The following is a 72,089-nucleotide window of genomic DNA, read 5'->3' as shown; positions in this document are numbered from 1 at the left end:
ATTCCCTCAACTCTTACACCTCTCTCTAGAGCTTGGATCGCATTATTTTTCCATAGAAATGAAGAATCTGAGACCAAACATCTAGAGGATAGAGGTGAACTCTGGTAAACCTGAGTTGGGTAGTATTTACTGTGGTAAACTTTCCCTGATGCTAAATCCAGAGTTCCATTCTTTTCGGTATGGTTGGTGCCATCAGTGCCCATTTGTCACCATAGGGTAGCACAGAGACTTCCTCCATTTTCCTGAATCACATCAAGAAACACTTAACCCAGGAAAATCCTTTACAAAGTATAATGGATTTTGGTTCTAAATGTCTTCTCAAGAGGAGCCATTGCTAATGACCCACATATGCCCTTTCTAGTGCATGAACTCTTCACATTGTATTTTATATTATTTTCCCTAATGACCACCGTGTCTGTTATCTCTTCACATAAGTATGTAATCCACAAGCAGTTGCTCCCAGGTATACTCTCCCCGTATTACAAGTTCTCCTTTCACTTGTTAATTTTATGTATTTCCTCCATTTGTGTATTCTCCCCTGAGTCTAGACACAGGGTTAGGAAGACTCATGACTGCCCTATAATCTTGAAACCCAAAACTTCCCTCTAACAAAGACAAACTGAAATGCTAGCTGCTCATTTCTTCACTTGGGAAAAATAAGCCATTTTTTCCTAAGAGAAATAATTGAGTTTTTGTTTTTATTTTCTAATTCTAACATCTATCTGTCTGTCTATCTATCATCTATCTATCCTATCTATCTCAAAGCTATAATGTTCTAATATAAATCTGAGTAATGTATACAGTGCCTGTGACTTGGCCATAAATGGAATCCCACATGCCAGGGTCTGGCTGTGGCTCCAGGGAAAAGTACCAGCATAAATCAACAAGCCATAGCATCGATCTGTATTCCTGATGGGACAGACTTGGAGAAGTGGCAGCTTCTCATGATCTTGGAAGTGCTTATTTCCCCTTATAAGTCAGTATTCCTATAAATATGTCCAACTTGTTAATGGGAGGCTCCCACTTTACTTGTCCTGGAGAAAAATGAAAGGCTCTGTAGTCTTGGACTTTTCCTAAGTGGATGGACAAACACAGAAAAGAAAACTTCTCTGTTAAAATTCATGCACATCTTCTTTTCTATCCTTTTCAGCTGCTTCACATTTTTTTACAGCTCCCTACAGAAAGGCAGACAAAGCTTTGTGGGCATCAAAGGACAGTAATTCTGCATGTCACATGGATCACCCAGAGAGAAAAATCCCATATCACTCATCACCATCATCTTTTCCTATCCTATCACCAGAAGTACTGCCAGATCACATGAGCTCTGAATCTGAAGTGACCTAAAAATTGTCTAACTTAAAGAAAACCTACTATTTTGTTTCAAAATGGAAATAAATGGACTCTTTCCTGATTACTGAAGTAAGATATACCATTTCTAAAAATGTATACAATACTAAAAGTTTAAAGAAGAAAGTTAGGGCTTCCCTGGTGGCGCAGTGGTTGAGAATCCGCCTGTGGATGCAGGGGACACGGGCTCATGCGCCGGTCCGGGAAGATCCCACATGCCACAGAGCGGCTGGGCCCGTGAGCCATGGCTGCTGGGCCTGTGCTCCGCAACGGGAGAGGTCACAGCAGTGAGAGGCCCGCGTATGACCAAAAAAAAGAAGAAAGTTAAAAGTCACCCATTTATCTGGAGATAAGTACTATTAATCTTTTATAGTACATCTTTCCAAGTTTTTATTCATATATATGTACATGATTTTTCTTTATGTTATATGTATACATTTGTTTGCCTTATATATAGCATGCATAGTCTTTTGCATTTTTCACACAGTAATATACTGTGAATATTTCTCCATATCAATAAATATCAAATTGCATCTCTATTTTTAGTAAATTGTTGTATAGAATTCATTGTATGGATGTAACACACTTTATTTAACCATTCCCTTGCTGATGAAGATTTGGTTGGGCTAACTTACATCTTACTGCATAAACATAAGTGAGCAAACACAGCCAGTCCAAGTTATCTTCCATGTGATTGGACATGGAGATGGTCTCTTTTACTTTAGGGTTGATTTTACTAGAGGAAAAGACACCAGAGTAAGGGACACATACACAACAGTAGCACAGGTCTGGTTTTTCATATGTCTCCTCGGGGCTTTAGAACATAGGTATTGCAAGCAGAGCTTATGTCTATATAACTTTGAACCTTAACAGTCACTCCTACTGTTTCCATTTCTCATGGACAGTGTTCGTGTGGGGCAGCTCTGTAAGAAAGCTGAGTGTCAACTCACTCACTCCCCCGACTCTTTCCCTTTTGTTTTCTATAATGCACCAAACATCACTTTAACTACCCCATGAGATCTTGCCAGCCTTGTGATTTATAGAAACTGAACTCATGTCACAAAAGGGCCTGGAGGTGGCACCTGCTCCCTATTGCTTTCTCATCAACAATTTTTAAGAAGGTTTTTAACTCTTTTCCTATTCTATTTTTTTTTTAATGTCGACCTTCTGCTTTTTACCTTTATACAGGTGTACATTTTATTTATTTATTTATTTTTTTGCGGTACGCGGGCCTCTCACTGTTGTGGCCTCTCCCGTTGCGGAGCACAGGATCCGGACGCGCAGGCTCAGCAGCCATGGCTCACGGGCCCAGCCGCTCCGCGGCACGTGGGATCTTCCCAGACCGGGGCACGAACCCACGTCCCCTGCATCAGCAGGCGGACTCTCAACCACTGCACCGCCAGGGAAGCCCTACATTTTATTTTTAAATAAACTTTTTTTTGGAAAAATTTAGATTTACAGAAAATTTGCAAAGATAGTACAAAGAATCCCTATATACCTTTAATACAGTTGCATGTTTTCCTCTAACATTATCACTTTATATTACTAAAGTACAGTTGTCAAAGTTAAGAATCTAACAATGGTACATTACAAAGTAAACTCTATACTATTTGGATTTCAGCAGTTTTCCGTTAATGTCCTTTTCCTGTTCTAATTTCTTCAAACATGTTTTCCAGTATTTTATTCAGATGTTCTTATTGTTCCTGGTGAAGATACTTATGTGCCCAATCTACTCCAGCGGGCACACATACACGTGTGCGTGCACGTGTGTGAGGACACGCACACGCACAGAGTTTTGACTCAGTGGGTCCATATAGCTATCTTTGACCAACTTCACATATCAGTGCTCTTCATGCAAGTGTTTTGAAACTCTATTCCTATCTTGTCATAGCTCAGTTTTCTCAGCTCCATTAAGCTGCAAAAAATGGGGATACCAAAAAAATGGGGATACCTTTTTGAATACCTATTATATTTCAAAATGTATTCTAGTTTCTCTTCTTGATCCTTGATGAAATTCTGTATATGCACACCATATCTGCCCTTTCCAACATGTCTAAATTCTTTCTATTGATTAGTGCTTTCTGTCTTCAAACAAAAAGGTTTTCTCAGAGTTGCTTCAATGAGTCTCTGTTGGATGCCAGAGGGATAACAGATATGACTCAGTGAGGCTGAGGGATGTGAAGGAGTAAACAATACTCCTAAATTTTGCTCTACTATAATTTAAATTTTAATAGTGGTTAAATTGTAATTCATAATCAAGTTAACATAATAGATTACAGTTAAATATCATTACTATATTAGAACAAATTTTAGTCTTAAAGATTAGCATACCAACATGTTAAGAATTGAGTTATGCTAATGTTTAGTCAAGAACCAGGTCAGAATATGGATTGGCAAAGAGTAGGTATGTTTGTAAGTAAGTTTATGAAATTGTGTGAACATATAAAACAAAGATGATTTCAAACATCTAAAAAATGCGAACATGGCTAAGAGAGAAACATAACAATTTGCAAGTTAATGGAGGCTTCCCCTCCAAAAATAGTGTGAAAGGTATGAAAGTTTTCCATGAACTTCAGCAAGAATGCCATGTTTTCCTAAATTAAATAAATTCAACCCTAAATTTAGTAATTGTCAGGGAGAGTAGCAGATAATCCAATTGTAGACATTTGGAAAACAGATGGGGTACTAGTGACAATTTTTCTTTTACTGGGATTATACCAGTTCCAGAAAGACTAAGCAGTCTCTAACATTTGGGAAGAACTCTCCAGTTTCAATTTATAACAGTCATTATTTAGATATTTAAAGGTGATTTGAAGGAAATGGACCATTTACCTCCTGCCAAGCTAGGGTACACGGAAATTTATTCAAGGCTTCTAGTTATGTTATCTAGGGTTTTATTTTACTTCAGAATATCAGGTAGGAATCACACCTCCCCCGAGATTCCTCCCTTCACACACAAACAAGAGTAGCAGAGCTATTTGCAAATAGACTTGACATCTCCATCACTCTTGCAAAGACTGTACTCTGCAAGCCAGCATTATGTTCTAATCTCAGAGAAGCTCACTTTTTCCTGAAGTGTTTGTTCATTTGCACCTTCTTTGGATACCTGTCACTTGGATGAGCTACCCTTTCCCACCAAAACCAGAGGAAGATCAGAGGTTGTCTGGTTGGCATGGGACAATGTTTGTTTCCAGTGTTGCAAAACAAAAGCTGCTAATACCATCCTAAGGCAAGAGGACTCATTTTTAGGATCCAAAATGATACATTTTATTTTTGGAGAGAAAGACAGGAAAAATACTGCTGCCTTGAAGGAGATTATCCAACCCTGGGAGAAAAACCAAACCAAACCAAATGCCAATTAACCACTGAGTCAATTGTCCTGACAAATAAAGCCAAGAGAGAGAAGCATTTGCAGATGGACGTGTTGAGAGCACTCTGCTAAGATACAAAAGAGTTTTCTGAAGAGGCGGGAGATTATGCTAAGAAAAAGTAAAATTGTGACCCAGTTCGGTAGCAAAAACCCAGCAAGCCAGGGATTCACAGTTCTTAACTCTTCTATAGCAGCCACAACATGTGGAAATGAATTTTGACAGTAAGTCAGAGGAAAACACTCTATAAAAAGACATTTGAGGAGTAGGGGCAGATCTTTAAATTGAGAAGAATGGGTGTTAGTTTGAGTTTACCAGACAGAATAGTATAGAAGATGTGAGACCTTTGGTAAGTGATATTGATTTGTGTATATTGAAGAATCCTTGCATCCCTGGGATAAATCCCACTTGATCATGGTGTACGATCCTTTTAATGTGTTGTTGGATTCTGTTTGCTAGTAATTAGTTTAGGATTTTTGCATCTATATTCATCAGTGATATTGGTCTGTAATTTTCTTTTTTTGTAATATCTTTGTCTGGTTTTGGTATCAGGGTGATGGTGGCCTCATAGAATGAGTTTGGGAGTGTTCCTTCCTCTGCAATTTTTTGGAAGAGCTTGAGAAGAATGGGTGTTAGCTCTTCTCCAAATGTTTGACAGAATTCACCTGTGAGGCAATCTGGTCCTGGACTTTTGTTTGTTGGAAGATTTTTAATCACAGTTTTAATTTCATTACTTGTGATTTGCCTGTTCATATATTCTATTTCTTCTTCGTTCAGTGTTGGAAGATTATACCTTTCTAAGAATTTGTCTATTTCTTCTAGGTTGTCAATTTTATTGACATAGAGTTTGCTTGTAGTAGGCTCTTAGGATGCTTTGTATTTCTGCAGTATCTGTTGTAACTTCTCCTTTTTCATTTCTAATTTTATTGAGTCCTCTCTCTGTTTTTCCTGATGAGTCTGGCTAATGGTTTATCAATTTTGTTTATCTTCTCAAAGAACCAGCTTTTAGTTTTATTGATATTTGCTATTGTTTTCTTTGTTTCTATTTCATTTATTTCTGCTCTGATCTTTATGATTTCTTTCTTTCTACTAAATTTGGGTTTTGCTTGTTCTTTTTCTCTAATTCTTTTAGGTGTAAGGTTAGATTGTTTATTTGGGATTTTTCTTGTTTCTTGAAGTAGGCTTGTATTGTTATAAACTTCCCTCATAGAACTGCTTTGTTGCATCCCACAGGTTTTGGATCATCGCGTTTTCATTGTCATTTGCCTCTAGGTATTTTTTTATTTCCTCTTTGATTTCTTCAGTGATCTCTTGGTTATTTAGTAACATATTGTTTAACCTCTGTGTGTTTGTGATTTTTACATTTTTTTCCCTGTAACTGATTTCTAATTTCGTAGTGTTGTGGTAAGAAAAGATGCTTGATATGGTTTCAATTTTCTTAAATTTACTGAGGCTTGATTTGTGACTCAAGATGTGATCTATCCTGGGGAATGTTCCATGCACACTTGAGAAGAAAGTGTAATCTTCTGTTTCTGGATGAAATGTCCTATAAATATAATAAATGTCCTATAAATCTATCTGGTCTATTGTGTCTTTTAAAGCTAGTGTTTCCTTATTAATATTCTGTTTGGATGATCTGTCCGTTGGTGTAAGTTAGACGTTAACATCGCCCACTATTATTGTGTTACTGTCAATTTCCTCTTTTATAGCTGTTAGCAGTTGCCTTATGTATTGAGGTGCTCCTATGTTGGGTACATATATATTTATAATTGTTATATCTTCTTCTTGGATTGATCCCTTGATCATTATGTAGTGTCCTTCCTTGTCTCTTGTAACATTCTGTATTTTAAAGTCTATTTTATCTCGTATGAGTACTGCTACTCCAGCTTTCTTTTGATTTCCATTTACATTGAATATCTTTTTTCATCCCCTCCTTTCAGTCTGTATGTGTCCCTAGGTCTGAAGTGGGTCTCTGTAGACAGCATATATATACCTCTTGTTTTTGTATCCATTCAGCAAGCCTGTGTCTTTTGCTTGGAACATTTAATCCATTCACGTTTAAGGTAATTATCAATATGTATGTTCCTAGTACAATTTTCTTAATTGTTATGGGTTTGTTTTTGTAGGTCCTTTTCTTCTCTTGTGTTTCCCACTTAGAGAAGTTCCTTTAGCATTTGTTTTAGAGCTGATTTGGTGGTGCTGAATTCTCTTAACTTTTGCTTGTCTGTAAAGCTATTGATTTCTATATTGAATCAGAATGAGATCCTTGCCGGGTAGAATAATCTTGGTTGTAGGTTCTTCCCTTTCATCACTTTAAATATATCATACCACTCCTTTCTGGCTTGTAGAGTTTCTGATGAGAAATCAGCTGTTAACCTTATGGGAGTTCCCTTGTATGTCCTTCATCATTTTTCCCTTGTTGCTTTCAATAGTTATTCTTTGTCTTTAATTTTTGTCAATTTGATTACTATGTGTCTTGGCGTGTTTCTCTTTGGGTTTATCCAGCCTAGGGCTCTCTGTGCTTCCTGGACTTGCATGGCTATTTCCTTTCCCATGTTAGGGAAATTTTCAACTATAATCTCTTCAAATATATTCTCAGCTCCTTTCTCTCTTCTCTTTCTGGGACCCCTATAATGAGAATATTGTTGTGTTTAATGTTGTCCCAGAGATCTCTTAGGCTGTCTTCATTTCTTTTCATTCTTTTTTTCTTTATTCTGTTCTATGACAGTGAATTCCATCATTCTTTCTTCCAGGTCACTTATCCGTTCTTCTGCTTCAGTTTTTCTGCCATTGATTCCTTCTAGTGTATTTTTCATTTCAGTTATTGTATTGTTCATCTCTGTTTTTTCTTTTCTTCTAGGTGTTTGTTCTTTAATTCTTCTAGGTCTTTGTTAAACATTTCTTGCATCTTCTCAATCTTTGTCTCCATTCTTTTTCTGAGGTCCTGGATCATCTTTACTATCAGTATTCTGAATTCTTTTTCTGGAAGGTTGCATATCTCCACTTCATTTAATTGTTTTTCTGGCATTTTATCTTGTTCCTTCCTCTGGTAACTAGTCCTCTGCCTTTTCATCCTATCTATCTTTCTGTGAATGTGGTTTTTGTTCCATAGGCTGCATGATTTTAGTTCTTCTTTTTTCTGCTCTCTGCCCTCTGGTGGATCACACAATTAACTTTTGTTTAGTTGAAGGCAAGTAACCAATCCTAAACACAAGTGACAGGACATTTCTAGGGACTGAGTGATTTGTAATGGAACCTGATGCATAGTTGGTATTCAACAAATATTGAATTCAATTAAGAAACTTTTTCTTGATACCATCAGTCATCTTTTGTTAATTTGTCATTGACTGATCATTTTTTTCCCCACTGGTAATTTCCTTCCCTACCTTATTTCAATGACCTAGTGCTTTCTTTCCTCCTTTCTATAGCAGGTTAAATAAGTTATTTTGTTAATATTTAATAAAAGTTTCTTGACAGTATATAAAACTTCGTGTGTGTGTGTGTGTATGTGTGTGTGTGTGTGTGAGCTTGTAGGTTTATGTGTGAGAGATTTATTTTTCTGTATTGGGCTCACTTGGGAGCAGAGAAATCTGCTCAGTTGTCAGAGGTATCTTTCAAACACAGCCCTGGAAGAGGATTTGGCCTGCTCAAGCAAATTGTTCTTTTTTTTTTCATCTTGGGGTTCACAAACTTCTACTCAGGCATTCTCCTTCTATCTCCTCCCTCATTCTTATTCTTTCCTTGCTTCAGCATAAATGATTTTCTCTCCTGCCTTGATTTTTTTACTCCATGTGTATCAAAAATCTCAAGGTCAAACTATGTCCAACACATTGCAACTGCCTTGGACCAGTCCTTTGTTTTATAAAGGATATGATTATTCATGAATGCTCATAAATACTTGTGTTGATAAGAAGTAAAAATGAAATAATACAAGGTCTTATGAATACTGTGAAAATCCACATTATTTTCAGAAACAGAATGAAGGAAAAATTGAGAGGTGACATTTGTGACCAAGAAAAATTATTTTAATTTTATTACAATTTTAAACCCATTTCAGAGTTTTCAGTTTAGGACTTTACTAATCTCAATGATTTGCACTTGCAGAACAATTGTAATGGTAAGAAGGGAGATGAGTGAGAAGTAGATTGGGAGTGGGGACAAAATCCAAAGGTTTCCATAATCACTATGAGATTTCTAATGATTAATTTAAAAATTAATGTGTACTTTACTTTGAACTCTATTCTTTGCATAATGATGTTTGTTATGATGATATTGCCTTAAAATTGCTCATCATTTAGTAAAATTGCCATTCCAGGAAGATTCTGTGAAATTATTCTTCTATAGTGATGTACTCACCAATTTACTCCTCCCATCCTAGGGAAGATTGATGTCACTGTTTGAGAAATATGCCCGTATTCCTAATAAGACTTCAAGCCATGTGCCTAAAGAAGGTAATTTATGTTTTAAACTAAATATATGAACACTGAAGGAGTGAAATGACAGACATCTTGGCTGGAAGAGCCTACCAATACACCCATTTATAAAGAAAGTCCTAATTAATTTATTCACTTTTTTTCTAAATAACTGAATGCCTTGAATCCATCATTAGGTAGCCAAATAGTGCTAAATACTCAACTATGCATAGTTCTCCAAGGGTGTTTAAAAACCACATTATCAGAAAAAATATGTAAGTAATAAGACATTTCAGAAAGCAGTTCTGAGACCAGAAAGAAGTAAACAAATTATTCAGTAATAATGTTCTAATTTTCTGTATGAAAATATGAATCCATCAAAGAAAATCAGAGTTAAGTTCTAATATACAGTCTTAAATGAATGGTATAACAAATTTTTTAAAGCCTGAATTAAAAATATATACCTTTATTTCTTTTAGGTAAGTAATTTAAATAGAAATAGTATTACAAAACAAACACAGTTTTAGTGATAGGCCGATGTTTGAAGAAGAGTCCTTTAAAATGCAAACCAGCAGGGAATATGAGCGTGTTTTTAGTTGATGGGCATAAAGTTTAAATGAAACATAGATTCTATTGAAAATGCAAATCTGAAGCCCTGTTGTTTGACATTTTAAAGATGCATAATCTAACCAGACAGGAGTAAAAGAAATGGAAAAACTGAGCTTATTACCCTTACCATTCATCCTACCTGTGTATAGAAATTCATGTTACATTGTGTCCATTAAATGTATGCCTCTCAAGTACACTCTTTGAAGCTAAGGATACATAACATTACATTTAATATTAATAGAAGAAAAATTGTTTTTCCCAAACTCATTATATACAATGGAAAATCAATCCCAAAATAAAATGTACTTTGCAGTTGAGCTTGCTGTGATAGTTACAGCATTGCAATGGATGTACAAACACACTGATTATACCTGGTCATCATCTCTATCTATGCTACCTGCTCTACCCACCTTTTTTGTCACCTGCAAATGTCCTAATGATTTATATAAGGCTAAGGAATTAATTTGCAACTATATTTTCTCCCTTGAGTTATGGAATTAGTTATGAGAACATTCACGTAACCAGGAGAGGAAAGAAACTCACTGAGCTAGATCTGCAAGCTTAATAATCCGGTTATTTAGTGGAGGAGTCAAATCAGAAGGAAGAATTCAAGAGTTTCCCATGCCACCTCTAGGATATGGAAAGACCTGTTAGCAATATCTGGAAAGTTTTGCATGTGGATTTTTCTTGGCTTATGCTCCAGTCTCAGTTCAGCTTATTAATATGCAATTGAGGTTACTCTGGGTTAAGTTCCCAGGTTTCATACCCAAGTAAAAATAAAACATAGCATGCTTCTTTGATTCACAGGAGAAACAAAGGACCAGGTGTTTGTCCATTTGCCTTATGAAATTTGAGGTGCCTGCCTGGGAATCAAAATAGACTGGTCTAGTTCTGGTGGAAATACTTTAAAAATATTTACAGACAAACTAATAGTTTGTTACAGTTTTGCATCCATAGGTTACTAGTGGTGATGAGGAAAGGAAAAACAATAAATTTGAAGTATATACATATTTTTAAAGGCAATGAAACATTATTTTACTGGCTTTCCCTTCTTAAAATACTTTAAGAATATAACTTTAAAACTACCCAAGGAATTCACACCCAATAACCATTGAGATAAGATCTATTTGTTACATCTTTACTTTTTAAATTAATAAATATAAAACTGAGTCCTTAGTGTTTCTCTAATTATCAAGTTTTATATTGCCAAATCTTACCCACTCCTCCATATTTTGTCAAAAATGTGTGCCAATTGGCATGGAGACGCAACTTTGCTGCATGGCAGTTTGGCCAGAGGAACATATCTCACCATCTTTGCAAATCATAGGTTAGGGACTTCTAGTTTTGATGCACGAAAGTAAGAATAATTGTAAAATATATTATATTTCATCAAGAATAAGTAGTTATTATTTAAGTAATAATAATTTTTCAAAGGGGAATAATCACTTTAAGAAATACAGAATTGGATTTTCCTAGGAAGGAAATGTTTTCTCCCAATGGATCCTGATGGTGAGATTACATGCTAACTGCAATATATATATATTTTTTATACTTGCTAATATGGGCAGTGAAAATCAGATCCCTTGAGTATCCTAAGGATAAGAACTCAAAGCGCATTTGGCAATTACTTGTTGCTGGGTAATTGTACCATTGCACAGTAACTATATTCTTCAAATATCCTTGGTATTCCTAATTGATTTCACTTAAATCTTTGTGCTTTTCAATAAAAGGAAGAACAAACAATTCTGTATAAGCTTTAAAAAAACCCTACAAATCAGTTAAAAGATTATTTGCCAGATTACATGTCAAAAATTGTAGTAGAGAAATTCTGTATCTAGAGTACATATATTTGATAAAATTTATGGATCCTGGAGGTGTCTTACAAAAAGTCAGAGGCCGCCTGGAAGCATTGCCCTCACATCTGTTTGGAATTCATCTCAATCCTTTTTGTAAGAAATTAAAAGTGTCATTGAAGTGGATTCTGCCTTGAAGATATCAAGCTAATTTTCCAATATCCCTCTAAAACTTATATTCTTACTACAAACAGTTTAATATTTGATAATCACACAACTGTTTACTTTCCCAAAACTTTACATGCAAAAAGAATACAAAAAAAAAGAATACAAGATAGACATTTTATTGAATGTGTAATATATCAAAACAGAATATAATTAGATATGTTATTAGTTCTGATTAACATTTTTGAAGTGTCTGACATTCACAATGAACAGTGTCAAGTGCTAGGGCTACAAACGAAATACACATTCCTATATTTAAAAGACATAATTTACTTGGAATAGATTTATAAACATAATTTCAGTAGAATATGTAGGAAGTGATATAGGGGGCCCTAAACAGTGTAGATCCAAATATTCTGATAAATTACTTTACATACACATCCCCACTCATGCATTCATTCAGTCAATAATACAGTAATATTGTACACTAATGAAAGGTTTGAGCAATATTTTGTATTTTCAGGTTAACCTTATAAATAACATTATAATTTCTATGTCTTAAGTTGCAGTGAAAGAATAAACAAGTCTTTGTGAAGATTTCAATTTCAGATTTAAAGGCAGGAAATAAAACTGCAGTGCCTTACCTGAGAGTAAGTTATTTTTTCTAGGAATTCTTCCTTCACTGTTTTCAGATAGATGTTGGCATAAACTTCTGTTAGACATCTGTGACAATTTCTCCTTCTTCTTGGGTAGGTTGCAGATGTCTTTTAAAACACTAATGGTAAAAAGGGGGTACATTTTACATGTGACTGCATATGCCTTTGAATCCCCAGAAGTGACTATTCATGCTTTCTTATAGTCAATTGGGCCTTAGTCAATGACTGTAGCTGTCAGGGTCCTCCTGACCCAATAATTTCTTACATATTGCTATTGTAATTGAAAATCCAGATTCATAAGACCATAGAAAAAAAATAGGTGATCTCTTCAGAACAGTAATGTTGAAAGTATCTGCAGGAGTTGAGTTGAGGTCATTTTCCTGGGCTCACTGGTCCATTTGAGTCACAGCTAGCCTCAAGTGTAGATTTAGTTCATGGCAAGCTTTACTTGATAGGGATTGCTATAACTTGTATCCTTTACAATCTATTTAACTGTTACATAACCTAAATATGAGGATGGTAGAAAACAGTTTAAAGCATTTTCCCTCTAACAAAACCACAGAGGACAAAGAACTTCCTTTAGTCACTTTGACTTTATTAAGAAATCTCCAAGTGTGCTTGTAATGGTAGAAACAGCACTTACCTTGCCATTTATTTTATTGAAATATATGAGATGAATATAAATTTTATAAATTGGAACGAAATCTCTCAAAAGCACACTTTCTTTGTAAGTATGCATTGCGATTTTTTTCACTTATGCTGAGCATGTACAGTTGTCAACCTAAAAAGAACAATGTAGAAGATTGCAATGGACTAGAAGAGATTTATAGGATGAGCTCACTTTAAAAGGAGTCAAATTTATGAGTTTTCTTGAGAGATGGAGTGCTTCCCTTATTTACTCAGAGGGGCAAAAACAATCAAATGCTCCATAATACCAGACCAAGATCACCAATGGGAAAACAGTAGCTGTAATAAATATGCACTTTCCTGCATCAAATAAAATATCCATATATGATGAAAAAATTATGTCTCAGGAAATGAAATTAGAAGCCTTAAGGGACTCAGAAATAAATACATTAGAAACTGAATATCACATTACATACACCTTTAATTAGCCTTTGTTCATAGAAAGGCATCTTGCAATAAGTTTCATTAAAACATATTAAAATAAAATTATGTTCTAAACATGAAGTAGAATAATAAATGCTATATGTAAATATATATCAACATGACACAGCCTACTGACCAAGGACTAATTTATGACCTTTTTTACTCTTATAGAAAATTAAATATATGCATTCCTGAGTAGCATAAAATAGTGACCCACATAAGTAAAGTTATCCTTTCATATATGTTTCAGAGCCTTATGGAAGTTGATTCTGGCCTGAAGGGAAGGTATGTAGTGTTATTATTACTGTATATGTGAGTTCGTGGAAAAAATATAGTGGTTTTTAAAACTGAATTCTATTTCTAGGATCTATCACTCACTGACTGTCTGAGGCCATTGCTTATTGATTTAGCCTCTAGGGGAATGATTTTCCTTATCCATTAAAAAGTAGCCTAGTAACAACTGCCTTACCTGAAAATATATTGTTGTGAGTTCCTGAAAAATCAAAAATTCCGTAAAAATTCAGCTGCTACCTATGTTGATCAGAAGTGTTTTATATTTGTTTATATACATTTAAAATTAAAATTTGGTTTAACTATTTTCTTCCATAATCTTTCCACAACACAATGACACAATATAATTACATTTATTGCTGTAAATTTATTTTATAAAGTAAATTGAAAACACACCAACATGTGCTATAGACACAGAAAATGAAGTACAGATTAATGACAATCATCCAGCTGATTCATATTAGAAAAAAAAAAAAATCTTGAATTCCTTAAAGAACTATGAAATAAATGGATTTTTTACTGGGAATTATCTATTCATCACCTTCTGTTGCCTGAATCTGTTTTTACATATTAATATAGATGAAAAAAATTACAGATATATAATTATGGCTTTTAAAAGTTACAATGTGAGACTTATTTTCATCTTGTGTAAACAATCTGCCACCATTTTCTTCCAATATTGTAAATTTCTGTGGATTCTAGTACCTGACATACTGCCTTCCCCAAAGTTGCTGCAGGTTTCTGATATCTGGCCTGAAGTTCTCTCACTTGAACTGCTGCAACAAATTTCTAACTTGACTTCCCATCTCTGGCCTGGCTCACCTCTTATTCACCCTCAGAGTCTGGTTAAACATGAACAATTTAAAAAGTGTTCTTCTCCCACACACAAAAAGCAGATGTACCTTAAATTTCACTAGGTGACTTCAAAAAAATTCCAAAGTGGATATTTACCTAAGCAAGACCAGTACTTACACATTTCTGTCCTCCACAAACTCACCAATATTAGGTATTGTGGACTGTCTAATATTTGGCAATTTGGTGAATGTAAAATGATGTCTTTTTATGATTTTAACATCAGGTGCCTGGCAACTAGAAGTAAAAAATAATTTCCAGTTTAGATACAAAATAAATAAATTTTAAACATGTAATTTATCCAAAAAAATGCCTGTTTAACAAAAAATTTCAGTAGGGGCATGGAGGAAAATGTATAATGGTCCTAATTCAGGTCCTTTAAAAATGTGAGTACTTTTCCAGCCTCATGTACAAAATCCTTGATTTGTATCCTGTGTGCCAGTTTCATGAATTGTTCCTTCAACACACATGCTTGCCTTTATTCCTATTCTTTAAGGGAATGACTTTTCCATTTCCCTACCTAGTGAAAATCAACTCATTATTCAAGACCAACTTCATTGCAACATTCCACTCTGAGTTCTCACTAACAGTCTTCTCCTCCAGAGGCAAATTTTACAGTTCTGTATCTGATATTGAATAGCACCTTATTCACAACAGGTTGGAATATCATTCAATCATGCTGAAATATGAGAGATGTACATCATTTCTATTTTCAGTTTGTGAGCTTTATTAAAATCAGGTACTATATGTTATATATTCATCTGCATATTCTTAACAGGGTTTAAAGATGTGTTGATGATGAAAGAGCTTCTGTTATCCTGGGTCTCCCAAATATTTTATTGAGTGCAACCCATTTCCTGTCTCTGACACCAATTGTTGGACTTTATAAACTTAAGCCTCTGAGATTTTGGAGTTTAGCTTTTATAGCAGCCAGCTTTGAGTTAACTGTCCATGCTGTGTAGTTTAATAAGTTAAAACAAATTCTATTTAGAACAATTATTTTGCCGGTACAGTTTACTGGGAACGTTTTTGGTTTTCTGTTTAAATACATATTTTGGTAAATTCGTTTGGCACTAAGCTCAAGTCGGTGAGAGGTATACTTTCACTTTTATTTACTGTTGTATGACTTTGGGATTATTTCTTAAAGTGGGAGTGAATAAGTTGTAGAGTATATATCAAAAATTTGTTTATTCTCATATCACTAATTGTAACAGAACTTCATTTTACAAAAAGGAAATTTCAAAAATGTTCAAGGCAGGGGAGAAATGTAGTAGTGAGGTTTAAAGGGACCACACAGTGTCAAATACTTTGTGTTTGACTTGCCAAAAACATGCTCTTTCATCTTACAAATTGTACTCCTAATCCCAGTGGTCCTCCTCTTTATAAAGAGCCTCTTCCAGTTCTAAAGTTCTATGATACCTCAAATAATCTTTATTAACAAAAATCAGTGAATAAATCTATAAAAAAAAATATTGGTCTTCTACAGTTAGCTTTCAGCTCTTTCTCTCTTTAAACTTTCCCAAGGGTTGTAATGTGAAGAATATTTTTAAATTAATATTGCAAAGATGATAGTATATACAATGAAGCTGAAATTTTAAGGAATTATTTTAAAGGAAACCAGATGCCAGGCTTTTAAAGACAAGCACATACAAATTTTGAAACTGCAAGTAACATTGTGTGTGACTATGCATAAAATCTGAGCATTATTTTAGGACATATTTTGTGCTAAAAGACTTCAATGCACAATGACAGCCCTTGGTAATAAATTCTGGGATAAATATAATTCTGGATACTTATATTTTAAAATCTTACCTATAGCAAGGTATTTTCTAATTGTTTTCCAAAAATCCCATATTAAAAAAAAAGAACAACAACAACACTGTCAGGGGAGTGTTAAAATAAAAAGGCTTTTCAAAATTTAAAATATAAAAATACACCTAAATCAAGAAAAAAAATGATAAACACAGCTATTCTTACCTATTCTCAGTCTAAACCTATTTCTAATCCAAATGATTTTGCTTATTTTTTCAAGGTGAGCATAAATATGCATGAAAAATGCAAAAGACCTTGATATTTCACAAATTTTGACCTTTTTGAGTATGCCTCATGAATTTATTCTCATATTTTGCCATTTGAGTTCACTTCCTCATATCTTGAGTCCACATATTTATTGATTATTTAAATTAGTTAGCAACACCTCTCTATAAGAGGGTATTTCTGTCTTTGCCTTTGTCTATAACTGACACTGTAATTTTTTTTACTCTAGAATAAATTATTAGCACTTCTCTGAGCATGCTTTACTCTATGGATCATATTGAGTACAAGTTACTAAGGCTTATGTGTCCTAGAGTGTAGAGCAGCCTTTCATATCCCTCCAATGTTACCTAGTTTTGGGGTCTTTTTGCTTTGTTTTATTTTGTTTTGGCTTTTTGTTTGTTGATTTGTTTTACCAAGCACTTTAATATCAGAAAAAATTGCTTAATTTTGGCCCTGTAATTTAACATTGCATGAAATCAGGGAGTTATAGGATTTGAGAATTTTACAAAAGCTTTCCTTATATGTCAGCATAGCAGCAAATGAAATAAAGACAGTAGGTAAGTTATAGTCGAATTCTACTACAAAATATAACTATTATGATTATTAATATTCACATTACTATCCAACAATGTTCTCATTAGAATTCTTCAGTTAATGAACAAGTTGTATCATTAGGATCTACAGCAACAAGAATATAGTAACATTGTAGTTTTAGGATGGACTTAGAGCAGAAAACTGTAAAATACACATTGAGCATCCATGACCCCAAGCAAGGGAGACTACTAGAAACAACTGGGAGGAGTTGAGAAAGATGGCGGAAGAGTAAGACACGGAGATCACCTTCCTCCCCACAGATACATCAGAAATACATCTACATGTGGAACAATCCCTACAGAACATCTACTGAATGCTGGCAGAAGACCTCAGACCTCCCAAAAGGCAAGAAATTCCCCATGTACCTGGGTAGGGCAAAAGAAAAAAAGAAAAAAATAGACAAAATAGGGATGGAACTTGCACCGGAGGGAAGGAGCTATGAAGGAGGAAAGGTTTCCACACACTAGGAAGCCCCTTTGTGAGTGGAGACTGCGGGTGGCAAAAGGGGGAAGCTTTGGAGCCACGGAGGAGAGCACAACCATAGGGGTGCGGAGGCCAAAGCAGAGAGATTCCTGCACAGAGGATTGGTGTGAACCAGCACTCAACAGCCTGAGAGGCTTGTCTGCTCACCCACCAGGAAGGGCAGGGGCTGGGAGCTGAGGCTGGGGCTTCAGTCGGATTGCAGGCAGAGGACTGGGGTTGGTGGCGTGAACACAGCCTGAAGGGGTTAATGCACCACGGCTAGCCGGGAGAGAGTCTGGGAAAAAGTCTGGACCTGCTGAAGAGGCAAGACTTTTTCTTCCCTCTTCGTTTCCTGGTGCGCGAGGAGAGGGGATTAAGAGCGCTACTTAAAGGAGCTCCAGAGAGGGGCGCGAGCCACGGCTAACAGCATGGAGCCCAGAGACGGGCATGAGACGCTAAGGTTGCTGCTGCTGCCACCAAGAAGCCTGTGTGCAAGCACAGGTCAGTCTCCACACCTCCCCTCCCAGGAGCCTGTGCAGCCTGCCACTGCTGGGGTCCCGGGATCCAGGGACAACTTCCCCGGGAGAACACACGGCGCACCTCAGGCTGGTGCAGCGTTATGCCGGCCTCTGCTGCCGCAGGCTCGCCCTGCATCCACAACCATCCCTCCCCCCGGGCTGAGTGAGCCAGAGCCCCCGAACAATCTGCTCCTTTAACCCCGTCCAGTCTGAGCAAAGAACAGAAGCCCTCAGACGACCCACGTGCAGAGGCGGGGCAAATTAAAAGCTGCACCCAGGGAGCTGTGTGAACAAAGAAGAGAAAGGGAAATGTCTCCCAGCAGGTTCGGGAGCAGTGGATTAAATCTCCACAATCAACTTCATGTACCTTGCATCAGTGGAATACCTGAATAGACAACAAATCATCCCAAATTGAGGAGGTGGACATTGAGAGCAACATATATTATTTTTTCCCCTTTTCCTCTTTCTGTGAGTGTGTATGTGTATGTTTCTGTGTGAGATTTTGTCTGTAAAACTTTGCTTTCATGATTTGTCCTAAGGTTCTGTCCATCCTTTTTCTGTTTGTTTTGTTTTGTTATTTTTAAAAAAATTTTTTTCTTAATAATAAATTTATTTCATTTTATCTTACTTTTTAATTTTATCTTCTTTCTTTCTTTCTTTCTTTCTTTCTTTCTTTCTTTCTTTCTTTCTTTCTTTCTTTCTTTCTTTCTTTCTTTCTTTCTTTCTTTCTTTCTTTCTTTCTTTCTTTCTTTCTTTCTTTCTTTCTTCTTTTTCTCCCTTTTATTCTGAGCTGTGTGGATGAAAGGCTCTTGGTGCTCCAGCCAGAGTCAGTGCTGTGCCTCTGAGGTGGGAGAGCCAATTTCAGGACACTGCTCCACAAGAGATTTCCCAGCTCCACATAATATCAAATGGCAAAAATCTCCCAGAGATCTCCATTTCAATGCCAAGGCCCAGCTTCACTCAAGGACCAGCAAGCTCCAGTGTTGGACACCCTATGCCAAACAACTAGCACGACAGGAACACAACCCCACCCATTAGTAGAGAGGCTGCCTAAAATCATAATAAGGCCACAGACAACCCAAAGCACACCACCAGATGTGGACCTACCCACCAGAAAGAAAAGATCGAGCCTCATCCACCAGAACACAGGCACTAGTCCCCTCCACCAGGAAGCCAACAAAACCTACTGAACCAACTTTAGCCACTGGGGACAGACACCAAAACCAACAGGAACTACAAACTTGCAGCCTGCAAAAAGGAGACCACAAACATAGTAAGATAAGCAAAATGAGAAGACAGAAAAACACACAGCAGATGAAGGAGCCAGGTAAAAACACACCAGACCTAACAAATGAAGAAGAAATAGGCAGTCTACCTGAAAAAGAATTCAGAATAATGATAATAAAGATGATCCAAAATCTTGGAAATAGAATAGGGAAAATGCAAGAAACATTTAACAAGGACCTAGAAGAACTAAAGAGGAAACAAGCAACAATGAACAACACAAGAAATGAAATTTAAAATACTCTACAAGGGATCAATAGCAGAATAACTGAGGCAGAAGAACGGATAAGTTACCTGGAAGATAAAATACTGGAAATAAGTACTGCAGAGCAGAAAAAAAGAAGAAAGAATGAAAAGAACTGAGGACAGTCTCAGACACCTCTGGGACAACATTAAACACACCAACATTTGAGTTATAGGGTTCCCAGAAGAAGAAGAAAAGAAGGGGACTGAGAAAATATTTGAAGAAATTATAGTTGAAAAATTCCCTAATATGGGAAAAGAAATAGTTGATCAAGTCCAGGAAACACAAAGAGTCCCATACAGGATAAATTCAAGGAGAAACACACCATGACACATATTAATCAAACTATCAAAAATTAAATACAAAGAAAACATATTAAAAGCAGCAAGGGAAAAACATCAAATAACACACAAGGAAATCCCCATAAGGTTAACAGCTGATCTTTCAGCAGAAAATCTGCAAGCCAGAAGGGAGTGGCAGGACATATTTAAAGTGAAGAAGGAGAAAAACCTCCAACCAAGATTACTCTACCCAGCAAGGATCTCATTCAGATTTGATGGAGAAATTAAAACCTTTACAGACAAGCAAAAGCCGAGAGAGTTCAGCACCACCAAACCTGGTTTACAACAAATGCTAAAGGAACTTCTCTAGGCAAGAAACACAAGAAAAGGAAAAGACCTACAATAACAAACCCAAAACAATTCAGAAAATGGGAATAGGAACATACATATTGATAATTACCTTAAAGGTAAATGGATTAAATGCTCCCACCAAAAGACACAGACTGGCTGAATGGATACAAAAATAAGACCCATATATATGTTGTCTACAAGAGACCAAGTTCAGACCTAGGGATACATACAGACTGAAAGTGAGGGGATGGAAAAAGATAATCCATGCAAATGGAAATCAAATGAAAGCTGGAGTAACAATTCTCATTTCAGAAAAAATAGACTTTAAAATAAAGACTATTACAAGAGCCAAAGAAGGATAATACATAATGATCAAGGGATCGATCCAAGAAGAAGATATAACAATTGTAAATATTTATGCACCCAACATTGGAGCACCTCAATACAAAAGGCAAATACTAACAGCCGTAAAAGGGGAAATCATCCGTAACGCAATCATAGTAGGGGACTTTAGCACCTCTACTTTTACCAGGGGACATATCATCCAAAATGAAAATAAATAAGGAAACACAAGCTTTAAATGATACATTAAACAAGATGGACTTAATTGATATTTATAGGACATTCCATCCACAAACAACAGAAAACAGATATTTCTCAAGTGCTCATCGAACATTCTCCAGGATAGATCATATCTTGGGTCACAAATCAAGCCATGGCAAATTTAAGAAAATTGAAATCATATCAAGTATTTTTTCCAACCACAACGCTAGGAGACTAGATATCAATTACAGGAAAAAATATGTAAAAATACAAACACATGGAGACTAAACAATACACTACTTAATAACGAAGTGATCACTGAAGAAATCAAAGAGGAAATTAATGAATACCTAGAAACAAATGACAATGGAGACATGACGACCCCAAAACCTAGGGGATGCAGCAAAAGCAGTTCTAAGAGGGAATTTTATAGCTATACAAACCTACTTCACAAAACAAGAAAAATCTCAAAAAAAACCAATCTAACGTTTCACCTAAAGGATAGTTCTTTGAGAAGAGAAACAAAGTTGATAAAACATTAGCCTGACTAATGAAGAAAAAAAGGCAGAAGACTCAACTCAATAGAACTAGAAATGAAAAAGGAGAAGTAACAACTGTCATTGCAGAAATACAAAGGATCATGAGAGATTACTACAAGCAACTCTATGCCAATAAAATGGACAACCTGGAAGAAATGGACAAATTCTTAAAAATGCACAACATGCTGAGACTGAACCAGGAAGAAATAGTAAATATGAACAGACCAATCACAAGCACTGAAATTGAAACTGTGATTAAATATCTTCCATGAAACAAAAGCTCAGGACCAGATGGCTTCACAGGCAAATTCTATCAAACATTTAGAGAAGAGCTAACACCTATCCTTCTCAAACTCTTCCAAAATATAGCAGAGGGAGGAACACTCCCAAACTCATTCTACGAGGCTACCATCACCCTGATACCAATACCAAACAAAGATGTCACAAAGAAAGAAAACTACAGGCCAATATCACTGATGAACATAGATGAAAAAATCCTCAACAAAATACTAGCAAGTAGAATCCAACAGTGCATTAAAAGGATCATACACCATGATAAAGTGGGGTTTATTCCAGGAATGTAAGGATTCTTCAATATATGCAAATCAATCAACATGATACACCATATTAACAAACTGAAGGAGAAAAACCATATGATCATCTCAATAGATGCAGAGAATGTTTTTGACAAAATTCAACACCCGTTCATGATAAAAAAAACCCTTTAGAAACTAGGTATAGAGGGAACTTTCCTCAAAATAATAAAGGCCATATATATCACAAACCCACAGACAACATCATCCTCAATGGTGAAAAACTGAAAGTATTTCCACTAAGATCAAGAACAATACAAGTTTGCCCACTCTCACCACTCTTTTTCAACACAGTTTTGGAAGTTTTAGCCACAGCAATCAGAGAAAAAAAAGAAATAAAAGGAATCCAAATTGGAAAAGAAGAAGTAATGCTGTCACTGTCTGCAGATGACATGATACTATACGTAGAGAATCCTAAAGATGCTACCAGAAAACTACTAGATCTAATCAATGAATTTGGTAAAGTAGCAGGATACAAAATTAATGCACAGAAATCTCTGGCATTCTTATAGACTAATGAAAAATCTGAAAGTGAAATTAAGAAAACACTCCCATTTACTATTGCAACAAAAAGAATAAAATATCTAGGAATAAACCTACCTAAGGAGACAAAAGACCTGTATGCAGAAAATTATAAGACATTGATGAAAGAAATTAAAGATGATACAAAAAAATGGAGAGATATACCAAGTTCTTGGATTGGAGGATTCAACATTTTGAAAATGACTCTACTACCCAAAGCAATCTACAGATTCAGTGCAATCGCTATCAAACTACCAGTGCCATTTTTCACAGAACTAGAACAAAAATTTTCACAATTTGTATGGAAAAACAAAAGACCACGAATAGCCAAAGCAATCTTGAGAATGAAAAATGGAGCTGGCGGAATCAGGCACCTGGCTTCAGACTATACTACAAAGCTACAGTAATCTATACAGTGGAGAAAAGACAGCCTCTTCAGTAAGTGGTGCTGGGAAAACTGGACAGGTACAAGTGAAAGTATGAAATTGGACACTCCCTAACACCATACACAAATATAAACTCAAAATGGATTAACTACCTAAATGTAAGGTCAGACACTATCAAACTCTTAGAGGAAAACATAGGCAGAACACTGTATGACATAAATCACAGCAAGATCCTTTTTGACCCACCTCCTAGAGGAATGGAAATAAAAACAAAAATAAACAAATGGGATCTAATGAAACTTAAAAGCTTTTGCACAGCAAAGGAAACCATAAACAAGACCTAAAGATAGGACTTCCCTGGTGGTGCAGTGGTTAAGAATCCACCTGCTGATGCAGGGGATACGGGTTCAAGCCCTGGTCCGGGAAGATCCCACATGCCGCAGAGCAACTAAGCCCATGTGCCACAACTACTGAGCCTTCTCTCTAGAGTCTGAGAGCCACAACTACTGAGTCCACATGCCACAACTACTGGAGTCTGCGTGCCACAACTACAGAAGCCTGCATGCCTAGAGCCTGTGCTCCGCAGCAAGAGAAGCCACCACAATGAGATCCCGAGCACTGCAACGAAGAGTTGCCCCCGCTCACCGTGACTGGAGAAAGCCTGCCTGCAGCAACGAAGACACATCACAGCCAAAAGTAAATAAATAAATTGTAAAAATGATTGCCATCTCTCAAACCACTAAAAAAAAAAAAAAAAAAAAAACCTAAAGACAATGCTCAGAATGGGAGAAAATATTTGCAAATGAAGCAACTGACAAAGGATTAATTTCCAAAATTTACAAGCAGCTCATGCAGCTCAATAACAATAAAACAAACAACCCAATCCAAAAATGGGCCAAAGGCTTAAACAGACATTTCTCCAAAGAAGATATACAGATTGCCAACAAACACATGAAAGGATGCTCAACATCATTAATCATCAGAGAAATGCAAATGAAAACGACAATGAGATATCATCTCACACTGGTCACAATGGCCATCATGAAAAAATCTATAAACAATAAATGCTGGAGAGGGTGTAGAGAAAAGGGAACACTCTTGCACTGCTGGTGAGAATGTAAATTGATACAGCCACTGTGGAGAACAGTATGGAGGTTTCTTAAGAAACTACAAAGAGAATTACCATACGACCCAGCAATCCCACTACTGGGCATATACCCTGAGAAAACCATAATTCAAAAAGAGTCATGTACGAAAATGTTCATTGCAGTTCTATTTACAATAGACAGGACATGGAAACAACCTATGTGTCCATCAACAGATGAATGGATAAAGATGTGGCACATATATACAATGGAATATTACCCAGCCATAAAAAGAAATGAAACTGTGTTATTTACAGTGAGGTGGATGGACCTAGAGTCTGTCATACAGAGTGAAGTAAGTCAGAAATAGAAAAACAAATACCATATGCTAACACATATATATGGAATCTAAGAAAAAAAAAAAAAAAAAAGGTCATGAAGTACCTAGGGGTAAGATGGGAATAAAGACACAGACCTACTAGAGCATGGACTTGAGGATATGGGGAGGGGGAAGGGTAAACTGTGACAAAGTGTGAGAGTGGCGTGGACATATATACACTACCAAACATAAAATAGATAGCTAGTAGGAAGCAGACACATAGCACAGCGAGATCAGCTCAGTGTTTTGTGACCACCTAGAGGGGTGGGATAGGGAGTGTTGGATGGAGAGAGATGCAAGAAGGAAGAGATATGGAAACATATGTATATGTATAACTGATTCACTTTGTTATAAAGCATAAACTAACACACTATTTTAAAGCAATTGTACTCCAATAAAGATGTTTAAAAAAGAAATAAAACATAACTGGGGACTCTAAAGTGAAATTTCCATAATCCCACAGAATTAATATAAATGTGATTTTATTGTTTTGGACACTGGCTGGTAAAACTGAGTGTAGTGTTTATGTGATAATACTATTAATTTCATCCATTTCCAAATAATATTTGCTGCCATCCTTAAAATTGGACAAGGTGAACACCAATTTTAAGATACATCTTTACTAAAGCAGCAAAAAGATAACTTTCTTATTAAGAAGAAGTAAATATAATTTTGTTATTCAAAGGAAGAAAGTACAGAAAGAAAAAGAGAGGAAGGGAAATTAACATGTAGAAATACTTCATCTGTTCTGCTAGGCACTTTCACTTATATTCCATCATCCTCTCAGCAATCCTATTCCCCATGGGAATATTAGGGAATTATTGACTTCACAATAAAGCTGCAAAGCTTCATAATAACATTCCAGATAGTGAAATCACAAGGGTGTGTTGTCTCATAAAGCTGGTTTTGAATGAGCCAAGTTCCTCTAAGCCACCTGCTGTTTCCCCCACACCATGTTGATAAGGGTGACTTGCCCCATCAGTCTTGTCTATTTCTGGAAATGTCTGTAAAAAAATAATTAACAGAAACCTCAATTAAACAAACCCAATTAATTTGGGAGACCAGAAGGCAACATTCTCACTCCTTCTGAGGAGAGCAGAGTCCAACAGGAAGAAGAACAACTTCCTATTTTTTTCCTGGCGAAAGCTCAGCCAATGAGAAACTGTCATAGCTCAGCCAATGGACTCTTTGTTTAGTATAGCCCTCCCAACTTCCTTTTTCCCTCTATAAAATAATTCTCTCCATTTTAGCTGGGAATTTGCATGTGGCTCGCAATGGTTGCAGACACCAAATTTCAATTCTTTGCTGATCCAAAATAAACCCATTTTTGCTGGAGAAATATCTGACAATCTTTTTGTTTTAGGCCAACATGTCTAAGATAAATGTCAGTTATTGTAAGAAGTAATTATTTCAATAAAGATAATATGGTTAAAATTATCTTCATAATGTAATTATTCCTGTGTTGACAGTATTTCTTCCCAAGTTATGGTATATAACTATAAAAAATTATAAATTCAGTAAATATTTTTTAAAACTTATGGCAGACCAAAATATATGATTTGAAAAATTATAATAAAGCTTTTCACTGATGTTTTAAGATTACTTCATGTGCATACTATAATTTAGAAGTTATTTAATTAATAGACTTTCTTGAAATGACCTAGGACTTTTCGGTGGTATGTGAGAAGGAACACCAGACAAAGATGGTAAAAATTACACTAATATTTTGGCCTTATATTACTCTTTTTCCAGTATTTAAAAATCCTAGAAAATATAAATTATTCATAATCTATCTTTCCCCCCTTATTTTAAAATATCACAGAAATTGTTTTTCTTCAGTAGAGAATTAAATGAGATAGCTCTTGCTTTATTCTAACACTTTTTCTTTCAAATTTCATATTAATCATCAATAATATATTTCTGCATGCTATTTTTCTGTTTTCTCAGGTACAGTATCCTTCTACTCATCAATAATTAAGTATGTTATTAAAGAAAAAAAGCGTATGTGTGTGTGTTTGAGTCTCTGTGTGTACATCAAAGAATACACATACATATGTTATGATCAGATTGATAATTCAGGAGATAATAATATATTGATACTGAATTACTTGATTCATACAACAGATTTTTAATTTAGTGATAAATATATGTCAGTTACTAGATCTGTTGCAGAGGTTATAGCAGTGAATGAGAGAGTCAGAGTCCCTGCTACTGGAAGATTAAAATCTAGCCTGGGAGGTGGTGGTGAAAGGAAAATTGTACCAATACAAATAAAATTGCAAATTTTGATACACAGTAGGTACTATGAAGAAAAAGTACCAACCAGTTTGATCAAAATAGATCTGGTTTATTCCTCTTGTGCTGATATGTATATATACATATATATATATTTCTCCTTATTCCATATTTTGTATATTTGTAATTTATCTTTTTCTTAATTAGGTTAGCTAATGATTTTCATAGATACAGTAGGTTTTTTATTATTCCTGAGGGATTTGTTTTCTACTCATAAAATAGAGATTTTATATTTATGTACCATGATATGACATATATGATATATCATATATAATATTAATATATATATTTTTCTGAGCAGTGCTTTTGCTTTTAAATATGTAAAAATTGTAAAAATTCAAAGATGTCATAAGGCAAGTCATTGACTTCCTCTCCACAAAGCAGCAACTGCTTACTTCTCTCTTTTCCAGGTGACATTAGGAACGTAACAAGACTTCACTTTGATAAATTTAGGTACCAAGAAAATCCATAATGTAATTCAGCAGCAGTGTTCAATATATAGGAAACAGTATTTCCAAACAAGACACTAGAAGTAAAACTTTCTTTGGAAAATTTAAGTCCAAAAATATCAGCTAAAATAATGTACACTATATCATGATGTCCTATTTTAATTTTAGTTATGTTTATTCTTCCACAACCTTTCATAATCTATGGAATTAACAAGGACAATAATATAAAAGTCAATTGTGATGATTCATTCTTCTTAGTCACCCATGTTTATTCTATTATTACAAACTTCCATTTCTATCTTCTCATTAAATTTAGAGTAAATACACATAACGTTGCCTCCAATGTTCTCATCCTAATGTAACTCACCATCATTTCTGGCCTGGGTAGTAGCAATTGGTCCTTAGCTTGTAACCTTAAATTCACATTTGTACTTCTCAAAACATTCTTGCATAGTAGCCTGTATGATCATTTAAACATAAATTGATAATGTTACTCCAAATTAAAACATCTCTATGGTAAAATTCCTAGAAGATAACATAGGAGAAAACTTAGATGAACTTGGGTATGACCATGACTTTTTAGATACAATACAAAAGGCATGATCCATGAAAGACATAACTGATATAGCTGCACTTTATTAAAATTAAAACCTTCTGCTCTGCAAGAAACAATGTCAAGAGGATGAGAAGAAAAGACACAGACTGGGAAAATATTTGCAAAAGATGTATTGATAAAGAACTGTTATACAAAATATACAAAGAACTCTGAAAATTCCACAGTAAGAAAACAGCCAAATTAAAAAATGGACCTTCATAGACACCTCACCAAAGAAGATATACAGATGGCAGATAAGCAAATGAAAATATCCATGTCATATGTCATCATGGAAATGCAAATTAAAACAAAATACCACTACACACCTATTAGAATGGCAAAAATTTGGAAAACTGACAAAACCAAATTCTTGTGAGGATGTGGAGCAACAAAAACTCTCATTTGTTGCTAGTGGGAATTCAAATGGGTCAGCCATTTTAGAAGATCATTTGAAATTTTCTTATAAAACTAAACATACTCTTACCATATGATTTAGTAATCATGCTCCTTGATAATTACCCAAAGGAGTTGAAACTTATATCCACATAAAAACTTGCACACAGATGTTAGTAGCAGCTTTATTCATGATTGCCAAAACTTGGAAGCAAACAAGATGTCTTTCAGTTAGTGAATGGATAAGTAAACTGTGGTACATCTAGGCAATGGAATATTACCAGTACTAAAAAGTAGTGAGCTACCAAGCCATGAAAATACATGGAACAAACTCAAATGCATGTTAATAACTGAAAGAAGCCAATCTAAAAATGCTACATATAGTATGATTCTAACTATATGACATGCTGGAAAAGGCAAAATTATGGAGACAGCAAAAAGATCAGTGGTTGGTAGGTTTTGAGGGTGTGGCAAGCTGAAAAGGCAGAGAAAGGAGGATTTTAAGGCAGTGAAAATACTCTGTATGAATCTATAATGATAGATACATATTATTATAAATTTGTCCAAATCTTAGAAGGTACAACACCAAGAATGAACAGTGATGTAAACTGTAGCTCTGGGAGACTATGACATGTCAATGTAGGTTCATCAAGGCACAACTCTGGTGGGGAATGTTGATAATGTGTGAGGCTATGCATGTGTTGGGGAGGGTGTCTATTGGAAATCTCTGTACCTTCCTTTCATTCTTGTTATGAATCTAAAGGGGCTCTTAAAAAATAAAGTCAACTGCAAACAACCTCAATGACTTTACATTCTCTTAAAGGCAAATTTGAAATCAGTAATATGAACTGTGAGACCTTATGATGACTAGAATTCCACCTTTGTATCTAGTTTCATCTTATTTCCCCTTTTGCCTCTCTTAATTTGGTCATCTTTGTGTCATTTTTCTCAGAGAGGCATATTGTAACCATCAATCTGTAGCACCTTCTTTTTCTTTCATATGATTTATCACCAGTTGTACTTACATATTTAGTGATATATGTAGGTCTCCATCACTATACTATTAATCCTAGTTGGCAAGAACTGAGTCTGTTTGTCCACCAATGTATATCCAGCATAGCCTAGCATAATGGCTACCCCATAGACCTCAAAAATGTTGCTCTTGACTGACTGATTGAATATTACTTTATGATAATGAATTTCTTTTACATTACCTTATCTTGTCCTTATAGCCATCCTGGCTAGCAGGTTAGCATTATGTAGATGTTGCAGGTAAAAAAGTTAAGTATTAAAGAGCATTCTAAATCCCAATGTAATGTAAATTCAGAAGGTAAAACATTTAAATTTCCATTTCCCATTAACTTCATTGGTATTTGTTCATTTGTATTCTTGGGGAGAGCTATTAAACTGGACAAATCAAGAAATCTATGGCATGCAATGGTTAAGCTGTCCATAAAAATTCTTATATTTTAAAAATAACCAGTCATAATGTTTATTATGAGTAGCATAAAGACTAACTTTTGAAAACTCTTCACATTTTTAATTGCTATTATTAACTATAATGATATTTATTTCATCATTTCTTGATATACATTTTTGAAAGTATACAAAAGCTTTAAGTGTGTATGGTGTGCAAAAAAATAAGAATTTGGAAAATAGGATAACAAAAGAATATTTATGGGATAAATACCAAGTTAATATACAAAATGCATACTAGAAGTGACCTGAGGGTTAAATAGGAATTCAGAAAAAAGCCGGCACTGGACTATGAGAAATATTGCTCTGGTGGGTCACCACAGAGAGGACACTCTTAACTGCCAATTAATGACTGACACCCTCGGGATTTCCCTGGTGGTCCAGTGGTTAAGAATCTGTGCTTCCACTACAGAGGGCATGGGTTCAATCCCTGGTCAGGGAAGTTCCGCATGCCGTGAGGTTCAGCCAAAAAAAAGAAATGTTAAAAAAAAAAAATTACTGACACTCTCAATGACAGTTCTACAGTCAATACAATAAGGAATTTCATGAGGATGTGTATTCAGTATCCCTCAATATATAGGCTGATAGAATGAAAGCAAAAATTAGTTTTATGTGGAACTAAAATGATGTAGCCCAATAATCTCAGATACAGAGCCACCACTGGGGTTTTAGTTAAATTGTCGAATTTGAACAAATGTACGATGACAAATTAAATACAAACTTACAGTGATCTTTCCAACTATATCATCCCAAGCAACAGGTCACTTCTTAGAGGAAGTCTGAAGTATCAAATTAAGTAGTTATTTCTGCTTTCAATTTAGTGTTTTTTATTTCCTGCTTATAGTACAGTGAGTGACAAGAACAGCTAGCAATTAAGACCAGAATTACTCTTAGGATGTTCCTAGAGCAAATAGAAGATTATCTCCGTACCAATCATACCCTAGCTCTGACTTCAGTTTTAAGATGTTGAAAAGATTCCTTCATTGGTCGTTTTCACCCTTAGATATAGCCTACTATGGTTAACTTATTTCTGATGAACTATAATTCTAAAAGCCCATTACAAACACTAGTACTTTCATTTAATGTTAACCTTGCCTTGAGATGACCATTTGGCTTTCAGGTAAGAAAGTTTTATTTTGCAAGAAAAGAACTGTGATATCTAACCTGAAGCAATGCAGTCTCATTTTTTTTCCCTGAATTCACAAATTTTTTAAAAAGAGCCCAACAATATATAATAATGGCTATATTCACAGGCTCAATTTCAAGTCAGATACAGCATATTAAATGACTAACTAGAGAAACCCTGATTACAGTAGTGAATTGAATAGATAAGATTAGATGATAGCATGCATTATCTGAAAAAGCTATAAATTAAATGATTCAGCAGCTTCATTAGTCTCTGTATCAAGGGCTCAGAGGCTAATGATCTCACTCGTATCTAGAAGGAGACAGGAAGAGAAAGGAAGAACAGTTCTTTACAATGCTGTCACCCTGAAGCAATGCATGTTAGCATTAAATCGTTATTTATTGATGATAAATGTTAAAAACTCTAGTCTAATTTATGTATACACTCCTGAAGTCAGATTGATAAAGACTTGACTCTAGTTTTATGTATTACCTCCTTAAGTCAGATTGCTGAAACCTGAGATATTTTGGTTTGCATTATATCAAAACATCCTGCAACTATTATAATACAGAATGAAAGCTGTTTCGGATAAAAGGTAAGCTATATGTTTTGGAACATTTGGCTAGAACCTGTCACAGTGGATTGAATGTGGTTTACATTGAATGTTATACAAGCCTTTAATAAAGATGTGAATGAAAATCATTTGGGAACAAGAAAACTAAGCTTAAGTTAATTATAGCTTCCCTCCATCATTTTAAATTATTGTTTCCTAGAATGAGAGCTATCAAACTAGTAAGGCTTTTCTGATGTCTTGTGCAAGTGACAAATAGCAGTGTTTCCAAATGTGTTTGCAAACAATGACAAACCATAAAGACCACTTCTGCAATCCTAAAGCCAACAAATAAGGCATGTTTCAGTGGCATATGGTAGAAATAGAATTTTTCTGTTGCAGAGGAAAAAATAAATGATTGGCAATAGACTCAATTTATGAACATATGTATGGAAAATGTGTGATAACTCAGTAATTAAAATGTGGCCAATAGCACATTCCCAATTGTTAAGGTGGCATATAATGTTATCAACAGCTTGGTGAAATCATCCAGCTTGACACATCATCCAGAATATGATAAAATAGGTAAGGCAAATTAATTTTTTCAAACTGCAAAAATGGAGGATAAAGAGCAAAATAAGAGAATTGCATTATTCAATAATTATGAATATCTTTTATTTTTAATTAAAGAATTTAGTTAACTTATTCTTCTTCTAAGAATAATAAATAAATGAAGGACACAATATCAAAATAATAGGTTTTCTGGTTATCTATATCAGCAGAATGCTTCCATGGCTGGAAAATTAATTTGTTTAATTAGCCAAGATTACACAAAGGAAGCTTCCCAGTGGAGCTAAGCTGGCTTTGAGTATTGATTCTACCATTTGTTATCAGAGAAAAATAAAATCAAGTTACTTAAATCTCTCTGAATTTCATCTATATTTTTCTCATCTCAGTATGGAGATAGCATCAAAAAGACATAGGGTTATTGTGAGGACTTTAATTTCACATATATAACCTTTGTTGTATACTAGTTGCTCATTAATTGTTAAATCCATCTCCTTCCATTTCTACATACATAAATAATCCAATGAAAAAATTATGCAATAAGATTTTTTTAAAAAAATAAGACTCATTGGTTTAGTCTATTCACTCCAAGCTAGTTTCTGTGTATAATTACATTAGTAGGTCTCTGATAAAATCAAATAAAGTAAAAGATACAAACAAACCAAAACCTAAATTAGAGGTATTCATATTGGGACGTCATTCATACAAGTGTTATCTGAAGCCTGGAAGATCCAACCAGATATAGTTCTCCTCATTCTTTTTTTTTTTCTATCAGAGTGGTAATTTTTGGTCCTTTGTAGCCATTCTAGTTGAATTTTTTCTTAATGGGCATCTTTAACTTTGAATCTTGGAAAATGTAGAATTAGTTCATAAAAATGTGGACCATGATGAATGGGTGACTTATATGCAGAGTTATCAGCTCATTTGGAAACACAAATTTATTTTATTTATACTAAAAACACCCCACTATTAACACCATCATCACTGTCTTACAACAGCCTCCCAACTGCATCTTTGCTACCCCCTGGAGACTTCTATCCTCTGCCTTCTACACAATGGCCCCAGTGATCTTTCGAAAATGTAACTCACATTATGTCACTTTTCTGTTTAAAATACTTCAATGGCTTCTCATTTTTTTCTGAATAAAATTCAAATTCTTTACCAGTTGCTGAAGTGAATGGTTCCAACTTTTATTAATTTATATATTTATTTTTAATTTTTTGGTTGTGTTGGGTCTTCATGTGGGCTTTCTCCAGTTGTGGCGAGTGGGGGCTACTCTTTGCTGTGGTATAAGGGGGATTTCTCATTATGGTGGCTCCCCTTGTTGCAGAGCACAGGCTCTAGGTGCACAGGCTTCAGCAGTTGGCAGCACGCAGGCTTAGCAGTTGTGGCTCGCAGGCTCTAGAGCACAGGCTCAGTAGCTGTGGTGCAGGGGCTCAGTTGCTCTGTGGCATGTGGGATCCTCCTGGACCAGGGATTGAACCCATGTCCCCTGCATTGGCAGGCAGATTCTTAACCACTGTGCCACCAGGCAAGTCCCAGCTCCAACTTTTAGATAAATTCTTTTGATTCAAGTTCTCCCTCTGATTGGTGAAATAAAGTAATTTATACAGTTATAATTTTTGGTTTTGCTTTTAATAAAACCAGAAAAATAGAAAATCCAACAATATTGATGGGAGTTAATAAAGAAGTAAATAAGACTATTAATTAACTCTGTAGTATATACTTAATTCATCATCATAGAAAATAATACCAAATATAGGTCATATCATGTCATTCTTCTTATTGTGAATATTAAAGTTATATCTTCTAAATTTCAATGAATATTACTGGGCTTCATTTTCCTTTTACTAAAGACATGATAATTTCTGGATTATTTCTAAATTTCTATTATAGGCCACTGTTCTACAACTCTATGTATGCGGAATATTTCAGATTAAGTCTTATACTTACTAGAAATAAAAATAAAGCAATTTTATGTTTTTAGTAATACCAGAAGCAGAAAAAAAGTATAAAACAATAATTTTCAAATTATCTTTTATTCTTCATTTTACAGAAAACAAAGAGGGAGATTTAAAAAAATGACTCTTACATATGAAAATAATATAAAATTTTAAATATAATCACAATGTGCTTCCAAAAAACAAGCCCCAAGTTTAGCATTTATGTGGAAAGCTACTGTGTTTTTCTGTGCTATGGATGAAACTTTTATCATGTCAAACATTGTGAGGGCTAAACAAAAATAAATACTGATGTTATTGTAGGTGAGGAAATCTTTGAATGTAAATATATCTGGATGATAATGCGTAGCAGAAAAATAGAACATTAAAGAAAATATGAACATAAGAAAATATTTTTTTAATTTGCATTAATTGTAAAGTGCTAAAGAGCAGTATTTTCTAAGTATTCCAAGTTTGTCCACTTCTGGCTAGAATCATTTTTGCAACTGAAGCCCTTTGGCAGTCTCTACTGAAATACATCACGTCAAATTATTTTCCTTTAAAAGGGGCTCATTAAATATTCATATTCTTGCACCACAGGAAAGTTTTGTTTCTCTGTTTGCATTTAATTAAATCACATATCAAGTAAAACTCCCTATGCCCATAATCCGAATATTTTCACCTTTATTTTTTCTATAATATATATGAGGAGATATAAGATTTACAAAAGCAATGCTGTTGCTTACAGAAAATACATCTCATTCTTGATTCTTTCACTGGCTTTAAATTCTTTCTGACATGCAAATCCCTGAGGTTAAAATCCTCCTTAAAGTTCACATTTGAGTTTATAATGGTTCTGCTTCTGTGCAGATTTAGATTTAATCAGAATGTGAAATAAAAAGACCACATAACCTTTTACATCTAAAACAGATTATATAATATTTGTAATTAATAAGCATCACTCCATGGGTAAATGGCATTCTGCATGACAATTTTATAGCATCAGTAATATCAATGGTAAATGTTAAAGTACCCAAATGTCAAAGTATTTTCTTTACTTCACCTTACAAATACTCTTCTTATAACAAATGTTGTAGTGCCTGTGAATTGATAAGAAAGCTACCCTGGGATTTGGGAAAGAATTCACAGGCACAGGATGAAGGAGTCAAATTGTCACCCTAACTTATATGGGTCATCCCCCAATATTTTTTTTTTTTTTTTTTTTTCCCGGTATGCGGGCCTCTCACTGTTGTGGCCTCTCCCGTTGCGGAGCACAGGCTCCGGACGCGCAGGCGCAGCGGCCATGGCTCACGGGCCCAGCTGCTCCGCGGCATGTGGGATCTTCCCGGACTGGGGCACGAACCCGTGTCTCCTGCATCAGCAGGCAGATTCTCAACCACTGCGCCACCAGGGAAGCCCTCCCCCAATATTTTGTTTGCAAAAGTTGAATTTTTACCTGAGCCAGTAATGTCAATTTAAAGTCAATTAGCATATTGTAATATTTAATTATTTGTTTTCCTGATCAAAATTAAGACTGACCTAACCATTTTCTGAGCCTGGGTTCAAATCAAACTTCCAGGCGATGACAATTATAGCTGATAGTTTTGCTGAATGAGTGCTCAATTGGAAAAGAGACAGTTTCTAACCGCTCTACGTTTCAAACTTCATCATTCTACATTATTTCACTTCATTTCAATAACTAAAACTTTATTATTCTAATGTCTGAATCTTTGTACATTCTTCAGTGTAGGCCATTTCTGTTATCTGTTTTAAGTATTCCTGTCAAGAGGAAACATTAGTGTTTTCCATGCCACTCTTTTCTCCATCTCAAAAATGGTTCTACTATGACCACCTAACAAGTCTCTTTCGAAGTTCTTTCATGACATACCAACATTTAACATCACAAGGAACTTTCTAGTCCCGTTCCTTCCTCCTTCCCTCCCTCCCTCCCTTCCTTCCTTCCAGAGTTTTTGAATTATGACTGTATTAGACACAGTGCCAGATACTAATAACAATGATTGAATGACATACAATTTCTATTTTCAAAATTTTGGGCTTCACCCTTTTCCTTGTTACTATTTTTGGAAGATTAATCATTCACATTAAAGGGGCTTCTACAACCGTGGTTTCCAGCTTCCCTGACACTTCAAAGCTAATCACTTCTCTTGCCACTTTATTCCACTTTTCTTTTTTCATGCTCTTTTTCCACATCCTGGTTTAGAATCTCATCTTTTGCCTAATTATCCAAAATTTACCTCAGATACTCCTATTCCTCAAAAAGTTGTTGAATTTCAACTATTAAATTCTGTAGCATTTTCTATTTTATCAAAACATACATACCTGAATTAAACAAATAATCATTAAGTGTCTACTTTGCACCAGGAAAATATTTACTATTTTACTATTTACTATTGTTTTATATGTTCTCCAAGAGCACCTCATACGCAGATTGGCCTTTGAACATGCAGTTCTGTCCAGCAGGATCTGGTTAGCTATTCAATTAATAATTTTCAAATAAATCTGTCTGTTTAAAACAATGTTAACAGTGTTATTGATAGTATAGAACATTAAATTTGTTAATATGCCTACAATGGTCCAAAATATGCTAAGCCAAGATTTTATCACTTGCATCAAGCAAAAGAGATAACTAAAGTCCGACAAAGAAAAAAATCAACATTGATTTCAGTTGTCATATGTATCTCGTACCCCTCTAAAGAAATGAATATGAAGTCCAATAGTACATCTAACATAGTTATTTATAGTCACAAAGAGAGGCAGCATTACAATCTTGGGAAGAACAATATTTGATTTTTAAATTTCTGCTGTCAAATGTTCCAGATCAACGAACATTGGCTGTGACAGAGTGCTGATGCCCTGAATAACCTTTGTCCCTGCAGACCTTCCAAGTCTGAGATAAAAGTCTAGCAGATCTTAATCTGGTTCTCTCTTCTCAAAGCCCTCCTTGGTGACTACTGTCTTATCACCCCTGAAAATCACAAGTTTCCTTTCCTTTGTTCCTTATAGTAGGAATAACAAACTACTCACAAAGAAAATAAATAGAGCATTTAAAAAGTGTATTCCTAAGAAAAAAAACAGCTACCATCAAAGATCAGGAAATGGAAAATAGATACTTTTACATTGCTACTTCAACAGGACACATTCTTAAAAATTTGACAATTCAAAGAACTGTAAAGTACTTTCCTTACAAAAGTCATAGGACATACATTACTGCAAATGAAAAAAAAATAAATCATTTCTAAGGTAAGAAAGAAACATAAAGAAAATAGGCCCGAAACTGTCTTTTGCTACGGCTTTGTTTTAAAATTATATTTATATGCCAGCTTATTTTTCCATATTTAAAATCACTGTGAACCTGTTACAAATTAATGTGGGCTCTTTTTCTGCTCTATAAATTTCCATTTCATTTTCTTATACAGTGAATCATTAAATTATTTGTCCATGGTCATGCAACAAAAACATTGTACATTTGACATGTATTTTAAAGCGCCTACACCCAGATTTCTCCCAGTTCACCTGTTACCTTGAGCATGGGCTGTCACAAGCAAAATTAAGACTTCTCAAGCAGTCACGAGTCGGCATAGGACCAAGACACTGTCCTGTGTTCTGTCTGATCCCTTTGGTTGGACTCCCAGATACTGCCTTCTGCCTTTTTTCATTTTGAAAACAATGAGGCTTCAAGAAAACTCTGCAATTAAGTTGAAGAGGTAGAAGGGAAAAAGATAAATCTCCAGCATGTGGGGTAGTCAACTAACTAGATAGGAAAATAACTCTAGATTAATATGCTTTTGTTGATTTGATTTCATAGTATCGCATTGTTCATAAGAGAAAATGTAGCCTGGGTTCCAAGCAACTGTTACTGACTACTAGCAAATAATAAAGAAATGTGAAGTGTTATAAGTTAGATAATGCTTAGGTTTGATGATAGGTTTTTACAGCTCCGAAAAATATAATAGTAACTGGACATGATTAACATGTAGCACTTTTTAAAAAGTTAAACCTTAATCGTAGATTTTTATTTTCAGTGTTCTTTAAAGACACTTTGTCAGTGGGATAAAGAATATGTAGATTCAACCAAATGCTATCAAAACAATCTGAACTAAGTGTATTTGAAGCTTCTACTCATTGATGAAGACAGCTGGAAAGAGGGTGTTTCCTCCCTTATAATAACAACAAAACAGCCATTTTAAATATTGAAGTACAGTTGATTTACAGTATTATATTAGTTTGAGGTTCACAGCATATTGGTGCAGTAGCTTTACAGATTATACACCATTAAAAGTCATTATGAGCTAATGGCTATAATTCCCTGTGCTTGTTTGTCTATTTTATACATAGTGGTTTGCATCTCTTAATCCTATACCCTTAACTTGCCTATCCCCACTTTCCTCTCCCCACTGGTAACCAGTAGTTTGTTTTCTATACCTTTGAGTCCATTTCTGTTTTTCTGTATACATTTGTTTGTATTATCTTTCAAATTCCACATATAAGTGATATCATACAGTATTTGTCTTTCTCTGTCTGACTTACTTCACTAAGCTTATTATCTCTAAGTCCTTCCATATTGCTGCAAATGGCAGAATTTCATTCTTTTTTTGGTGATATATATATATCACATATGCTTTATTTCATTCTTTTTTATGGCGATATATGTGTTTGTGTGTGTGTGTATATATATGTGTATATATATATATATATATATATATATCACATAAGATTTATCCATTCATCTGTTGATAGATGCCTGGGTTGCTTCCATATCTTAAATTGACTGGGGTGCATGTATCTTTTTGAATTAGCATTTTCATTTTTTGTGAATATATACCCAGGAGTGGAATTGCTGGGTCAAACGGTAGCTCCATTTTTAGTTTTTTGAGGAACCCCCATACTCTTCTTCCCAACATTATAATGTTGCCTCTCTTGGTGGCTGTAAACAGCTATGAGAGACTTACTATTAGATTTCATATTCATTTCATTATATGGGAAGGAGATACATATGACAAAGATAATAAAATTGATTTTTTTCCCCATGAGACTTTAGTTATCTATTTTGCTTGATGCAAGGGATAAAGTCTTGATGTAGCATAATTTGGACAAAACAGCCATAAAATTCACAAGTTCACAAATTTTCTTGATCTCATCAAAAAACCAAGGTTGCAGGGCAATCAACTAGCATGAAATCTAAAAAGAGACAGCCACCTGAAAGGAGATACAGGATGTGAACGTTTGCTTACTTTGGGTTGAAAAGATCAGACACAGACCAGTAAGGAAAATTCAGCAAAAATAGCTAACAAGTTTATGGAAACTTATTGTAGGCTAGTGAAGGAGTGCGGAGACCCTGGGAACTGCAAATATAAAGAATGCGTGTACCTTTCTGCAGGCTTTTTTGACACAAATTCCCTTGGCAGGATTTCTGAGGAAGCGTGCTTCATAAATTACACCCAAACCATTCTCCTTCACCTCCCTATTGCTGGGAAGCCATTTTCCACGAGTCTCTGTTTTCACACATCTTGCAAGTAGAGGAACACAAAGCATTTTGTTCTGGACTAGTTTTTCAATAATAACTCTATAATCAACAGCCATGGAAGGTAGAGATAGTGTCTCCCTCAAAAGCAGAAGGCAAATATGTTTGCTGTCCATGTAACAAGAAAAAGTTTCTACTGGGGCAAAGATTAGGAAGGTTTGCTTGCTGTTCCTCATAAATAACTATAGCTTCCTAGGTTTTGGGTTTCTTACCTGTGACACCTACTGTGCCACCCCCTGAAACTTGGGGGAAGGGGAACAAAGGAAATTAATGTGAGTATGAAGTTCCTGCTGCTTGCTCTGTTGTGACCAAAACGGTCTTTTGTCTTTGACCCAGGATTCTCACATTTTCTGCCAGCATCCAGGAGAGTGAAGCAATGCAACTTGTTAGCTTTGAGTAGGATACAATTTCAGATTTTTCAGTTTTGACACATTCCTGGGAACAAAATCCTTAATCTATAGAGTAAAGAAAACATACCTTGTTGCCATTAGGAATCTGGTGAAAACACATTGCAGCTGAGTAAAAAAAAAAAAAAAAAAAAAAAAAAAAAAAAAAAAAAATGAAAGAAACTTTTAGCCCTGAGGGAGGATCAGGAATATATACTGGTCCCAGAAGTCTAGCTGAGGAAGGTTTGAGGCCACTAAGAAGGATCTTAATGGTTGTCTAAGTCTGAGGCTTAATCATAACATCAGGGACTCACTCATCCTTTCAAGTTAACAGGCACCAAAGCACAGGTAAGAGTACAATACTACCATTAGAGTTGAAAGAGCATGGACAAACCTCCCTGATGCACAGAATAAATCAAAGACTTAAAGCTGAAAATGGAAATGATTGAGAAAAACTCTCTGGCAAATGTACCCATAACCTAAATTCATGGTAAACAGAGGGAAATAAAACCTATGCTGCGCTGAGGATAACCAAGGCAGCAACAAAACCCAGCCACATATCTTACTAGATGAACTCGAACTCTCACATTAAAAGCCCTGATGGAGGAATGATGCACACCTTTTTAAGCATAAAATTCTTGACCTTAGTCACCTCTTTCCTACACCAGAAGTCCAGTTTTAAACATAAATGACAAAACATATTATTAAAAGGCAAGAAAATCCACTTCCAAGAGATGAAGGAATCAGCATGACTGCTCATATACAAAGCAGATTTTGGAACTAACAGCGAATTGTAAATAATTATTATTAATATGTTAAAGACAAATAGAAAAAATAAGCATCATGAAAGATCAGATGGATAAATTGGCAGAGATATGAAAACCATAAGAATGAACCTAGCAGAAATGCAAAAACCCAAACCATAATAACAGAGGTGAAGAATGCCTTCAGTGGCTCCTTAGTTGGCTTGTCACAACCTAAGAATCAGTCAAGTGTTTAAAAGTCAGTAGATATATATCAAATTGAAAAGAATTCAAATTAAAAAAACAAAAGAATAACAACCTAATTGGTGTGTAATAATATCAAACAGCCAAAAATCCATGTAATTGAAATCCCAGGATGAGAGGGAATGAGGCAGAAATATTTGAAATATAATAGTTCAGAATTTTTAAAAAGGACAGAGAATTCTCACAAATCAGATAAGCTCAAGAATACTTAAAAGGATCATCATCATCAACAACAAAACATACGAAGGTATATCATATTCAATTTGCCTTTAACAAAAGACTAATAGAAAATCTTGAAAGCGCACATGTGAAAAAAATACACATTACAAGTAGGCAAACGAAGAAAATAATGACAAGTAGACTTCTTTTCAAAAAGCATGGAAGCCATGAAACCATGGCATGATGTCTTTAAACTGATATAAGGAAATACAAAAACAAACAAGCAAAAAAACCACTGTCAATTCAGAATATCCAGAAAAAAAATATATCTTTCAAAAATGAAGGCGAAATTAAGACTGTTCTGGACCAAGAAAATCTGAGAAAATTAAGTGCTAGCAAGTGTCTACTACAAGAATGTTTATAGAAAGTTTTTCAAGAAAGGAATTATAAAACCAAGACAGAATCTTGGATAAACATGAAGAAATAAAGAGCACTGGAAATGAAATAAATAAGATGCAAATGTTTAATTTAAATCACTCTTAAAGGTAAATGCTTGTCTAAAGCAAAATTAGCAATCTATTGAAAGTTCATAGCATTCATGAGAGTAAAAATATAGGACAAAACTAGCACAACACACAGGAGGTAGGAATTGAGAATACAGTGTTGTAAGGTGTTTATACCATGTATCAAGGGGTATAATATTATTTTAATATAGACACTGATTAAATAAAAATATATTCTAAACTCTAAGGCAATGATTAAAAACATGTTTTCGAAGAGTATATATAGTAAGTCTATAGAGGGGATAAAACTGAATCATAAAAATTGTTCAAACTACTGAAAGGCATTTAAAAAGTATAAAGACAGATGGACCAAATAAAAAACGAGTAGCAAGGTGGTAGATTTCAGTAATCATATCTAGATGCATATTAAGTTAGAATAGTATAAACACAACAATTAAAAGACAAGGATTGTCAGATTTGATTAAAAAAAGAAAAAAATGCAAGACCCAATTATATGCTGTCTAAAAGAAATCTCACTTAAATATAAAGATAAGTCAAACTAAAAGGATGGTATGAAGTATTTCCAGTAGTTAAGATCATAGAGGTAGAAAGGAGATTGCTGGTTGCCAGGTCCTGGAAGAGGGGAGAATGTGAAGTCATTATATAATGGATACAGAGTTTCAGCTTTACAAGATGAAAAGAATTATGGAGATGGATGATGGTGATAGTTATGTAACATTATGAATGTATTTAATATCACTGAGCTGTTCACTTAAAAATGGTGAAGATGGTAAATTTTATGTTATATACATTTAACACAATTAAAAAATTGAAAAAGAAAAAAATAATGGAGAAATATATACCATACCAATATTAACAGCCGGAGTATCTACATTAATATCAGAAAAAATAGACTTCAGAGCCATGAAAATTATCAAGGATGAAAAGAAGGATTAAATGACAACATAGGCATCAAGTCTCTAAGAAGACACAGCAATTCTAATCAGGAATTTGCTTAACAATAGAAATACATGAAACAAAAACTGTTAGAACTGGAAGGTAAAATAGCCCAATCCTCAGTTTTAGCTAGAGACTTCAACACTCTTCTTACAGTAGTCGATTGAACAAGAAGACAGAAAATTAATATATACATAGAAGACCTACAAAACATTATCAAACAGTTTAATCTAATTAATATGTATAGAGGACTTCAATCAACATTTTTTTCAAGAACACATTAAATACTCCTTTTTAAAGGCACATAAAACATACACCAAGGTAGATCATATCTAAAAATGTATGTAATTAAAAATGTTAAATAATAAAAATCATACAAAAATATTTTATGAAAATAATAGAATTAAACTAGGAATCTATAACAGAAATCTTGAAATCATAAAATATTTGGAAATTTTACAACACACTTCTAGTTATCCTTTGAGTCAAAAAGGAAGTGTCAAGGAAAATCTTAAGAAAAAATATTTTGAGCTAAATGAAAATAAAAATACACAACATCAGAATTGATAAGATGCAGCAATATCAGTGCTTAGGCATAAATTTATAGCATAAATGCTAAATGCTAAAATCAGAAAAGCTAAAGATCTCAAATTAGTAATCTGAACTTTTAAGAAACTAGGAAAGAAGAAGAATTGAAAATTTAACTGAAAGCAAAGGTTGTTCAAGATTTGAAAATCAATTATTGTAATCACATTAGGAGACTAAAGAAAAATATGATCATCTCAAAAGATATAGAAAAATAATTTGATGAAACTGAACATTCACACATGATAAAAACCTAAATAAATTGGGGATAGAAGGGAATGTACATTTATTATAATAACAATAAAGAAAGAATGCTTTGTCAATAAGATAAGAAACAAAATAATAATGTCCTTCTTCATTGCATAGATTCAACATCACCCTGGAATTCCTAGTCAATGCATTAAGGCAAGATAAACTAAAGGCTAACAGATTCGATACAGAAAAAATAAATCTGTCTCTATTCACAGGAAGCATGAATATCAGAATAGCCCAATGTTTAGGTTAACATAATCAATGCCCAGAGATTTCTCTAAATTAAGATGTCATTAAAAAAGTAGTACGTTTAGTTATTTTTGTTATTTATCTCATGGCTTGAACTGTGAGAGGTTTTGCATTCAGAATCAAAAGAATCCACTGAGCACACAGAAGAATCTGAAGGTATTATTATTTTCCACTAGATTCTTTTATTAGAACCTACTAGAAATTAGATTTGGTTGCTATTCCTGAAATGCAAGGTCCTCAGAATTTTATTGAAATTTCTTCCTAAAATCCTTGATTCTAGGAGAGTGCTCTCTGCTTGAAGATATAAATCGATAGTTGGGTAGATAGATAAATAGATAGATAGATGATAGATAGATAGACAGATAGATCTCCTTATGCAGACCCTGGTGAACATGGAGATTTGAACTATTATTGCTTACCAAGATTCCTCAGAGTAGCAATATCTCATCCCTATGTGGGAACATGAATAGCAACAAGAATCTGCCTTCTGTTTCTGAAAAACATCTTATATACGAACTGCAGAAGGCATAATTTGCATAATCTGAGGTGAGGAGTGGAGTGAAACAAGAAGATTCTTGAGAAATCAATAAGAAGGAAAGATTTCTTCTTTCTTCTTCTTTAAAGGAAGGGACTTTGGTTATCTCTTCACTCCTGAACAGTCCCAGCTACAGTCTCAGCAACACCTTGAAACTGTGTCTTCATAGTCCAGTCCAGGCTCTCACAAATGCAACATTTTCGGTGATTAGGAACTTGCCTGACTCTTTTTCTATGCTTTGAGTTGTCTTGCAGAGCTTTGACTTAAGGTATAATGAGCAAAATGGCTGTAAAGGTGTCAGCAATTGGAAGGTTTTACATAAGGGATGACTTTTCTTACACATCCATTTTAAAGGTGTATTTTCTAGAGGACTTTAAAAATTGATCCAGGTCACTTTTGTCTGCCTAGATTTGATTCTGTTGCAATCAGGAGAAGCAGATGTACTGTTTAGAAAGCATATCATAAAATGTTAGAAAATCTTTAGATTTAAGATATTACAAGTAATAGCTATACATACATAAAACAGCTTAACGGATTAGCTTTTATTCATGGTAAAATATACCTAATTCAGAAGCATATGCATACAACCAAGAATATATATATAAGCCTTCATTTAGTTATTGTCTTTTAGGTAAGCCTACTTTTGTTCATAATGGTTGTGTAAAGACAGATTAGAGGAGTCCACATGAAAGTATTTATTTAGTCTTTCATGCTGGGTTTCTGTACCTAGAACTCATAAAAGATCATCATAATTATAATTTATCATTTTACTATGGTATACAATTAGCCAGCTAGTGGATAGTAAAGGAAAGAAAAAAATGGTAAGTTTTAAATAAGGAATGTGCATAAGTTAATTTTTTAAAGGGACTGTTAAAAGTTCCTTTTAAAAAATTAGAGATTCATTGGCTTAGAGAATACAGCTTTGAGGGTGCAATTGCATCTACAACTCAACACACATTTTATCTTAAATGTACCCGTACAAAACCACATGTAAAGAGTTTTTCTGATTTATTCTGCTGAAAGTGCAGTTCAGCCTCATACTACATGCTTGTCATTTTCTAGTCATGCTCTTTGCTGCCTCCCAGCCTTCGCTCCTAAACTTTCTTCCATCTTTACCTGGCTAGGGCTGAGATTAAAAAAAAGATTCCTTCACGGCTTCCCTGGTGGCGCAGTGGTTGAGAGTCCGCCTGCCGATGCAGAGGACACAGGATCGTGCCCCGGTCCGGGAACATCCCACATGCCGCGGAGCTGCTTGGCGTCCGGAGCCTGTGCTCCGCAACGGGAGGGGCCACAACAGTGAGAGGCCCGGGTACCGCAAAAAAAAAAAAAAAAAAAAAAGATTCCCTCGAAGAGTCATCCTCTGACTTTCTGATTTAAATTATGTAACTCCCCTCCTCCAATTATTTCTTCTTATCTTTATTGGTCGTTACCTATTCATCTGTCTATTGTTAAATACTAGTATGCCTCTCTATATTGTAAATTCCATCCTGATAACATTATTGTGTGCTTAGTTAATCATTTGTGTTCAGGGTCTAGCAGAATTGCTGGCACTTAGAAAATATTATCCTTATCCTTAACCCCTGCTCCTTGCCTAATCTTCCGCATTTTAGGGAAGAAAATGATGTGCCTCCCGTTTTTTCTCACTTCTTAGCCAAGCCATTGACAATTCCTGCAAGCTCTACCTTCCACTACACACTACCTTAAAATATTCACTATAAATTGTACATCTGAGTACTTTTCACTCCCTTTACCACTAAAATGCTAATACAACTCTTTACCATCTACTGCTTAGGTTACAGCAATAACCCCCTAAATAGATTATCTGCTTCCCTCTCACTTCCAATCTCTAGAAACTTTTTCCAGGAACCTGAGTGGTCCTCTAAAAATATAAATATGATCATGTTGCTCCTCTACTCAGACCTCTACTGTGTCTTCCCATCACACTTAAAACAAAGGAAACATTCTTCCAAAGGTTAACAGAGCTCTCAAAGATCTGCTTCCTAATTGGGTTCAGATCTTATAGCTCTTGCTTTTACCCTCCCAATCCAACACACTCTTCAAACTGACCAACACACATCCAGGCCAGGGCCTTTGCAGTAATTGTTCCATGTGCTGTGAACCATGACTCCTCTGCTCTTTAGGTCTTTGCTTCAGACCTAATGAACAGAGGAGATCAGAGAAGCCTTGCTTGTCAATCTTCTCTAAAAGAATTCCTTCCACAAGCATTTTTTCCATCTTATTGTGTTCTTATTGATATATAACACATGCAATTTAAGGTGCAAAATATGATTTGATTTTCCACCATCATTTTCTATCTGCACTCTACTTCTTGTCTTTTTACTTCATGCAACTTCATATTTTGTGTCATTTAAATATTTTTTTTGTCTCTTTTCACTACAATATAAGCTTTGAAGAGTATGTACTTTTTTTGTTTGTTTGTTTTGTTTTAATTCACATCTAATTCCCAAGCAATAACTAGGTTCTCTTTGAATACTGTTGAATGAATAAATACATGTTAAACTGTAGGGCCTCAACTATACTTACACCCCTACTTCCCTATCGATACTTTTGAGCTTTAAGCTTTTTCGCTGGCAATAAGATAATGGAATGTCCCCGCCCTAGGCAGAAACCGCTCCGAGCAAACAAGAATGGCGAGGGATGAAACCTCAGCAAACTAGTATGGCGGGTGATTAGAATGACTAAGCCAGAGTTTAAAGGTCGCCCTAGCCTACCATAACTCATGTGACTCAACCCCCACTCCGGTAAATGTAAAGTAGGCATCCAACAGTTAACCAATCAAGGAACTAGAGCCAAGACCCCCACTCCGGTAAATGTAAAGCAGGTATCCAACAGTTAACCAATCAAGGAATTAGAGCCAAGTCCCCACTCCGGTCCAGGAACAAACAAACCAATGAGAAAAAAACCCTTGATATATCCACACTTTACATAATGAAAACTATAAAATGTATGTAATTCCGCTTGGGGGGGTTCCTCTTCGGCCTCCTGCGTGAGGACAAGGAACCCCGGTGCACCGGCTCCTAATAAACCTCTTGCGTGTTGCAGCGACTCTCGACTCTTGGCGGTTCTTGGGTGAGCTGGGATTCTTCGGAGATCGTTCGGGTCTAACAGATTGGGGGCTCGTCCGGGATCCCCACTCGCCCCGGGTCGCCGGAACCTCGGGAGTTGGAGGTATCAGGTAGGCCTAATTGTCTGTCTGTTCGTCTTCTGTCCTCTGTAAGCCGCCATCAGAAAGAAGCCGCGCGAACCGGTTCTCTGTGAAATCTGTATTGGACTCCTGGCTAGGCAGACGTGCCAATAGCTGGTGTCCACGGACCCTGGGGGACGCCCTGGTGGTCCATCTGGAAGGAGAGACAAATTTTGTCTCCCCTTCATCGGTCCTGGCAGGATATACAAACTGCCATCTGAATCTGAGTTGGTTGCGGTTTTAAAACGAGCTCGCGGCGGCAATATTAAGGTGTGTCTTCTGAAATTTTATTGTTCTCCTGTGCTCTATCTTTCTCCTGACGGACGATAATGGGACAAACTATGACGACGCCTCTCTCTCTTACTCTAAGTCACTGGACCGAAGTTAAGTCTAGGGCCCATAATCTCTCGGTAGAAGTAAGGAAAGGGAGATGGCAAGCGCTGTGTACCTCTGAGTGGCCCACATTTCAGACAGGGTGGCCACCCGAAGGATCCTTTATGCTAGATCAGATCAGGCTAGTTAAGTCTAGGGTCTTTAACACAGGACCCCACGGACACCCAGACCAGACACCATATATCCTGGTCTGGGAAGATCTAGTTCTTTTCCCGCCTCCGTGGGTCCGGCCCTTTGTTCTCTCAGCAGGCATGTCCGCATGCGCACCAGCACGGCCGGAAGTACTGGCCCTGAAAAAAACCCCGGACGCCGAGAAGTCATCTGAAGCCCCGGACTCACAGAAGGCGATATATCCAGACTTGCAGTCCGATCTGCTTCTCCTCGATCCCCCACCACCACCTTACCCTCCAGCCCTAGACCCCATACCGATTCCCCAGTCCCAGCTCCGCAACCCTCCGCACCAATAGGGCCACCTGTTGTGGCAGATGGGGGGGGTCCCTCGGCGGGCACCAGAAGCCGGAGGGCTATTTCCCCGGATTCTACCGCTTTACCCCTTAGAGAATATGGCCCTCCGGACAACCATGGGAATAGGCCCCTCCAGTACTGGCCCTTTTCCTCTGCAGATCTTTATAACTGGAAGATGCATAACCCTACTTTCTCTGAAAACCCACAGGCTCTCACTGCTTTAATAGAATCTCTTGTTTTCTCCCATCAGCCTACCTGGGATGATTGCCAGCAGCTTCTGCAGACTCTCCTCACCACTGAGGAAAGACAAAGAGTCCTCTTAGAAGCTAGGAAAAATGTTTTAGGCACAAACGGGCAGCCCACCCAGCTGCCTAATGAGATTGACGCTGGCTTCCCTCTTGTCAGACCGAACTGGGATTTTAACACTCCTGAAGGTAAGGAGCACCTGAAAATGTATCGCCAGGCTCTAGTGGCGGGTCTCCATGGAGCGGCCAGACGGCCCACGAATTTGGCAAAAGTAAGAGAGGTAACTCAGGGGCCCCAGGAATTACCAACTGTGTTCCTAGAGCGGCTAATGGAAGCCTTCCGGCGGTTTACTCCCTATGACCCCACTTCTGAGGAACACAAGGCCACCATAGCTATGGCTTTTATTGACCAGGCGGCCCCTGATATCAGAAAGAAGTTACAGAGACTAGATGGTCTCCAGGGTTTCTCTCTCCAGGATCTAGTCAAGGAGGCAGATAAGGTATACAATAAGAGAGAAACCGAGGAAGAAAAGGAAGAAAGGAGACAGAAGGAACAGGACGAGAGAGAGGAAAGGAGACAGAAAGAACAGGAAGCCCGTGAGTTAAGACGGGATAAGAGACAAGAGAGAAACTTAAACAAAATCTTGGCTACCGTAATTGGAGGAGGGAACATTAGAGATAAGGGCAGACAGGGAGGCAACAGAAGGCAACCATTAGATAAAGATCAGTGTGCCTACTGCAAAGAGAAAGGACATTGGATACGGGAGTGCCCAAAGAAAAAGGACGGGCGACGCCCGCCGCAAGACAAGGTCTTGCCCCTAGATGAAGAAGATTATTAGGGGGGTCAGGGCTCAAGCCCCCTCCTTGAGCCCAGGGTAACCTTGAAAGTTGAGGGGGAACCAGTTCAGTTTTTGGTGGATACTGGAGCTCAGCACTCAGTCCTCCTGCAACCAAGAGGGCCTCTCTCAGACAAACGGTCATGGGTCCAAGGGGCTACAGGAAATAAACAATATTCTTGGACCACCCGCCGGACTGTAGATCTTGGAATGGGGCAAGTGACCCACTCATTTCTGGTCATCCCAGAATGCCCCTATCCGCTGTTGGGGAGAGACCTACTCTCCAAAGTCGGGGCACAGATTCACTTCCAGCCCGGGGGACCCACCATAACGGATAGCCAGGGAAGGCTCCTCCAGATTTTAACTATGAGATTAGAAGATGAACACAGGATCTATGAGAAACCCTCACCTCCTCAAACTGATATGCAGGACTGGATGACCAGGTTCCCTCAGGCCTGGGCTGAGACTGCTGGGATGGGGATGGCAAAATACCGCCCCCCGGTGGTAGTGGAACTTAAGGCTACCGCCACACCAGTAACAATCCGCCAATACCCTATGAGCAAAGAGGCTCGGGACGGCATCCGTCCGCATATACAGAGACTTCTGGAATTAGGAATCCTGGTGAGATGCCAATCAGCATGGAACACACCTCTCCTGCCTGTTAAGAAGCCAGGGACTAATGATTACAGGCCAGTACAGGATCTACGAGAGGTAAACAAGCAGGTAACAGACTTACACCCCACTGTGCCAAATCCTTATAACCTCTTGAGTACTCTCCCACCTCAACATACTTGGTACACTGTCTTAGATCTTAAGGATGCTTTCTTTTGTTTGAGACTTTCCTCCCTCAGCCAGCCCTACTTTGCTTTCGAGTGGAAGGACCCTGCCTCAGGAATAGCAGGCCAGCTGACTTGGACACGCCTGCCTCAAGGATTTAAAAATTCTCCTACCATCTTCGATGAAGCGCTGCATCAGGACCTGGCATCGTACAGAGAATCTAACCCCCAGGTAACTCTGCTTCAATATGTTGATGATATTCTTTTAGCTGCGGAAACCCGAGAGGACTGCATCAAGGGGACTGAAAGACTGCTGACGGAACTTGAAACATTGGGATACCGGGCATCAGCGAAGAAAGCCCAGATCTGTCAGCGACAGGTCAGTTACCTGGGGTATTTGCTAAAAGGAGGACAGAGATGGCTCTCAGAAAGCAGAAAAGACACTGTGGCCCGAATACCTGCCCCTAAGAGTCCCAAACAGGTTAGAGAATTCTTGGGAACGGCTGGATTCTGCAGGCTATGGATTCCGGGGTTTGCTGAACTGGCAGCCCCTCTGTACCCCCTAACCAAGAGCGGCACCCCATTCACATGGGGTGACAAGGAACAACGGGCTTTTGACCAAATTAAGAGAGCCTTGTTATCAGCCCCGGCCCTAGGGCTACCCGATGTAACTAAACCTTTTCATCTATATGTGGCAGAAAACAAAGGTATTGCAAAGGGAGTACTGACCCAAAAGCTGGGCCCTTGGAATCGCCCTGTTGCATACCTATCAAAGAAATTAGACCCTGTGGCAGCTGGCTGGCCTGCCTGTCTGAAAATAATTGCTGCCGTGGCCACACTGGTAAAAGATGCAGATAAACTGACTTTAGGACAAAATCTGACAATAACTGCATCTCATGCACTAGAAAGTGTAATTCGCCAACCGCCTGATAGATGGCTCACCAACGCCAGAATAACACATTATCAGACTCTACTCCTGAATTCGGACCGCATTAAATTTACTTCAGCCACCGGGCTGAACCCTGCTACACTGTTACCGGACCCTGACATAGAAGGCACCACCATCATTCATGACTGTCAAGAGGTGCTAGCGGCAGCGCACGGAACCAGACCAGACCTGACAGACCAGCCCCTCCCGGACGCTACCCTTACCTGGTTTACGGATGGGAGCAGCTTCCTAGAAGAAGGTAAGCGACGGGCGGGGGCTGCAGTGGTAGACGGGAAAGAAATTATATGGGCTGCCGCGCTGCCGCAGGGGACCTCCGCTCAGCGGGCTGAACTAATAGCCATGACTAAAGCTTTGGAGTTGGCTGAAAATAAAAAGGTTAACATCTATACGGACAGTAGGTATGCCTTCGCTACCGCTCATGTCCATGGGGCCATCTATCAACAGAGAGGGTTACTGACTTCGGCGGGAAAAGAAATTAAGAATAAAGAAGAAATAGTAGCCCTGCTGGCAGCCCTGGTGCTCCCAACCAAAGTTAGCATTATTCACTGCCCTGGGCATCAAAAAGGGAATTCGCCACTAATAAAAGGAAATAATATGGCCGATCGAGTGGCCCGAGAAGTGGCATTAGGAGAAATTATCCTGGAACTGACTAACACAGACCCTGAGACACCAGTGCCCACCCCAACCAAGGGGTCCTTGTCCCCCCAGCAAACAAAGTCTATGTTACAGCAAATCCATAGATGGACACATCTGGGCACTAAGAAAATGGTGTCTCTGTTGCAAAAGGCGGGCTATGACACCCCTGGATTAACCAAATTGGCCGAGCAAATTGCTCGGGAATGTATTCCATGCCAACAGGTAAATTCCCACAAAGGAAACATGATAAGCGGCAAGAGGCTCAGAGGGGACAGACCCGGAGCCTACTGGGAAGTTGACTTCACTGAAATCCGCCCAGGCAGATATGGTAACAGATATCTCTTAGTTTTCATAGACACTTTTTCAGGGTGGATAGAGGCCTTCCCCACCAAGAAGGAAACAGCCAATGTAGTAGCTAAGAAGATATTGGAAGAAATTTTCCCCAGGTTTGGAGCTCCTAAGGTAATAGGATCTGATAATCGACCTGCCTTCGTTGCCCAGGTAAGTCAGGGGGTAGCCAAGTACTTGGGGACAGATTGGAAATTGCATTGTGCCTATAGACCCCAAAGTTCAGGACAGGTAGAAAGGATGAATAGGACCCTAAAAGAGACCTTGACTAAATTGTCCATTGAGACTGGCGGTACTGATTGGACGGTGCTCCTTCCCCTGGCCCTGTTTCGGGCCAGAAACACTCCCTCTCGCTATCACCTTACTCCTTTCGAAATTCTGTACGGAGCTCCTCCTCCTCTGCTCATATTGGGGGAAGGTGTTAGCCCAGACTGTCAAAATAACACTGATTTATATGCCAGGCTGTTGGGGCTCCAGCTGGTTCAGAAGGAAGTGTGGTCTCAGTTGGCAGAGGCATACCGGCCGGGGACCCCTGCAGAAGCCCATCCCTTCCAAGTCGGGGACTCTGTGTACGTCCGCCGGCATCGGACCCAGACGCTGGAACCCCGCTGGAAGGGCCCCTACATCGTACTGCTCACCACTCCAACTGCAGTCAAGGTAGACGGCATAGCTGCCTGGATCCACGCCTCGCACGTTAAGGCGGCCCCAACATCCACCGGAGGCTTGACCCCATTCCCAACTTCAGCAACACCAGAATGGAAAGTCTACAAGACCAAAAACCCGCTCAAACTCAAGCTCCTGCGATCACCCGACTCCTAATTCTGACTCTGATGCCTCAGCTAATTATGAGTGACTTTAGTCCCCATATGCCCCAGCGATTGACTTGGCAGGTAATTTCCCAAACTGGAGATGTAATATGGTCTGTTAGCCATACCGCTGCCCCTTGGACCTGGTGGCCAGACCTCTTCCCCGATGTTTGTAAGTTGGCCCTGGGAGCCTCCCCTAACTGGGATGTAGGGGGGTATCACAATCAACAAACTGCCCCGAATCAGCAGCCGGGGACAGCGCCCGGGGACTGGGGATTAGTCCCTGGGGGGGGAGGTTGTTCGACCAAGAATCAGAGAATTATGCTCAGGGCCCTCTCCTTTTATGTATGCCCTGGATTCCATCGTCACCAGTCTTTGAATTATCGGTGCGGGGGAAGAGAACATTTCTATTGCAAGAGCTGGGGATGTGAAACCACTGGGGACACTTACTGGAAACCCACCTCTAGTTGGGATTTTATCAGAGTAATGGCCAACTACACTCATCACGACAATGTGCCCGAATGTTCAACGTGGTGCCATCCCCTTAAAATTTCTTTTAGCGAACCTGGGAAGAAAAACAAAAATTGGATAGGTGGCCATTCATGGGGTATAAGGTTTTACAAAGCAGAATATGATGATGGGCTCCTAATGACCATCAAATTAAAGATCGAGACCCCTACTCCCGTCTCCATGGGCCCCAATCCTGAGATTGGGCACCCTCTGCTACCCTTGGCCTCACCCACAATACTACCAGGGATAAGAGACCAGACTTCTGGACTAAGAGAAATAACAGTCGAACCCGGAGCCCCCCGAGACCGAATGCTCTCATTGGTCCAGGCGGCTTTTGGGGTCCTAAATGCCACAAATCCAGAGGCTACCAAATCATGTTGGCTTTGCTATGCTGCTCCTCCCCCTTATTATGATGCTATAGGATATAGTTCTAATTTCAGTAAAGTCAGTTCTTCAGACCAATGTCGATGGAAACAAAAAGGAAATACTAAATTGACTTTATCTTCAGTGTCAGGAAACGGTACTTGTGTAGGGACTCCCCCTTCGTCCCATCGACATCTCTGTGCCAACTCGAATCTTCCACAGGGCTCAGGTTATCTCCTTCCCCCCCGAGATGGATGGTGGGCGTGCAGTACAGGGTTGACCCCTTGTGTTTCTCTAGATGTCCTCAATGCCTCAGCCGACTTTTGTGTGCTAGTCCAGCTAGTCCCCAGACTTATTTACCACTCGGATTCGTCCTTCCTAGATGAATATGAAGGAAAAGGGAAATTCAAGAGAGAACCTGTGACTCTTACCCTGGCTGTGCTTTTAGGGTTGGGAATGGCGGCTGGAATAGGGACAGGCGCAACAGCCCTTATCCAGCAACCTCACTATTATGATAGCCTGAGACAGGCTGTGGATGTTGATCTCCGGGCGTTAGAAAGTTCCATAACTCAGTTGAAAGAATCACTCACCTCGCTCTCAGAGGTAGTAATGCAGAACAGGAGGGGACTAGACTTGCTGTTCCTTAAGGAAGGAGGACTATGTGCCGCACTAAAAGAAGAGTGCTGTTTTTATATTGATCATTCTGGGGCTATCACCGAAACTATGGACAGGCTTAGGGAGCGCCTGGACAAAAGGCAACAAGAAAGGGAAAATCAAAAAGGATGGTTCCAATCTTGGTTTGACAAATCACCCTGGCTTACTACTTTAATTTCCACCTTGTTAGGACCCCTCATTATTTTGTTGCTGCTCTTAACTTTTGGACCATGCATTTTAAATCGCTTGATAGCCTTTATCAGACAACGTGTCAGTGCAGTACAAGTGTTAATGCTAAGACAACAATATCAAAGCTTGCAGAGAGAGACTGAAATTTCATGATTGAAATTAGTTGCAAAAAGAAAAGGGGGGAATGTAGGGCCTCAACTATACTTACACCCCTACTTCCCTATCGATACTTTTGAGCTTTAAGCTTTTTCGCTGGCAATAAGATAATGGAATGTCCCCGCCCTAGGCAGAAACCGCTCCGAGCAAACAAGAATGGCGAGGGATGAAACCTCAGCAAACTAGTATGGCGGGTGATTAGAATGACTAAGCCAGAGTTTAAAGGTCGCCCTAGCCTACCATAACTCATGTGACTCAACCCCCACTCCGGTAAATGTAAAGTAGGCATCCAACAGTTAACCAATCAAGGAACTAGAGCCAAGACCCCCACTCCGGTAAATGTAAAGCAGGTATCCAACAGTTAACCAATCAAGGAATTAGAGCCAAGTCCCCACTCCGGTCCAGGAACAAACAAACCAATGAGAAAAAAACCCTTGATATATCCACACTTTACATAATGAAAACTATAAAATGTATGTAATTCCGCTTGGGGGGGTTCCTCTTCGGCCTCCTGCGTGAGGACAAGGAACCCCGGTGCACCGGCTCCTAATAAACCTCTTGCGTGTTGCAGCGACTCTCGACTCTTGGCGGTTCTTGGGCGAGCTGGGATTCTTCGGAGATCGTTCGGGTCTAACAAAACAAATGGATCTTTAAAATATGAATGAATGAATGAATGAATGAATGAACAAGTGAGTGCATGAATAAGTTAAAACTGACAAATTGGGTTTTACAAGCAGTCATTCTCTTTGGCAGGCGATAAGCCTCACCCAAGGAATAACAAACTTCCATGTTGAATGTTCTGGTGTAATAAATATGCATCTGTGCATCTAGACTTATACATATAACCATAATATTTATTTTTTCTATTAGTCATTGTGCTTTTCTATGATATCACTTTTCTTCTTCATTAAAAAAGATCCTGAATTTTTATAGACCATTATATCCTGTTCAATATTATTTGCCAAGCATTCAAGATCCTTCATAATCTGGCTATGATCTGCTCTCTCTATCTTATTATCAGTACATTCAATATTAAAATCTCATATCTCTTTTGAATCATGAGAAACATTAAAAATAATGCTGAAACCAAGCACCCACATCTTGGTTTCTAACACCATTCTCCAGTAAAAGAAACTGGAGCTCTTTTGAAATGACTGATTCTAGGACTGGGGCAGGAACTATATAAAATGTTCCTGAGCATCCTGTAAGATCAGAAAGCAAGAAAGTGTTCAAATACAAAAGTATTTGAACTTGTCCTGATTCTGCTTCAATAATAAGAATATGTCAAAGGGGCACAATAACCAACCAAAGGACTGCTAATGACTAAAACTGGATCACTCTTGCAACAAAACAAATTAAATAGAATTGGGTTATAACCTAAAATAGAAAATCAATATCCTTGAGTCCATACTGATACAAATAAATAATTGGATAAATACATAGGGAAGAAGAGACAAACCTCTCATGCAGAAGAACCACAAAACAGCTGTGTATCTACTCTGCTCTCAAGGAGGTGGAGCATAACTCTCTATTTCTTAAGTTTAGGCTGTATGTAGGTATATCTTTCCAAAGAGCATAAGATGAGAAAAGGGAAGAAGAGTAAATTTACAGTGGAGAAACCTGACAAACACTACGTCAGCCAGGTGATCAAGGTCAACATCAACTGAAGTAAGTCATGTTACGAGCATGTATCCTTACTATGATGTGATGAGAATGATGCTTTACTTCTCTGGCCTTCTTGCCCCCCAAACTCATAACCCCAGTCTAAGCATGAAACATAAGACAGAGAGGAATTATCTACAAAATATTTGACGAGTATTCCTTAAAAACAGTCACGGTTGTCAAAAACAAGGAAAGTCTGAGAAAGGGCAACGTTCCAGAGGATGCTTAGAAGACAAGATGACTAAACGTAATGCAATATTCTAGATGAGACCCTGAAACAACAACAAAGGACATTAGGCAAAACTAAAGAAACCTCTATATACCACATTATCCACTCATCTGTCAATGGGCACTTAGGTTGCTTCCACGTCTTGGCTACTGTAAATAGTGCTGTTATTAACATTGGGGTGCATATATCTTTTTGAATTAGAGTTTCCCCTAGATATATGCCCAGGAGTGGGATCGCTGGATCATATGTTAAGTTTAGTTTTAGTTTTTTAAGGAACTTCCATACTGTTTTCCATAGTGGCTTCACTAGTTTACATTCCCAATATTCATATGCTGAATATTTCTAAATCAAGTAATATTTCTTCTCCTGCCATATTTTCATTTACACAATAATTTTTGAAAGATCCGTTAGTTTTCTTATTTCATTGAAGTAGAAAGATATATTATCGTAGTTCATTTGGAGGAGCTTGATTATCACCCAGACTATGCATGCAGCAAAACCTTATTTTGTTTGTAAAGTCCAGAACTATATTTTACTGTTGAACTCCCTGTCATTCATGTCACTGGCATGAGCTATTACAAAATCTTTTTTGTCCCTCAGAATTTTGTATCAATGGTCTGTTTTACTTTGACCGTGGAGATCTGATGACAACACAGCATTTAAGCAAGGGAATAACTTGTTTGTATTTATTCCTTCCTTAGAGAGGGTAATGCTGACAAGACGATATTGAATCAGACTCAAAGCCAGCTAGCTTGGGTCATTAGCTTATATGCCAAACAACAGCTTTGCATTAGGCCTGAAAACAAAGAAATTTTTTAACCTCCTAGTGCCATATTTCTTTAATAATTTATCCTCCTCCTCATCATCATTTTACTACTACAGAGATGACACTTTAATAAGGTTTCCATTCCATGATATCTTTTAAAAAGTTTGGCTTTAAATAGGAATAATTAATCTTAATAAATATAAATAAATTCAAGAGATGTTATCCCTAAAATCTTTTGCAGTTAACAACTTTTAATAAGGTTCACATCATCTAGAGCTTAGAATTTTTTTTATTTTTAAAAAATTTAGATGTAATTCACATGCAATGAAATATAAAAATTGTTTTCTCTTCTTTTTTTATTGGCCACGCCATGCGGCATGCAGGATCTTAGTTCCATGGCCAGGGATCAAACCCATGCCCCCTGCATTGGGAACACGGAGTCTTAACCACTGGACTGCCAGGGAAGTCCCTAGAATTTGTTTTTAATGCATACTTTTTACTATTTAATATATATATTTTAAAATTATTGAAGACAGCAAGAAACAAATTTTAAGTGATATTCACAAGACTCAATGAACATTTATATTTTCTTGAAGATTTTCCTGAATTGAGTTTATTTTTCTTTCCTGTGTCAAGAACTTCTTTACATTAGAAGTGTCACAATTGGCATAATAATGCACAAAACTTGGCAAACCATACATTAATCTGTTTGGCAATGTATTAAATTACATCTAAACCTCCATGCCAGAATGGTAATGCTCTTATGTTTGTAATGATCGCCTTTAATTTGTCATAATAGCAGAAACAAATCTGTTAGCATGGTTCTTGACTATGTAACAAACAGCAGTGTTCTAACTTTGTTCTGTTTGTCTGCCAAACCATTGACAGTGACTCATTCATATTGACCAGCTTCATTGTTTTTGCAATGTTACATTATAATGTTTTGTTGTACAGGGACACATACATCACAGGATCACTTTTAATGAATTTTTAACTGAAATTTTCAATGGTAATTTCATAATAGTTGTTAATAGCTAGTCCCTTGGATTATAACTGACTTGGTCAGAAGTTCAAAGACATTTATTGTTCTAAAGAATTCTCCATTGATTAAATGTCATTCAATGGCTTTCCTTCTGCTATTAGAAACTCTACTAATTAGCTGATTGGTCATAATTGAAGACATAGTACACTTATACTTATTTGTTGATTTATTTTATACATGAGCAACAGTTAAAGCGTATGGCATATGTTTTTCAAAAATATCAAATTATTTAGTTATCCTTTCAATCATTCATCACCAGCATCACCTGTGTTTCTAGAGTGCTTTAGAGCTGACAGTTTTCAATAGTATTTTAGTCATTTGGTCCTCACAAAACTTTGATAGCCTGATGGCAGGATGGATAGATAGATAGATAGATAGATAGATAGATAGATAGATAGATAGATAGATAGATAGATAGACAGAAGTACTCAAATGATTCTGACACATAGCAAGTATTGAAGACTACTGCTTTAAAGCAATTTTATCAGATGGTTTTCTGAAAATAGATTTAGATTCTTCTGTGGACATGAATGATGAAAAGCCTGAGGTGAGGGCAGGGACATTAGAAAAAGGAAAACTAGTTAAACAAAAAGTAAAATTGACTCTTTCTTAAATATGGAGTAACTTCATGGGAACTGGAAATGTTACTTTGCCACCATCTAACAACTCCTTACTCAATTTTCTGAGGCCTGAAATACCACAGAGTATTTTTTTCTGTTTTTTTTTTTTTTTTTTTTTCCTTCTTAGTGAAATCCAAATACCCCTTCAGGGTACTAGCAATATCAGGTCCTATCAGTCATTTATTTCCACCATTAAGTGAACTGATTAGATCATTTCTTGAGAAGTGGATTTGACATGGTAAATATGGGACAGAATAAAGTTTACCACTTATGTAAGACAGAGCACATTGGGATGGAGAGGAGAGGCTATGAGATTCCAAAGACAGATTTTATTTCTTGCACATATCTTCCTAGCATTGCGTTGGATGATTCTGTAAGTTTTGGTTTCACCTCATAGCAGTTGTTAGTAGGATATCCCAGAGATGAAGGTTTTGCATCCTAAACCCTTAAATCATAGCCACTATGAAAGAACCTCTTTATCCAAGTACAAAACCACCATTTGCTCTTTACAGTTTCCATAGCTTGGTTCATTGGTTATGGGGTTCATCCAGTTCTTTCACTCATCCATCTATCTGGTACCTACTGGGTGTTAAGGACACAATGACAAACAAAGTAGAGTCCCTAATTTTCAGGATCCCTAGGAAAACATACTTATAAATGTATAATTATTGACACAGTGTCATGACACTATATTAAATTACAGGCAAGGAGCCCAGTGAAAGAAGTTTTATTTTTCATTTAAGAATTGGCTTTACCAAAAATTCAAACTGGGTAGACCTTCACTTAGAAGTAAAGGGGTATAGAGTATTGTAATCAGAAGAAATGAAATGGGCAGAACAAGTCCAGAAAAAAATATGTCTTGGTTAGGTTACTGGCTCTCTCTCATTTTTAGAAAAATGCCATAAGGTAAATTACTTAATCTGAGAGTTGGTTTTCTTCTGTAAAATGGGACTATTATAATTCTTGTGTCATGTGATTGTGAGGATTAAATATATAACATATGTGAAGGACTTACTGTGGTGACTACTGATTGTTGGAGCCCAGTAAAAGTTGGATGCTGTACTTACTGTCATTGAATAACTTGATATTCTACAGGCTGGATGTGGGTTACCTGGAAGAAGCCATGACAAATTCTTACAAAGTTATAGTTTTGCCTAAGGCTGGTCTACCTTTAAGAAAGTCACTTCAGTTTATGTGTGGAAAAAAATGGTTATTTTAAAAACTATATTTAAAACTGTTTTCTTCAAAATATGAGGGTTTCACTATTAGAAGATGATTTTATGTCAGTAAATGGCCATCAATTTAAATATATTTAAATTGTATATAATTAAAGGCCTATTTTATAAAGAAAACAAATAATATAGAGGCCCAGGAAAAAGAATTCTAGGCAGTTATTAAAAATAAATGATTATACTTTACTATAAACTTTTAGAATAAGGTTATTTGAGCCATATTTACTAAAAATTTCAAGTCCTTATTGTCACAAAGTATTAAGTTTCGCATTGTTTAGATACTTCCATTTCATACACTGTGAGACCGCAATCTTAAGTCCTATGGAATATGATAAACTTACCATTTACTTGTAAATTAATTCAACATTGGGATCCTAATGTAATGGAATAGTTAAAATGTCTCCCAAGTTGAATAATTTACTACTAATAAGCAACCCACTGAATCTGAATTGCACTAGACATGAAAATATGTCCAATGAGGTAACTGCATTTGTGTATCATTAATATTTTAATAGTTCAGTCAATATCAGAGGTTTTTATGGCAATATAAATCTGCTTCTCTAAAGCTATAGAGGCTTTCAAAAAGTACCTTTATGTTTATTTATTGCCCCAACAGAAGAAAATATGGTTACATATACAGAAACAGGTAAACAGATTTCTAGAAATACAAAACCGTATAACAAAAATTATCTGATCATTTAAAAAGCAAGTGCAGTACAAATAAATTAAACCAGTAAGGTATATTTTATGAAAAATTCAAAAGTAGACAAATACATTTTCATTTCATGTTGTAAATATAAAGATAAATTAATAACTGCTCTTTATACAAAAATGTGATCATCCAGGCTCCAGAGTATAGAGCCTTCAAATTCTTTCAATACATAAATGTGTTGTTTCCTGTTACTGCTCATAAAAATGAGAGGGGGAAGGAAGAAGCTTGTCTTTCCTTGAAACTCTGAGTCTCTGAGGTCTCCTACTTGGTTACTTCATTCAATAGAGTGTCTCTTAGGACATTAAACTATACAATATTTGTGAATGTCTAGGGGAAGATTTTATATGTAAGGGTTCAAGATAAATCACAATTAGAAAATCTAATTTTCAACAATTGACTTATTGTTTCTTTACTTATTGGAGGACTTCATTTAGCCATTGTTTAGAATAGATTTTTTTTAAATTTATTTTATTTATTTATTTATTTTTGGCTGCATTGGGTCTTCACTGCTGCAGGCGGGCTTTCTCTAGTTGAAGCAAGGGGGGCTACTTTTCATTGCAGTGCACGGGTTTCTCATTGCGGTGACTTCTCTTGTTGCATATCACGGGCTCTAGGTGTGTGGGCTTCAGTAGTTGTGGCACACGGGCTCAGTAGTTGTGGCGCACGGGCTTAGTTGCTCCTCGGTGTGTAAGACCTTCCCAGACCAGGGATTGAACCTGTTTCCCCTGCATTGGCAGATTCTTAACCACTGTGCCACTAGGGGAGTCCTTTAGGATAGATTTGCAATTGAAAAATTTGATTAGCTTTCCTTCATTTGAGAAAGTCTTGATTTCCCCTGTATAACTGAAGAATATTTTTACTGTCTATAAAAGTCTAGGTTGAAAAGTGTTTATTTTAATTTTATTGTTTTAACCAGAACTTGAAATGTATTGTGTTATTTCCTCTATCCCCAGTGGTTTCTGATGAGAAATTGACTATCATTTTAATTGTATTTCCCCTTATAGATAAGATGATGATTTTCCCTGGTAGCTTTCAAGATTTTTTTGTTTTTCTCATTTTCAGACGTTTAAATATATGTCTTAGCATGGATTTCTTTCAGATTATCCTGTTTCGATTTAGCTAAGCTTCTTGAATCTGCAGGTTTATTTATTTAGCCAAATTTGGGGAGGTTTTAACCATTATTTCTTCAAGTACTTCTTCAGCCCTTCCCTCTTCCTCTTCTTCTAGAACGTGTCAATCACACAAATGTTGGGTATGTTGTTATAGCTCCACAGACCCATTAGTCTCTGTCACTTTTGAGTTTATTTTCACTCTGTTATTTGGATTGTGTAATGTCTATTGTTCCATCTTGTTATATACTGATCCTTTTTACTGTCTCCTCAGTTCTGCTTGAGCCTATCCACTGATTTTTTAAAAATTTCAGTTATTGTATTTTTTAGTTCTAAATTTTTCATTTGGTTCTTCTTTATGTCTTCTCTTTCTTTGCTGAGACTTTCTATTTTTACATTTGTTTCAAGTGTGTTCTTAATTGCTAATTGAAGCAGTTTTAACATTACTACCTTAAAATCTTTATCAGATAAATCTAATATTTCAATCATTTAGTGATAGAGTCAATTGTCATCATAGATGACATAGATAGATGTCATAGATTATCATTTTTTATTCAGTTTGAATCTTCCCAGTTCTTGGTATGATGTGTGATTTTCTATTGAAATCTAGATATTGTGGGCATTTTGTTGTGAGACTGGATCTTATTTAAACTTCTATTTTGGGACTTCCCTGGTGGCATGGTGGTTAAGAATCCGTCTGCCAATGCAGGGGACATGGGTTCGAGCCCTGGCCTGGGAAGATCCCACATGCAGCAGAGCAAATAAGCCCGTGCCCCACAACTATTGAGCCTGCATGCCATAGCTACTGAAGCCCGTGCACCTAGAGCCCGTGCTCCACAAAAGAAGCCACTGCAATGAGAAGCCTGCACACCACAATGAAGAGTAGCCCCCGCCTGCTGCAACTAGAGAAAGTCTGCATGCAGCAATGAAGACACAATGCAGCCATAAATAAATTAATTAATGAATTCATTAATTTAAAAAAAAACCTTCTATTTTAAGTAGATTCCTCTGACACCACTCTGGAAGGGAAAAGGAATGTTACTTCCAGTTGGAGAGACTAGTTCAAGTTCTCTACTAGTCTTCCATTGTCATCGAAGGTAAGAAGGTTCTTACTGATGGCAGGAGTGAGATTTCTGGTCCCTATGTGTCCCTATGGTGGAGGCAACTTTGTTAATGTCAGGTGATGATGAGATTCCTGACTTCCCACTAGTCTTCCTCTGACAACCCAAGTAAAGAGGGGGAGAAGTGTCTCATTACTAACAAAAGGATAGGAAGTCTGGCTTCCCCTGCAGACCACTGATATCACAGAGGTGAGGCTCATCACCAGTCAGAAGGAATGAAATTCCTCACTCCCTACTTGACCTTATCTCACACCACCCTTGCAGAAATTGTAGAATTTTGTTATAGCCTCATTAGTGTGTAAGTCTAGGCTCCATAATCACCCTTTGCTGATGTGGATGAGGGTAAAACACAGGTCTTTTTCTGTGCTGTTTGACTGAATTAGAACAGCTATTACTTAAGTTTTATGTCTTGCTAGGCTGTCTCCTTCCTGGTCTTTCAGCTAGAACAAAGAGCTTTTGTTGGGGAATTTTTATCTGGGCCTGTTGGCATTTCCAGGTTGCCAGCTTTTCAGTTCTAAGTCTAAGACATATGAGCCCCTCCAAAAAAAAACAAAAAAAACCCTTTCATGTTGTTTCTGGCTTTCCCAAATCCCTAGACAGTATTCCTTCTCTCTACATTTCAGTCTTACATTTTGCCTTTGATTTTAAACAATATTTGGTTTACATTTTGAAATCTTTTCAATTCTTGAATATTATTGAAGTATTTCAACATTACGTACTATTACCTCCAAACTACTTGTCTAATATCTTATTTTTATTACATGCATCAGTTGCCTAATGATATTTTAGACTGTCATATATTTGTTAGCTATTACTCCTGAAGGCATAGAAAAGTGAAAACTAATCAGTTAGCTATCATAAACACTTGTTGAAGAGTTTTTGTGAATAATAAACAATATATATATATATATAAATAGAAGGTAAAACTCAAGATGGAAAAATATTTGTATGTAAATGATAGCTATGACCCCAAAAAGCAATAAATAAATAAATAAATAAATAATACCAGTAAAGTAATTTTTTTAAAATTTAAGTATAGTTGATTTACAATGTTGTGATAGTGTCAGTTGTACAGCAAAGAGATTCAGATAAACATACGTATTTGTCTATCTTTTTCAGATTATTTTCCCTTATAGGTTTTTAAAAAATATTGAGTATGTTTCCCAGTGCTATACAGTAGGTTCTTGTTGGTTATCTATTTTATATTTAGTAGTGTGTATATGTTAATCCCAAACTCCTAATCTTTCCCCTTTGGTAACCATAAATTTGTTTTTTATGTCTGTGGGTCTATTTCTGTTTTGTATGTAAGTTCATTTGTATCTTTTTTTTATTCCACATATAAGTGATATTATATGATATTTGTCTTTGTCTGGTTTACTTCACTTAGTATGACAATCTCTAGGTCCATCTATGTTGCTGCAAATGGCATTATTTCATTTTTTATGGCTGAGTAATATTTCATTGTATAAATATACCGCATCTTAACATCATACTCAGTAGTGAAAAGCTGAAAGTGTTTCCTCTAAGATCAGGAACAAGACAAGTATGTCCACTGTTGTCACTTTTATTCAACATAGTTTTGGAGGGCCTAGCCACAGAAATGAGAGGAGAAAAGAAATAAAAGAAATTCAGATTGGAAAAGAAGAAGTAAAACTGTCACTGTTTACCGATGTCATGATACCATACATAGAAAATCCTAGGGAGGCTACCAGAAAACTACTAGAGCTCATCAATGAATTTGTTAATTTTTTTAAAGACAAGAGATAATTGAAGGAGTAAAGGCAAATGGCTAATAAACGTACAAGCAGATATTTCAATCAAATTAGCAAACAAAAGTCAACAATAATGCTATTTATTCACTAATTATTATGAAAGAAGATTTTAGATGATGCTGATGAGAATATTCTCTGAGTGAGATACTCACTTATATTGCTAATTCAAATGAAAATCTGCTACAATGTTTTTTATAAGTATTTTGACACTATGAACTAATACCCTTAAAAATGTTCATAAACTGGCTCATATAGCTACTGATAACAAGTACAATGTAAGGATATAATATCAAGCTAAAATTACATAAATGTAGCATTTTCTGGAATCCATCAAATGGAATCAGACAACAGTTTAACGAAATGAGAATACTTAAGTAAATTATGTGATTTTTATGAAATAAATTATTGAAAACAATATTTATCAAAAGATTTAATAACAAGACTATGTAAAAGGAAAATTAGTGCATAGAATGGCATAGATGGAATGATCTCAGCAATGCAAGATATAATATATGCACATATCCATTACTTAACACAATTAATTAATTCCCTAGTGACAGAATTTTAGAAAGAATAAGTAAAAGTGCCATTACTGTCATATTAGACTATTATGATTATATATGCTTTATTATCTGTCCCATTAAATTCTGAGTACTTTATGTTGCTCTATCTTTATGGATGTCTTACTTTTTGTTCCCCCTGAAGTTTTTCTAAAACATTTAAAAATCTATTTATTTTAAGATGTTAGCTACAGTTTTATGAGCTTTGTTAATTCCATTATTTTGTGAGAGAGTTAAATCAATGTCTTCCAATATATCAGTTCTCACAAAGAAAATTCCTTGAGGACACTTGTAATTTTAAATACAAAGTAAGGCAGAAACTTTGGGCAGAAAAAGCAAAGAAGTGAATACACCCAGGTTGAATGAAAAATTGTCTTGGTGTTAGTTCAAAATTAAGATTAACTTTCCTGGGCTTCCCTGGTGGTGCAGTGGTTGAGAATCCGCCTGCCAATGCAGGGGCCATGGGTTCGTGCCCCGGTCCGGGAAGATCCCACATGCCGCGGAGCGGCTAGGCCCGTCAGCCATGGCCACTGAGCCTGCGCATCCGGAGCCTGTGCTCCGCAACGGGAGAGGCCACAAAAAAGATTAACTTTCCACTTTAATATTTGAAAAATAGTGCTCATTGATCGTGAAATTGGATGTATATGTTTTCTAAGTTACTGTTCTAAAAAAAAGGGGGGGGGACATAAATTTTGACTAGAAAGGAATATGTAGTGAAAGAAAAAAGAGGTTATAAAGAAATTCTGCAAAATATCGATTTATTTGATACTTGTTTGACTCCCAAGACTATCTTCCTAACCAATAGGCTACAACGACACCTCCTGGTATAGGCTGTCAATTTTTGTATTCCCAGGAGATATATATATATATATATATATATATATATATATATATATATATATATATATATATTTTTTTTTTTTTTTTTTTTAATGGCTGTGTTGGGTCTTCGTTGCTGAATGCAGGCTTTCTCTAGTCGTGGCGAGCAGAGGCTACTCTTCGTTGCAGTGCACGAGCTTCTCATTGCGGTGGCTTCTCTTGTTAGGGAGCATGGGCTCTAGGTGCGTGGGCTTCCATAGCTTTGGCTTGCGGGCTCTAGAGCACAGGCTCAGTAGTTGTGGTGCATGGGCTTAATTGCTCTGCGGCATGTGGGATCTTCCCGGACCGGGGCACAAACCCGTGTCCCCTGCATCGGCAGGCAGACTCAACCACTGCGCCACCAGGGAAGCCCTGATTACCCTTTTTACAAGAAGAAAACTGAGGCCCAAATAATTTAATGTTGAAAATAAAAACATAAAGTTCCCCTTGTGTTTGTATATGTATTTTTAAAAATTTATGCTTATAATTTTTTAAAATTATGAAACAATGTGATTAGGGTAGTCAGAAAAAGGGTCATAATTTTCAAATTATATTTGTATTTTTAACTTGTGAAGACATTAACATGACATTGGCATTAGATTTAAGTATGTGTTTTATTGTAGACCTTTTCAGAAACATTTTAATGATCATCATTTCAAAGTGGAACATATCAGATTGTTTTGAGCTAGATGTAAAGGGAGGAAAGAGACAGAAGTAGCATGAAGAAACTGGAAAATGTAAGGTAATCTGAATTCAATGACAGATATTATGTCTGAGATCAATATATTTCTAAAAAAGTTTAAGCCTCAAATGTTTTTCTTGGTCCTGCACAGTCTGTGCACATTTAGAGACTGGATGATAACTTGAAAAAGTAGTGCATAATTTTTAAAAATTATAGCAAATCACTTGAAGTTATACTTTTAAATTTTATTTTTTAAAAAATATATAAGAAGTTTATAATATTTGAGAATTTTTAATTAAAGACTATAGTTGTTTGATTTACCTTCTGACTTCTATCCTCAAGCACAACAGTTTTCTTTAAGTTATAGAAAAAAAAATATTGAAAAGTAAAACACTGTTTTTCCAGTTGTTGTTTATTAACAGTCAGTTTCTAATGCTTATCTTTCAAAGCATGTCATTAACTGAGAGATTTTGATTATAAAGAGAGAATATTGAAAAAAAATAAGATCTTAATTTGTAACTTTTTACTATTAGTATTTCTGTGACTACTCACATGAAATTTTTAAGGTAGTTGAAATCTTGCATAAATTAAAGCAATTCTAAAATTCAAGGTATTTTAAAGTTTCCTCTGTAATTTCATGGATTATTTATATATAAGTAAAATGATAGAATAAATAAGTGATAATGTAAGATTTGACTCAAGGAGATATAGGAGTACAAGATTAGCATGAGGAAAAGTTGATCTCTATATTGTTAAATCTCATTTAAAAATTTAAAGTATGCTTAACTATCTTTTCACATGGAGAGATGGAGTCCTCTAGAAGTAAGATATTTCCTAAAATAAGTAATAAGTATGGAGATAAATTTTTGGAAAAAGGGGAAATAAAATTTGTACATACAATCATGAGTCAATCGTAAAATTTTGATGAATTTCTTAAAATATTTACTATTATGTGTGAGAAAAATGAATGCATATAACATTTCTTTAAACATTGTGATAATTATTTTGTAAAATTTAAACATGTAGTTAAATAACTCAGATAAGCTGCCCTTCTTAAGCTTTTTTTTTTTTTTGTATAATAGACTAGATTGTGAGCTTTCCAAGTATATCCTTAACACAACAATTGAACTATAGCAGAGTCTCAATGAATGGTTTCTGGATAAAAGCCATGTTGGATTCTGCAAATTAGCTCACTTAGTACCTACTCCAATCCCCTTCTCCTTAGTGTTCCTTTACCATTGTGACCGAACTCTCAAAACAAAATTATCCAGATTCTTTCACATGAAAGACTCATGTGATGTCAGTTAAGCCAAGCAGATGTATCCACGTGAGACTTGGAAGGCAGAAGTGAGTAATGTAGTGTGGTGGCTGTACATGTGAAGATGTGGTACAAGTGTTTCTTTCTCTTAGGGCAGCTCTAACAAATAATTTGTTTTTCTGTCTCTGATACTTTAGGCCTCAAGTAATAGGCATTAACGTAGTAAGGTTTCCACTAGAACAATCCCAGTTACAACTGGATATTTTCTTATTTATGTGCACAGGGTTGCTGCATTTCTGTGTAAGTTTCAGGCTATGTATGACTCAGGCTGTATGCCCTTGCCAAGCTACTTTTTCACAGAGTTGTTTCTGCTCAGAGGGAAATATTTTTCTAATTCATACAAATTTGCCCTAAAGACTTGTTGGGCCACCCTCATTACTAACGATATAGCATCAAACCTTACTTATCTGTCATTCTAGAAATTTTGTAGGAAAAATAATACACTGTAAGAAATCCTGTTTTTTATAATGATTACACTGGACTGTTGTCTGCAACTACAGAGCCTAACAGGAATGAAATTCTTTCCCCTTTACTTTATGCTAGGTAGTGATATTGAAACTCAATGTGATTCTCTTTTGTGTGTGTGTGTTTCTTGTTTATCTACTTACAATATCTATTGAAAGAAACGTTTAAGCCAACATTCTACAAAATTGGAAGTGATTTCCTTGATAGTCCTTTTTTCTAAAACTCAAGGAAAAAAATTCAGTATAAAATATTGTGTAAATGTTGACATCTTATATTCTCACATACTTTTTTCTAAATTATCTTTTTTTCTTTTAACTGAAATCAAGCATATAATCCTGCAACATATGAGACCAAGCAAAAAATAACTATTTTTCTTCAGGAAACACTTGTTCCAATAAGATAACTTATAAAACATTCAAACTTTCTTTCTTATCAAGACCACAGCTTCTTCATTAGAACTAAACTAATAAAGTTCCAGCTCATCAAGACTGGCTTCAAAATTCCTGCCTTACAACTTTCCTACTCATCCAAAGCTATTATGTGATAAATCTTGCCCAGTTCCAGTAAAATTCCCAACTTTTTAATGTCTGTCTTCAAATCATCCAGCCCAAAAGTTTTAACTTTATTAACTTAAAAAACTCTGGGAAAAAATAATTAGGAATTAATGTAATTGTAAAACAATGTTTTCTAATTCTATACCTCTCATATGTTCATCACAACTCGGAAGATAAAATTTACATTAGCAAATGTTTAGCAATAAGGTTCATAATTTGACATATTTTCTTTTTTGTAACTAATTATGGACAATGGACTTATGAAGTTCTAGCCATTTCTTCACACACTAACATTTTTTATTAATGTTATGTATTTATGAATTGGTTGCCTGTGTTCCAGTCCATAAGGTAAAATAAAACAAAGCTAGTAGTCTTCTATGAAAATTAAATCTTTAAATTTTCTCACATTAACACATGTTCTAACTTGACTATACATAAATTGGTTAATTGGTTATTCAGTTTTGAATAAATTATGCTTATCATAATAGTCCTCTTTGTTCTGTTCTTTATCAAGAATTAGACAGTTTGTGTGTTTATGTTGAAATGTAACTAACCCAGCTTTAAAATACTTTCCTATCATAACTCCATAAAATTAAGCTAAGAGAATTTATAAAACCAAAGGATTGACAGAAAACAATGAATACTGGTAAATATATTGTTAATTATCAGCTTCAAGTCTTCTTTGGATTTACAAGAAACCTAAGAGTCCATTTTCAAATATTTTTTTTTAATTCAACACCTGAATTTCTCTGAACCCTATACAACAGTTATGCTTTTGTTTGAGCCAGCTAAGAACTTCTCACAAACATAAAAGCTATCACCTTGAGGTAAGATATTTTGGCCAGACATACAAATGACTCATGTTTCCCTTAAAGAAGACACAAATAAATGGAAAGGTATCCTGTGTTCATGGACTGGAATAATTAATATAGTGAAAATATCCATAGCATCCAAAGTGATTGGCAGATTTAGTGGAATCCTATCACAATTCCAATGTCACTTTTCACAGAAGTTAAAAAAAATAAATTCCTAAAATTCATATGGAAACACAAAAGAACCTGAATAGCCAAAGCAATCTTGAGCACAAAAAATAAATCTAGAGGCATCAACTTCTTGATTTTAAATTATATTAAAAAGCTATATTAATCAATACAGTATTGTACTGGTATAAAAACAGACCCTAAGAACAAAGAAAGAAAATAGAGACCCCAGAAATAAACCCAGGCATATATGGGCAACTAATCTTCCACAAGTGTGCCAAGAATACAAAATGGTACAAGGATATACTCTTCAATAAATGGTTCTGGGAAAACTGGATAACCACATGCAAAAAAGTAAAACTAGACCCTTATCTTTCACCAAAAATCAACTCAAAATTGGTTAAGGACTTAAAGGTAAGACCTGAAATAATAAAACTTCTGGAAGAAAACATAGGGGGAAATCTCCTTGACATTAGTCTTGGCCATGAATTTTTGGATATGAAACCAAAAAAAAAGGTAACAAAAGCAAAAATAAATAAGTAAGGTTATCTCCAACTAAGAGCTTCTGCACAGCAAAGGAAACTATCAATAAAATGAAAAGACAACTGCAGAATGGGAAACAAACATTTGCAAACCATATATCAGATAAAAGATTAATATCCAAAATATAAAAACAATTTACAATATAATACCAAGAAAAAAAAAATACAAATAACCCCCACCAAAATGAACAAAGGATCTGAATAGACATTTTTCTAAAGGAGACATACAAGCAGCCAACAAGTAAATGAAAATGTGCTAAAAATCACTAATCATCAGGAAAATGCAAATCAAAATAACAGTGAGATATCATATACAAACACCTGTGAAGATGGCTATTGTTTTTCAAAAAGCAAATGGAAAAGATACAGAGAAAAGGCAACTTTGGTATGCTATTGCTGGAAATGTAACTTGGTACAGGCACTATGCAAAACAGTATGGAGTTTCCTAAAAAAAAAAAAAAAAGCAGAACTACCATATGATCCAGAAATTCCACTTCTGAGTATTTATCCAAAGGATTTGACATCAGGATCTCAAAGAGATATCTGTACACCCATGTTCACTGCAGTTATTCACAATAGCCAAGACATAGAAAAACCTAAAACTCCATCAATGGATGAAGAATAAAGAAAATATGATATATACATACCATGGAACATTATTGAGTTTTAAAAAGTAAGGAAATTCTGCCCTTTGTGACAACATGGATGGACCTGACATATTATGATGTGAACTCTCATTCATAGAAAATCACATATCCTATGATCTCATTTATACCAGTAATCTAAAATAGTCAAACTCATAGAAGCAGAGTTCATGGTTGCCAGGAGCTGCGGGAAGGGGAAAATGGTGAGGTGATGGTCAAAGTGTACAAAGTTTCAGTTATATAAGATAAACACACTCTGAAGATCTACTCTACAGCATAATGCTTATAACCTACAATACTGTATTGTGTACTTAAAATGTGCTAAAAGAGTAGGTACTATGTTAAGTATTCCTACTGTTACTGAGTCCAAGCTCACTCTGCTCGCTGCACGGCAGGCCAATGAATCGGAGACGAGGTGTTGAGGCAAGGAAGACTTTATTTGGAAAGCCGGCAGACAGAGACAATGGCAGACTAGTGTCTCCGAAAAACCATTATCTCGGGGTTTGGATGACAGTTTCTTTTATAGCACAGAGAGGCGGAGGAGATGAGGAAGTAAAGTTTAAAAGGCCATAAGTTTTGCAAATATCCCCTGGAATGGCCAGCCTCGGTGAGGGTATGTGTTAATTTCTTCTTTCTTGCAGTCATCCACAGGTGGACAGGGTCAGATTGTCTCCCTGTGAGCTGAACAGAGGCACTTTAACCT

The sequence above is a fragment of the Kogia breviceps genome, chromosome 16 (assembly GCF_026419965.1).
Source record: "Kogia breviceps isolate mKogBre1 chromosome 16, mKogBre1 haplotype 1, whole genome shotgun sequence".
Lineage (NCBI taxonomy): Eukaryota > Metazoa > Chordata > Mammalia > Artiodactyla > Physeteridae > Kogia > Kogia breviceps.
This window is presented reverse-complemented; position numbering follows the sequence as displayed.